The following is a 72,089-nucleotide window of genomic DNA, read 5'->3' as shown; positions in this document are numbered from 1 at the left end:
GTGCAAAAAAGTGAAACATAGAAAAGTTTCATTTTTCATTGCATTAATCGAAATGGGGGATTTGGAAAATTTTCTATGTTTAGTTTTTTGCACAAACCCCTGTAACTATGGGCGAGCACCCTGTTGCTAAGATGTTGGCTTGAAATCGAAAATGAAACCACTCAAAACGAACATAAAATCGGCCAGTACTCTGTAATCTTGATGATATACGAGTTTAAGTCTATACTGCCTGTTAAATTACAAAAATTGAGCTTACTCATGTTATTCATGATGCAATCTTTGCGCCCAAACATAACAACTGTCGCAACAACTTTGCTGCCATTATTGATGGCAAAAAAATTGGCATGCTAACCTACACGTTTTTTTTTTTTTATTAGAACCTAGTTTATAAGAACATTGAGGCTGGAATTCGTCGAAAATTTAAGAACACTGTAAGAACATGCCCAGCCTCAGTTTGGAAAAAAATGACAAGAAACTAAAATTTTTTCCTCTTTCCAAGCAGTGAACTGAACTTAGCGATGGATTTTCTAAAATCGAGAGTCAAATATTGTCCAAATTTTACTAATTTTAAGTGCTCTTTATTTTGCACGATATTGTTGATTTAGAGGAGTCTGAAAAATTAAGAACGCATTTAAGAACATTTTAGGCTGAAAATTGCTAAAAAAAATAAGCACATCCAGGCTCAGCCAAATTTTAGGTGTTCTAATAAAAAAAATAACGTGTATTTTGTGTTGAAACCAGGGGTTTACGAAAAAGAAAGCTTAATAACTTGTGATGTAATATATTATAATTAAATTCTTTTGGAAATCTATTGTAGATAATTAAAGAATTTCAATTTGAAAGAGTTTTTTCTTTGATTCAGAGTATTTGTACTTCTGTAATAATCTTTTCTTATTTTTCCAGGGGTCCTTGCTTGGAAAACATTGGGGAATGCAAATATTTTGCCGCCAATAATGGCAGCTAAATGTTTTGATTTGAAGTGTCACAACAGATTACCGTCAACCGCTCTTACTTGGGACGGTTGGTCAAAATCATATGACTTTGGAGGTTCCGTGAAATGGTGGCCAAATTGCCATCCCATGTTTTGTCAGATATCCCAAGTTTGAGCAGTTGACGGTACATCATGATATCAAGAATTGGAATTTGTTTTATTCTACATCACCCATTAACTTTACGGTAAGTGTAAACCGCAGGTTACAGGTTGCAGGTTACAGGTCGCAGGTTACAGGTTACAGGTCACAGGTCAGTGTTGGTCAGCTTCAATTACTGTAAAACACAAAGAAAATGTTTGAAAAACAGTTGTTAATGTCAAAAATATAATTCCAAAGGTATTTTATTGATCTAGAACTATTTTAAAGCTAAAAATCTACCCACGTGCTGACCATGTGATTTCGCGTTTTATGCCGTGTATAACACGGACCTGTAATACTTGTATTATATATTACCTCTATATCACACATGTAAAAAAATTATCTTTTCAATGCTATACGCATGTTACGTATGTTATATACAAAGAATAAAGAAATATTCGAATATCGATCTCACCTTTGCTTTAAACAGCCCCCTAACAGGAAAATAGCTATTTCACAATCACTATGTCATATCTCATTTTATCTCCTGCATCACCTTGGGTATGATAACAAGAATTGATGAAAATAGCGTCAATGGGATTATATTTTATAAATGTTTCAATATTTTTATCCCCTGCTTTGTATTTTTGATAAAATGACGTCACCTTTTTCATCTCTCTAAAACAGCTCTCATGGAGTATTTATTGTTTTCAAAACCTGTCAATCTATATCCACTTGCAGCGTCAGCATCCTATTATGCATGAAGAATATTTTATTGTTAATTGGCGTACAAAACCTCATACTTTGAGATAACATCATTATTTACATAATTCAAGTGTCATTTGTTGTCAATATCTGGGGTTGATGATTTGCCGTTTAAGTCTTCTAAATAACATTATTAACATATTTTGATATTACATTTCCATTACATATAATATTTTCAGGAACTATGTTATAAGTTGTATGTTATAAGTTGTATGTTATGAATTGTATGTTACGAGTGCGTTACAGTTTTCCAGTCTGTGTTTTGTTAACCTGTAACCTGTGACCTGTAACCTGTAACCTGTGACCTGTGGTTTACACTTACCGTTAACTTTATTTTTGCACACAGCTTATTATAAAATAAACACAACCTTAAATGTTAATGAAAAAAAGTTGGTATCAAAAAACCCTTTTGGCGCACCATAGGCCCAGGGAGGGGGGCAGTCAAGGTAAATGACCTACATATCCGTACCCTCCATCCCTCCATTTGCCTACAACCTGTGGTCCTTAAGCTTCCTAAAGTGCACCATGTAAGGATTTCAAAGGGATAAATTTTGGGTCACACGTATGATCGTTTTTGAATCGAGTGCCCACTCCCCCACCTTCTGCCCAAAAAATACTAAGATAGAGCTTTTAAAACTTTTTCTTCTTTGACAGCTAAGAAAACTTGTTCTGGGATACATAAGAATTATATTTTGTACAAGATTGAAGATTTTGCTTTGCAAATAAACCAAAAAGATCAAAGTCCAACATCAGCAAAAACAGATAAAACGAAGCACCACAAAAATGATAAAATTTGAGAATTTCAACTGCTATTTGTATGAAGGAAGCAAAAGATATATTTTATATACTCTATGATTAGAAAGAGCAAATCTCTGATATACTATATCCAAAGAAAGTATGTTATAAGATATTCAGATTAACTTGTAATCTGCCATCCAAAACGTAAACCACGCTGCTTTTCCTATATAATTTATTACGAAATATCATAATCATAACAACTTCGGACAGGTTCAAAGGTCGAAAATAGCACCCTCCTCCTTCATTCCTTTCAATTGATCCAGAACCCAACCATTTTATTCCTCTTCAAGCCCTTCAAGTTTTATATAGAAAATGATATGATTTTTAGAAGTTTTTAATAATCTAAAACACAAACAGACTCTGGGATTGTGATTTCAGCGATTAAATCAAACCCGAGAACAAACGAGTGACCAAACATCTAAACACAAATTTTAAACAACAGACAACAGAAAGAGCGAGAGCTAATTTATTACGTAACTTCTGTAACTCGTCTGAAAAGGATCACAGTAGAAAGGAAAAAGAAACTACACACTGAGTTCAATACTGTCAATACAAGAATGCAATCAATGTATATAGCTAAAAAATTTCTTCCCTGATTCCCCCGGTGTTTTTGAAGTGCCAAAACACAATGTCTGCGTAAAATAATGCCGAAATTGAGGTTTTATTCAAGACAGGGGGCAAAACTAAAACAAAGGTCTCTGAAATAAAATATGCTACGTTGTATCCAAAATCAGCAGGAAATTTTTTAAGAAATTTTTATTCGCAAATTTATTCAACAGCATTGAAAATATATTTAGTTTGAATCTATAGATACTATTGTCGATTTAATTGATGTTCAGCGACCCCCGTCTGAGATTTTCCTTTCTGGGCATGCGTAACAATTAGCCGCCAAAATTTTAGGCGCGACGAGAAAGCAACAAAACACCGTAGATCAGAGATGGTGAATGGCGCAAAAGCACTGCACAGAAAGGAATGATATTTCTGATCCTTCATCACTCATGAAATTGGCAAATCAGTCTATTACAGCTAGAGCATGCATGTCTGTATACTACGAAATGTTTATTATGATTTGCAGGTGTCTTTTTATTTTATACTTATACTTACTTGGATACTTTTGGATGTGTTTGAGCGTACTGCTCTGGCAAGAATCTTTTGATCCACACCACAATCTTCATTCAATCCATAATTCCTGAAGGAAGAAATGGATCAGCAGAGAGATTTCATGTCTAAAATTGAGTTTGAGTCAACTCTCCTGCACCCTGTATAACCACGGATTTGGGGTTCATCGGGAATTTTTTGCAAGTGTTTGTCAAGTGCATTTTTGAATTTGTCAACAGTTAAATTTTTCAAGTTTCTAATGCTCTTTGGCATTGCATTGAAAAGTTTTGCTCCTTGTATAGTCAGGGTACTGTCGCGTAATTTTGAATTGTTTGGACCGGCGTATTTGCTAAAACACATTCGTCCTAATCTTGGATGGTCAGTATAGACCTAACTCTTCATACAAAAATTACGGGAAACGCATATTTGGACTTTGTACCCTTATGCTGCACTCAAGCACTTAAGCCAAAGCCCCGCAAAGGCGGGACAAAAATCAGTTTTTTGAAGTTTGCAAAAAAATGCCACATAGAAGATCTTTCAAATTCAATAGACCCCTTTCATGTGATGTCATATGTTTTGGATTACCTTGTTTAGCCTAAATAAAATATATTACAAATTTGGATGATAGAGGCAATATGCCTCCAACTTTGCCTCCGAATTCTGTCTCTTTTATTCCAGATTTTGTTAAAAAAGACCATACAGAAAAGAAGACTAAGCGAGAAAATCAAAACAAGCTGAAAAATTATGAAAGGGGCAGGGGGGGGTCGGTAGTAAAATCTCAGACATATATGAGTAGTAAAAGGATTTTTACGAATTTTTACATACCACCACCCAGACTCTTGGAAGAGGTATTTTACTACCCTGGTAGTAAAAGCTTTTGGGACAATTTGTCATGGAGACCACCTATTTTTTGGTTGCTTTTCGGACTGATTTTGCAAAAAAGCTAAAAAATTATTATTTCTGTGACACATTTTTCACGTAGTGCAAAAATTAATGTTTTTCCCTTAGAATTAAAGTCTTTTTATATTGACAAAAAATTTCGAGAATTTTTTGTTTGCAGCAAACAACTTTCCAACAGAAAATTTTTTCAAATTATAAAAATTTTCAGATTTTTTCAGAAAAGTCATCCAGAAAATTAAAAGAATTACAAAAATAGCTAAACTTTGCTAATTTTACCAGTTTTAACTACCCAGGTAGTAAAATTTTTTCAATATTTAACACATAGATACCACCCATTTTAGTATTTAACTACCCTGGGTAGTAAAATTTTTTTTCGATTTTTCGTCACACCACCACCGTAGTAAACGTCATTATGTCTGAGATTTTACTACCGACCCCCCCCTGAAAGGGGTCTATATGTGAATAGAGCAGTAAAAAATACAACTTTTCTATTTTTCCTTTTTTTTGCAAAAGTTCTAGGAATGAAAATAAAGGGATAATGATAATTGAATACTATCCATTGATGATCCGCGGCACTATCGTAAAGCTAGAATCGCTTCGCGTACTCTTCGCTTGAGAAAATGATTGACAGATTGAAGTTTTTCATCCCCGCGGTGCGCGCCTCCTCGGACCGCACTAAAATGGTAGACTGAGCTGTGATAGATCATTTCGATGGAAGTTGTTGGAATGTTTACAAGGCTCTTGACAGAATATTGTTTGTTTTCATAGTTTGCAGAGGGGTATGAACCCCCCTAGGTTTATTTCACCCCCCCCTATATACCCATCCCCCCCTTTTGTAATGAAATCTTATCCCCCCTTTTTTTTTACAGAAAATCCGTTTCGAAGGAAACTCGCTTTCCCACCTACCAGCAAAATTATCAACAAGAAAGAGTATGAAGTATTATAGTCACGAGCCAACAATGACAGAATATAACTAACTTACTTGTATTTGATTAGAAAATTGACCAAAATTTCCAAACCCCCCCTTTTTTATTTGATCCCCCCCTACATTCCCATCCCCCCTAGTTTTTTCGGCAGATCTCGGTACCCCCCCTACAAAGGCCCTCCGAAAAGTTGGCATCCCCCCCTATTAAAAAGGGGGGGTGCAAACTATGGTTTTATTGTCAATGATGACAGTGCGGTTATTAATTTTGTTAGATCTGACAAATTGATGTTTGTAAGTGCACTTTATAGTTTTGATTCCCATTGAAGAATCATATTCTGGTTTTCATGTTATTAGATGCTGGTTTAGAGCTTTAGGTCTACACTGATGGTCTTTAGATTTGAAGCAATCATTGATATTTGGCACAAGATTTTCCAATATTTTCCAGGTGTACCGGGTGACCCACGAAAAAGTTCGGACGTTTCTCGACGTCTTGAGGCTGAACAAATGTCCCAAAGTGCTTGGAGTTTTGGTATTTAGAAAGTAGATATACTAACTTAAAATTTGAGCTATCACTTTTTAAGTTTGACCAACTAGTTCTCTACTTATGAGCTTTTAAAATCAAAACTCACTTTTTGGAAAGTGTGAAAAACACGTAAAAACAGGTATTAAATTTTCGCAATCAATTAGAAAATTACTTACAAATTGACTTAGTTAACAAGTTTTATGAAATTAACAATTATCAAAACCACCTTTGAAAGTAATTTTTGTTTAAAACAAGACTAGTTTTAATAAAAATTGTCACTTTCAAAGAATTTTCTCAAAAACTGTATATCAAAAATGTCTAAACATACCTAATTTGATACCCCTTTTTTACGTGTTTTTTACACTTTCCGAAAAGTGAATATTGAGTTTAAAAGCTCATAACTAGGGGACTTGTGGATCAAATTAAAAAAATGATAGCTCAAATTTTAAGTTAGGATATCTACTTTCTAAATAGTAAAACTCCAAACACTTTGGGACATTTGTTTGGCTTCAAGACGTCGAGAAACGTCCGAACTTTTTCGTGGGTCACCCGGTATATGATCCTGTAGCGTTCTCTCCTTCTTTGAAGTGAGTATATTCTAAGCTTCTTTAGACTTTCCCAATAATTGTGTGTTCCTTTTATTTGTTTCAAGAATGATTTCTGGATCTCTTCAAGTCTTTGAATAAGACTAATAGTACTGGGGCTCCATAACGCTGAGCAATATTCCAGTATAGGGATCACAAGTGATTTATAGAGAGTGATCATGGTATGTGTAGAGCGGGAAGTGAAGGTACGTAATATCCAAGAAATGATGTTTTTGGCTTTTTCAATTATTGATTCAATTTGATGTTTAAATAGACAATCATTGGACATAAGAACTCCCAGGTCTTTAACATATTCCTTTCCTTCAATTTTATCTCCTGATGGTGAGGTATAGTGAGATTCATTTTTGATTTCTGTATTTGAGCCATAACGTAGCAATTCAAATTTTGCATCATTCAATTTCATATTGTTTGCGATTGTCCATTGATATAAAATCTGAAGGTCTTGTTGCAATATTTTTATATCTTCAGCATTCTTTATTGACTTGGTTGTGCGAGTGTCATCTGCAAAGGACTTGACGATAGATTGGATAACATTCTCATCTATGTCTCCAATGAGTATCAGGAAAATCAGGGGTCCAAGTACACTTCCTTGTGGTACACCTGAGATAACTTCTTGGTTGTTTGATTTCACACCATTAACCACTACAGTTTGTTGCCTGTCTCTCAAAAAGGACTCTATCCAGTTATAGATTTTACCAGTTATTCCTAGCCTTTTGAATTTCGACAGAACAATTGAATGATCCACTTTATCGAAAGCTTTAGAAAAGTCTAAGTAAACAACATCTACATTGGTCTCTTTGTCAAGTAAGTTTAATATAAGATCATGTTGTTCAAGGAGCTGACTCAGACAAGATCTTCCACTTCTAAAGCCATGCTGATTTGGGTTGAAAAAGTTATTTTCGTCCATGTGTTTGACATTGATGTGTTTTCTGAAGACTTTCTCAAAGATTTTTATAATCTGAGAGAGATCTGAAAATCTTTAGACTGAGAGGAGAGGAGAAAAAAACAAGAAAGTAGATTGTGTGTGCTAAACAACTGTTGAAAAAGGGAAGGCCGCTGCGTGCCTTCTTGGCTTTCTGCAGGCCTAACAAGGCTAACCACATGGGTTACCATGCATGGGCATGTCGGGTTAGAGGAGGGTTTATTTTATTTTGACTGCTAGAAAGTATATAGAATAACAGTCCAGTTAGTTCCAAGTTCAAAATTTAATTAGCAATTGAGGGGCACAAGAAAGTTTAGGCTATACCGTGGGTTTTGGAGAGTTTGCCTACCTCGGAAAGTATTTTACCATTTTCCTGACTTTCCTTACTGAAACTTGGCTGAAACTATAAAGTGTACTTTCTTTTGCAAACATCAATTTGTCAATACACCTTTCCTGTAATTCGCCAAACTAATGCGCATGCATAATTTCGATGCCCTGTCACCATTTGGTCTCTGGAGGTAAAAAAACCCGTTTTTCCTGCATTTCCTCCAGTTTTATTTCAGAAGGGGGCATAGCCGCCCCCGAGATGATTTTTGAAATCCTGCTCCTGAAAAGTTGACGCCAAAGACAGAAAAAATTTTCAGCTCCTGAGATGGTACGGTGCGCCGAAGGCTCAAAAGCACAAAATTTTTTAGGGGTATTTTTCGCGCTTTGTTTTGGTACCGCGATTGAGATGTTCAATAGTGTTGAGGGCGTTATTTTTCAGGGCGAAAGGCCGCGGTTTATTAAAAAGGACAGTCGATTGGGCATAAACTTATTAATTTCGGCTGCCGTAATCTTGTAAAAATCATTTTCGGAACAGTTCGAAAGAAAAGATAGGGGACGTTGGCGGTGGTTTGTAGATGCTGCCCTTGGCCTTGGAATCTTGCACTTACCCCTGGTACGAAGCATTTCTGCCCCTGAGGGCACTGATACAACTTTTTCTGCCCCTGCCCTTCTGAAAAGGAAAGGTCCTGCCCCCGAGATCTCGACGAAATCTGCCACAATCTGAAAACTGGCATTTCCTTAGGGAAAGTTGGTTTTTTGAGCTTTTCTCAAGTTCTGTAGATCAAAATCCCCTCAAATCTTAGTATGTTCAATCTATTCCTGCTATTATACCACCCTGAAATATTTTTGCCAAAAGAAGATCGCTATCAAAAGTTAGAAGTTGAAAACCTACTTTCCCTAACCCCTTGCAGGCAAAAACGCGTCAGTTTACCTCCCAAACAATTTCGTACACACCGGTGGAGCGCACATTTTCCCGGGCCATTTCTGAGAAGTTTGAATTACGGGAAAGGTTTATTGTTGGAATTTTTTCAATAATGCATGAAATGTTAAATCAGTAGAAAAATAAAAAAATGTTATACATATTATTTTATAACATTTCATGTTATTGAGCAATGAAAAATTGAAAAAGTAGCTTTAAAAAATAAGATTCAATTTTACAATTTACAAACCCCTCTGATATATTTGCCCTTATAAGGACAACACATTTTGCTGATTCAGCATTTTATATGATTGCTGTTTTTATCTTAAAAACACCCAACTGTTTGTCTGATCTAAGGGGTCGTCGACAATCCTTTTTTTTAAGGTTTAAGGGGGAGGGGTCGATGTTTATGCAATCAAAAATAGTTTTAAAAAAAGGAAAATCTCACTTACAATAGAAGCTCCTCGCAGTGTCCCAAAGTCTTAAAAGGTACTAATAAACCATTTGATCCATCACTTTGACCATACTTTTCAATTGTATATCGAGAAATACAATTCGTCACATGACCCAATTCGCTCCTGCACGGTTGAAAAACTTAAATCTTTCAATCATTTTCGCAAGCAAAGAGTATGCGTAGTGATTCTAGCTTTACGTAGTGCCGTGGATCATTCATTAGTGGATAGTATTCAACTATCATTATCCCTTTTTTTCAGAAAATTTGTGTTTTTCATTGCTCTATTACACGTTTTTTATATAAGAATGTCCATGATGAAAATGGTCAAAAAATTTAGAATAATACTAAGAATTTCATCATCATGGAATTTTGCTACTCAGCAAAGAATACCATTCTTAGAGCATTTTCATTGTAAATTGTCAATTACCCTGAAGTAAGGTTCACTCCTTTCACAAAAATGTCATTAATTATGCTTGAAACGTATGTACTAACTGGTTAAATCTAGTCTAAATTAGGATCCTAACTTAAGAATTCTGTAAGAATATTTTAGGATGATTCTCCCAAAAAAGTTAAGAATATCCATGATGAAATGGATTTACACCATTCTTATAAAAAAGCGTGTAACATACTGAATTTGAAAAATTTTCTATGTGCCTTTTTTTGCAACTTTAAAAAACTGATTTTTGTCCCGTCATTATGCAGGACTTCAGCTTAAGTGCTTGCAGGGTTCAGACAGACCCTGGAAAACCTGGAAAACCTGGAAATATGATAAATTTTCAGACAAATCAGGGAAACTCAGGGAAACCCAGGGAAAAAAATTTTTTTCCCCGTATGCTCAGGGAAACTCAGGGAATTTTATTTTTTGAAGAATGAATGGAAAAAACAGATTTAAAAGTTTTTTAGTTTTAAAGTGTTTATTCATATGCAGTATTTGTAGCTTTAATTTTTACCTTAGGTTTACCATTTGATTTGTGTGCCTTTTGTTTAGAGATACATCTCTTTTGACTCTGCTTAGTTTTTATGGTTTGCTTGATACTCAGGGAAAAAATAGCTAAAATGAGGAATTTCTCAGGGAAAAAACCTTTGAAAATTGATTAAAATTCAGGGAAACTCAGGGAATTTTATTTTCGAAGGTCTGTCTGAACCCTGGCTTGCTTACAGCATTAGGTACAAAGTCCAAATATGTGTTTCTTGTGAATTTTATATAAATTATATAAAGAGCTATACTGTATGTCGGCATTGCACAAAAGTTATTTTACCAGAAATTACTAGATGTGGAAGAATAAAAGGGTGCGTTGAAATTTGAATTTGAGAAAATAACATATGCACCAAAATTAATGAGATTAAGGTATATAATTCGATATTTATTGCTTGAAGAATATTGGAGATTGTTGCTTGATTTTGTGTGAGATTTTAATCATTTTTTAACTTTATGATAAGGAATGATCTTCCTGGAAGGGACAGAATTCTGGAAAAATTTACGCTCATTCTTCCAATTTTGGAAGAATGTTACTTGTGGAGCTAGTGGCAAGGACTGGTCAAGTATAAACAATTTACTCCTTATTTTTTGATGGACATGAGAAGTTTCTGTGGACTTTTGACTGATCAAAAGATGATTTCTAAGATATGCTTCTCAATGTCGCTGTATCATGCAATTTATGGAATTTGTCCATGAAAGTTTAATTGAACCTGTATTCTAGGTCTTTACATCTCTGATAATGGTTCTCAAATTAAGTGGTTACTCTTAGGTTCCAGATAATCAGGGGGACAGGTCAAGTTGAACATTTACAAGAATTTTTGTCATGGGATTGGTCGTTAACTATTCAAACAAAAATTTTTCTAAAGAACGCGTCATCTCATTGTTTTGAATAACCAATTATGTGAGCATCTTGTAAAAACTTCAATACAACTGGGGGGGGGGGGGGTGGGTTGATCTTTCAAGATTTTAGTAAACAAGGGGGCATAATTGCCTTGGGTTGGAAATTGTACTTTTGAAAACCCAAAATAAGGTAGATATAGGCTAAAATCAGGTTATTTAGAGCAAAATAAGGGGCCTTCTCTTTGACAGCTGAAAATATTCTTAAAAATTAATAAACGGCGGGTCCTAATGAGGTCCGACAGGGTTGGAAAATTTTCGAAAAATTAACACGCAGGGTGGGGCGTTTATTTGGAACCTAAGAGTAAGTTATCAAATATCATAATTTTTTTATCTGATTTCAAGCATTTTGATATTTACTATTTCAGCGCAGCTAAAAATAAAATAGTCAAAATGAGTGGACGCGGTAAAGGAGGAAAAAGTAAAACTAAAGCAAAATCGCGATCATCAAGAGCTGGCCTACAATTTCCTGTTGGAAGAATTCACAGATTTTTACGTAAAGGACATTACGCCTCTCGAGTTGGAAGCGGAGCACCTGTTTATCTGGCTGCAGTTTTAGAATATTTGTCTGCTGAAATTCTTGAATTGGCTGGAAATGCAGCCCGTGATAACAAAAAACGTCGTATTGTTCCACGTCACTTGCAACTTGCCGTCAGAAATGACGAAGAATTGAATAAACTTTTAAGTGGAGTCACCATTGCTGCTGGTGGTGTTTTGCCAAACATCAACGCTCTCTTGCTTCCCAAGAAGACCAAAGAAGCTAAGGGCAAAAATTCTCAATCTCAAGAATATTAAAAACTTTATGGAACTAATCTTGATTATATCATTAGCCTTGGGACAATTTTTATTTTTATTTTGTATATTTCTTGTTCAATAACAATACTTTTAAAATAACTGTATTATCTCGTTCATTCATTGAGTTTTTTTGGGCCTTGTTACTCAGAAATTGTTCTTTTCAATTATTACCACCCTTATAATTAGTTAGAGTGAAAATAACTCTTGACCTTAAAGGGAACTTAGGTTTTTTTGTAAGCAAGTACATATTCTTTTTTACATAAGGTCCCCTTTGGTTTCCTTGAACCATCAGGCCAGGGGGGTCAGTACTAAAATGTAAGACATACATGAGTACTAAAAGGATTTTCGCTAATTTTCGACATACCCCCACCTATTTTTTGAAAATGTTATTTTAGTACACATGTACTAAAATTATTTTGAGCAATTTAACTTAGATACCACCCATTTTTTGCCCTTTTACGGCTTTAAATTTACCAAAATGGGGTCATTGTTACAAACCTAGTCGAATTTAGTGCATCAATCTGCAAAATAATATAATTTTATTACTAAACTGTGCTGAACTGTACATATTTTTAAAAAATATCTAAAAAATTGGAAAAATTCTGAAAGATTTCTGAAGATTTTTTCGAAAATTCCTCAAAAAAAAAATCAATTTTTTTCCTAAATTGTTAAAAAAATGCTCCATTTTGGCTGATTTTTGAACAAAATACTAAGATTTTTCAAAAATTTCTTCAAGGGACCACCCTTTTTGGTATTTTAGTGCACATGGTACTAAAATTATTTTTGAGCTTTTTTGCAGTACCACCACGTCACTAAATGTCATGATGTCTGTGATTTTAGTACCGACCCCCCCCCCTGATCAGGCTAGACACGCAGATGCTTTTACACACCTCAAATTTCGACTGGGGCTTTTATTATATTTAATGTAGTTCTTTTCTCACCTAGCTACTATTCAGTGACACTATTGTATTAAACCTCTTAATCTTTTAAATCGTACCATCATAATCTATTCTTTCAGTCTAGTTTTTTTTTCTAATTTTAGCTTGAAAATTGATAAGAATGAAAAATGATTTTCAAATGATTAAAGGAAAATTTTAACCAATCATCCATACAGATCAGCAATATTGTTTGGTTGATACAATATGCTGGTAAGTATTACTTTTAAGTAATTCATTCTCTTCTCACAAGTTTTATATCAGGTATTACCTGCAAGCCTTACTTTGATTTTGAGTATGATATATGATTTGAAATTTTCAATTTTCATATCAAATACACAATGGCATTTTTGAAAATTGCAGTGTTGTTTATTTTGAAAATTCTCAAATTTACCAAAAAAAATTTTTTTGCTTCAAATTTGTGAGGCAACTCCACCTGGTACATAGTGGGCACCCCCCCTGGATTCTGGGGGGGGGGGGGGTTGAGGATTTTCAGATTTTTAAAAATAGGTGGGGGTTGGGTTGATGAGAAATTTCAGGTGGGGGTAACCCTATGTAGGTGGGGGTAACCCTATGTAGGTGGGGGTAACCCTATGTAGGTGGGGGTGACCCTATGTAGGTGGGGGTAACATTTTTCAGGTGGGGGTTGTCAAGTTTTCTGTATTTAACTTCGTTTGATTTTGTACTTTTTTGTCTTTTTCAACTTTCCACATACTATACTAGATGAAAATATAAACAAATGACTGTCATAAGTTCTGAAGGTTAAAAAGAGTTCATTTTTTCTCCAGTCTTTTCCTTTCCAGTTTGTAGTCCTCAGGACTACAAAGATTAGATTTTACAAATTTAGATGGGGGTTGCTGAAAAAGGTGGGGGTTGGGCTGATATGAGATTTCAGGTGGGGGTAACCCTATGTAGGTGGGGGTGACCTTTTTCAGGTGGGGGTTGGAGGGGTGTTGCCCACTATGTGGTATAAATTTTTAAGCTTAAGGATAGATTTTTTCCACCTGCCAGTATCACTTAAAAGTAATACTTAACAGATATGCCTAAAATTGGCTTAAAATTTTGGCAATTGTTGATGATGAAAGCTTAAAACCAAATTTTTCAATTATCAATATCTACTGTGTGGTGGGAGCTAAAACGGAAGGAAAAGTCAAATGTCAAAGTCAGAAAATTCAATATGCGCTAAAACTGGCTAAAATGCAACGTCTCAAGCAAAAACCCCATTTTTGACTTAAAACTGCTCTAAAATGACAATAGACATGGACCCAAATTTCTTTGAAGTGTTAGTGAATTCTCCTGGGAAAACAAAATTATTTGAGTCTCGGATTTGTTTACATCCACCATTAGGGAAAGGAAATCTCTGTTAAAACGCTACATATTTCCATCCGATACGTCATAATTGACTATTTTGTATGTTACATTAAACAAAGAATATGAATTTACAATCCTTTAATTTAGAAATACTACTTTAATCGTAGAAATTTTAGCGAGAGTAATTTCAGCGTATATTAGCGAGTCAGGAAAATCTTGATTTTTTTTGGATTTATTTTAGCGAATCACGATTTCAAAAAATTTCGCGTGGATAAATTTTAGCGAATACTTGCCTGAGAAAATTTTGCGTGGATTAATTTTAGCGAATCGCCATTTCCAAATAACTTTTTGAGATGTATTTTGGTGAAAGTTCGAGATATAACGGAGGTTCGAGATAAGCGTGTGTTTTTAAGCCTACATTTTCTTACAGAACTCTAGGGACCGACAAAAATAAATATCTTTATTAGTTTTCGCAAAAATCGTAAAAAAAAGAAGGAAAAAAAACTGGATTTATTTTAGCAAATTGCGTTTTTGAAAAATTTAGCGCGGATAAATTTTAGCGATCTGTCGATTCGGCGTGTTTTAGCGAGATTAATTTTAGCAAAAATAGGGAAAACTCGCTAAAACGCTAAAATTAGTCTCGCTAAAATTTCTACGATTAAAGTAGTTGAAACAAATTATAACAAAAATCCCATTCCACTAAACAATTCTTTATAGCCCACATACATTTCCATTCTCAAGACTTGTTCCGTCAAAAAAAGATTGGACTTTTGCTTGAAATATTATATACATTTTAAAACTGGCTTCAATTTAAAAATAAACCAGCTGCGCTGGAAGCTCCGGCTTAAGAGATCAAAAGATGTGAAAGATGAGTTTATTGAGTTAGTTGTGTTAGAACGTTGCCCACAAACTACTAAATCAGAACAGATCAGAAAGCAAAGTAATAATTCTATTGCAGAGCGAGTATGAGAAATAATCTTGATGAATAAATAAACCAGCTGGAAGTTTAGCTCTTCTAAGTGATTACACATGCACTTTCTTGCCTAAAGAACCAACCCCACCCCCGCCCACTCATCCTCGACTAAAAAGTTCAAAATTGGAGCTAAAGGAGATAAACATTTAGAAGTCAATATTTCCAAGTTATTATGAATTTATTTTTTTCTAAACTTGCCAATAGCAAATAAAAGCCATGATGCGCCGTTGATTTGATTGTCCGGATAAAATTTCGGGAGAAAAATAGCCTAAATTAGAGGCCACAGCTTTTAGCTAAGCATTATTTTTTCTGTTGGGATAATACCTGGAGGAGAGTAGGATAAACCAAATAAAATGGTACAATAGTGTATTTGGAAAAAACCTGTTTTGGGTTTGAAAAATCTTCAAAAGGAACGGTCGCCCCAGCCAATGAAATTACGACAAAGTCCAAAAGATATCATTTTCAGTTATAACACTGTGAAAATTTCTCCGATCTTGTTCAAATTTACACAGGAATTGTGTTTTAGTATCCTTTACTGAATTCTCATAGTGATATGTTTGTAAAAAATCTGTGTCGGGTTTGAAAAATCAAAAGGAACGGTCGCCAGCCGCGATGAAATTACGACAAAGTCCAAACACGATCATTTTCAGTTATAACACTGTGAAAATTTCTCCAATCTTGTTCAAATTTACGCAGGAATTGTGTTTTAGTATCCTTTATTGAATTCTCATAGTGATATGTTTGTAAAAAATCTGTGTCGGGTTTGAAAAATCAAAAGGAACGGTCGCCAGCCAGTCAACAATGATGAATACAAAACAGGATCATTTTCAGCCATACACATATGACATAACACCACAAATACTACTCAGATCGTTTTCAAATTTGCACTGTAATGTTGTAATTTTAGTATTCTCTTTTGAATTCCAATGGCTGTGTGTTTGAAAGTTTCATTGTCAAGTTACATAGTTTTATGGTTTTGTGGTGCGTCTAGATAAGAGAAGTTAGCCATACTGTATGCAAGATTTAAGCACTCGATCAGCTGACGATTCATGGCCAAAATTTCTCCAAAGTCTTTCCACATTGTTAGAGAACCAGTTATGCATCAAACTTCTCATAAATCATGTCCAAAACATCATGAATACTGATGAAAATGATCAATTTTTTACTGAGATTTGCCCATTCGCTACACAGTCAGCTAGCCCACTTTCGGCAGCCATCTTTTTCTAAATACTTTCGGCCGATCAAATCACAATATTATCGGAATCCAGATAATCCGTTTTTATTAAATCGGAATAGATCATCGGATTAGATAAACAAAAAAATGTCTTGACCATTGTCGGAAGAGAGAATTAAAGGCTCCTGGGCCGGAGCAACTAGGTCACAGTGTGGATGTAAACCACACTGAAACGACCGCCTTCCATCACGCATCACGCTCGCACATTATTAACGCCTACATGTCAGTACATTTTAGATTATTCATTGAAAACAGATTACAATATAGTCATTTTTCATGTCTCGATTATTCAATTCTTAATAAAAGACATTCAGGGAAAAAAAAAGAGAAACACCAGGGTAAAAAAACCAAAAGTAAATGGTAGACAAAGTAATGAGCCAAGGCAAAACGAGATTAGCGTACCACTATAAAACAAACCGCCTCCAGCGGTCGATAAAGAAATATGTTTGTTACAAAACAATGAAATGCATGGCCTTCTCCCTCCCTCGTAGACAACCAGTGAATAAATGGGTGAGGATTCAATAAATTACAAGTTACCTGAAGTTCAAAGAAGGCATTATATCGTCGACAAATAACTTGCTTTTTGCCATCATTCCAAAGTACATTGATAATATAAACCTGGAAATAAAACAAGAAAATAAATCTACATTATGTATCCCCAATTTTGGTAACAGTCCAAAAAGATCTATAAATGAATAGTTTGTCAATGCTGCCATTCTAATACACAATAATGAAAGGGAGATGAAGGTAAGTAAGCCCTACTTAGAGGAACGAGCCTTACAAACGAATTCCTTTAGGAGGGTAGAGATCTATACAGAATTCTACGAATTGGCCGTTAAATCGAGAAAAAAAGCATAAAGACTAAAATTGACTTTTCAAGGTTTTCGTTATTTCTAATTCAGGAATTTTTTATTCGATTCGATTTTTTATTCGTGAAAGAGAGGGTTAACCCATAGCCGTCAAAAAAATAAAGTTATTGCGGTCGATATCTTTCCACGTATTCTCGCATTGTTCTTAAAATATACTGAAAATTGGAAATTTAAAGCCAATCAATACATATTGAAGCTATGTGCAAAAGTTATGCAAAATATATTTACTTGATACATAAAAAATGTAGTCCATTCGTTTGAATTCTTATTCAACACTTTCAAAGCGATCTAAATCGATGGTCTGCATTACGTAACTCTAGAAAGACATTCCATTAACAATTTGAATGTTTTCGCAAGCTTAGCATTTTTTATAGCCATTCGGGCCTCATTTTAAATACCGTTAATCTCGCTTTACAACAACAGTGTAACAGTTGAATATAATGAAGATCATAATTGACTTTGTTGTGTGGATGTAAGGCTGTCACTACAGTTCGATTCGAAAGTCTTTTTTTGAATATAACTTCGCGTATTCTTCTTCTTCTTGAAGAGAACAATGTAGACTTTCTTCCCATAACATAACAAATTGTAAATATTTAAGTTCAATGAGAGTGCAAGCCAAATTATTGATGCTTGGAAGAAAGGATCTCGACTGCGAAACTTCAACAAAACAAACATGACTGCAAAGGATACAGTTGAAGTAAATGAAGCGTATAATAAAGACATCGATTCATTGAAAATATCCGGCAAATTTCGTCCTCTGTATGCTATTATAAAAATAGCCACCTGTAAAAGACCTGCGAATGCCAGCTGAACGGTTTTGGGGAGGATATTTCTACAGAAAAGATATATGATTTGAGTTTGAGTATTTCTTTCAGATTGAACATCTATTTTTTGTGTTTCCATGGCAATCAAAGTCAAAACAAAAGATGAACCAGTCAGAATAAAAATGGTAAACCATTGCTGGAGAACAGTGTTTCGCTTGCTTTTTGTTGATAATTTGTGCATCGTATTAAAAGCTTTCAAGATTTTATGAGACTTCATAAGAACGATCGCCATGAAAATTGTGTATAAATTACCAGCTATAATGGCGTCCAAGTAGCAAGTCCATCCTCTTGGTTTAATATGACGTAATATTATGAAATCTATATTGATGGATATTGAAGTAAACAAGTGAATCACAGTCAATAAGAAATCAGAGCTTTTGACAATGGGGGTACCGTTATATACCACGAAAGTTATTGAAGCAAAAATACCAAATATAATACCAAAGCTGCTCAAAACAAAGGCTGTAAAGTGAATTGTATCTTTGACTAGAAATTGTTCATTGTATGGGTCATAACATCTCGTATGATTACCGTTGGAAAGGTAATAGCGAGAACATTGTTGGCACTTTTCTACATTTCCTTCCGTTTGTTTAATGAAGTTTTTTTGACATTGTTTACAAGTGAAACCATATTCGAAATTCCATTTTGTGAATTGTTTTAAAAGCTTTCCTCTACTTATTTCCCAACCTGGCTGACACTGATAGGCTTCGCACGTAGATATTTCTGGAAGAGTTTGTAATTTGACACTAAATTCTTCCAACAATCTTTTCTCTATACTACTGAACTCATCAAAAACAATTTTTTCTACGACAGATATTGACCCTCTTACCATTAAAAAATGGTTTTCTGTTAACGATGGTAGCCTTAAAACATTACCAAGCTTTCTTCTAGGGTTATTTCCGAGAAGGTTGAATGTTGTTTCGAATACTGCATGAGCCATTTCAGCCACACTACCATTTTGAACAAAATTCTTTTGGAAAAGATGTTTTCGCTGTTTAAATTTAGAACGATTACGTAGAATTAGAGTCCTCATGTTTGTGCTATAATTAATGATGAGGTACTGATAAAGATGGAGATACGCTGGATAAATTTTCGATTCATCCAAATCATGCGTCACCCAAATGAAATTGTATATTCCGATATTGACAGTTTTGATGAAGTACATTTGATCTTTTGGAGTGCCAAACAAAACCAGAGCATTCATCGATAGTTCTTGGTGTAGATTGTCAGCTGCTTTATCTAACTGAGTTGAATTTCGGATATTAATCGAATCAGTGAAATAGCAAACGTTTGGGTGATCATGACGGATTTTTTGAATGGCTCTTTCATGCATACGTGAGTAATATTCACTGAATTCTGTTTTTGAGCCTTTTAGAAGTAAAAGACCAATCCTCTTCAATCTGTAAACTTTGACAGTTTTCGAAATAAGCAAAGACTCAAATTCTAAATTGTCTAGTAATGCATGATATAGACCCGAAGTGACCATTGGATTTCCAATCGTTTCCCTTGCGTCCAAAACTAACAAAACTGTCCAAAGGCGTGCCGATAATATCCTTAAGAAAAGTTTATTCATGCTATGTGTTAAGAAACTGATGAAGAAGTAAATATTGTTTTGATTTTTCATACGATGATAAGTTTTATATAATCTATCTGTACTCTTCGTCCCCAGAATTGAAACATTGAATTGAGTATTGAACTCGAGGTCCAGAATAAAGGTAACGGTGAGGTTGGCCAAAAGCTCATGATCTTCACAAACATCTAAACTGTTGTATTCATGTTCATGAAATTTCGGATAATACATTTTGGCAATGTGGAATGTTTCGTTAAAAACATGGTCGTAAAGCACAGCTCGTCTTTGGAAGTCTGTATTGTTGGTGGTCTGTCCGTCACATTTTGAAAAGACACCAATAATCTTGTGCGCCGCTTCTGATGAATTTCTACCAAGGAGTAAGGAGAGTATACACAAAACCATCCAAATCATTTTAGAAAAAAAATTATTTGTCTTTTTAAACTGATTACATGAAATGACTCAATCCAATCTGGAACCATTTGACATTCACCCCTTTTAAAACTTGATTCCAATCCTCTTTCAATAATAACAATATTTCGTCGCTATAGAATAAAAAGGAGTCCAATTTTTGAATTTTTTTATTTTTTATTTTTTGGCTCCCCAGGCCATAAAATTTTAAGAAATTTTGTTTATATTTTTACAATATTTTTTTGCTCTTGAGATAAATTTTTCTCATCTCCATAATAACAGAAATAGTTTTTCGTGTGTTTCGTATAAAAGATTACGTCATGAATATCAAGAATAAGCAGAAAAAAACATAATTAAAAAGCTTAGTGTTGGGCCCCCGGGGGGGGTACTAGGGCAAAATGGGTTACGGGGATGCTCCGCTGGTCAGGGTACCTTTTTCAACCTCCACGAGTCCCAGGTGGGGTCGCAAAAACACCAAAATAGAAAAATCAGTCCCTCGTAGGGTGCCTTTTTTTAGAAAATTTGGGGAAAAAGTAGAAAATTTTGGAATTTCAGTCCCATTCAGGGTCACTTTTTTCGCAAATTTCGAGTCCCACGTAGGGTCCATTTTTCGAACCTCAGCGGAGCACCCCCGTCGGTCGACAAGGGTAGTACCCCCCCCGGGGTTGGGCCCATGATACAAAAATATGACTAGCTACGGTGCGCCATATTCCGGGAAAACATGTCGACAGCAAAAATGGAAATAACGCCTTTTTATTCTACAGCGACGATTTATACATCAAAATTCGATTTTGAATCGTCATTCCTTGTTATCCTTTGTATCATGGTTGATTTTGTGTCTTTGTGGTTTCCTGAGCCCGTCCCTAAAGACAGTTTAATGAACAAATTAGTTGGTTAATGTTTTTCATTTATCCTTTACATTTTGTGTGTTAGATGAAAAACAGCAATATTTTGTTTTTAATTAAAGGCAACGGTGCTCTGATAATCAAGCTTCATAAAGCCGAGTAGCTTTTTATGAAAAACAATGTGAATAAGTTGAATAAACAAGAGTTTGTCTATGACCAAGCCTTAAATGGACTGAGAGATTATTAAAAATCTTTCGTGGAAAGTAACCGCATATAACGAGTTCGAAAGATAGGGTTTAAAGACTTTTTTGCGAGGCCTGCTAATTAGGACTGCTAATTAGTTGTTCCAAAACCTCTATGCCCAAAAGACTGGCGTTACAGGTAAAACTACTAACTCGGGTCGGACAGAAATTCAATTCTAATTAATTCTACAGGACTATAAGATGAAGTCCTTGCTAGCACGAATAAAATTTTATTTATTTATTATTAGAACGCTATTAAAAGAACAATAAACCAGCTGCGCTGGAAGCTCCGGCTTTAGAGATTAAAAGATGTGAAAGATGAGCTTGTTGAGTTAGTTGTGTTCGAACGTTGCCCACAAACTACTAATCAGAACAGATCAGAAAGCAAAGCAATAAATCTATTGCAGAGCGAGTATGAGAAATAATCTTAACCTTTAGACACCGCTGTTTTTAAAAACAGCGCGCGCTGCTGCCGCTGTTTTTTTCATGAAAATGGAGGTTTCGCGGAAAATGTCATAAAATCTGAACCGCTAAAGCTTAAGTAAAAAGTAAACCCATTTTGAAAAGCTAAGGATCTATTTTTTCAGATAATACCAAAAAGACGCCTCATCACCCTTTTAAACCTGACTACACAGCCTCAAATCAAAACAGTAAAAATTCCATGTTTACGATTTTTTCACTTTTTTTCTTTTTTTTGACAAATTGAATGAAAAAAGTGGGTACAAGGTAAAGATTGGTCCCAGAAAAATTATTTTGTTTTAGTTTATGTTATAAGCCACCATTGTGTGAAATTTCAGGGCTGAAGAAGCTCATTTCATCTCAGAATCTAAGTTTCGGTGAAGCACACTTTTCCACCAAAATCGACACTCTGGCCACAACAGGTAAAATAAGTGGTCCCGTTGCTCTAAAATTGGCCCTGCACTTACCCTAAGCCTGTAAAATTACTACAATAATCATAACAGACTCTCTATCATGTAAATTCAAGCAATAAAACACCAGAATAGTCGAAAAACTGAGGCAAAACAGCCCTGAGTTGTTGGAGCTAGAGATAGGCATGTATGTCAGGAAATACCCCCTTAAACCCCTTCAAACCACATAGAAACTGCCAATAAAGGTTCTCTATCTCATATAATGATATTTATATACTGAAACCAAGAAAAAACCAGACATAAACATGACTTTTCAGTCCAAAAATCCATCAAACACCCTCTGTCCACCACTAAAACGACGTTTTGTTGACATTTGAAAAATACACCGACATTGAGTTCCGATATCTCGAGATGTATAAAAGCAGGACCCGTAAAATTTTTAAAAAATGAACCTTCACCCCTATCCTGTCTGCTAAATTTTACAGAATAGAAAAATTCAAACTGGTCTTTATTTTATTAAACTTTGAAACGACCCCAGTATCAAAACGTACGTGGTACGTCTCTCGGCCTGTATATATGACGTACGTGGTACGTCTCTCGGCGGCTAAAGGTTCGAATAAATAAACCAGCTGGAAGTTTAGCTCTTCTAAGTGATTACACATGCACTTTCTTGCTTAAATAACCAAGCCCATCCCCCGCCCACTCATCCTCAACTAAAAAGTTCAAAATTGGAGCTAAACATTTAGAAGTCAATATTTCCAAGTTCTTATAAATTTATTTCTTTCTAAACTTGCTAATAGCGAAGCAATGATGCGCCGTTGATTTGATTGTCCGGATAAAATTTCGTTAATGGGATAAACTTTCGCGAGGATTTAATTTCACGATTGGGCCTACCCGCGAAATTTAAAAATTTTGCAGGGACTTAATTTCGCGGGTGGCAATATTTTCACGATTTTGTGACTTAACTGTCAAATCGTGCATTTTGGTTGTTGAAATACACATTATTAGCACTTCTTTGATGCTAAAGTCTATTCACGATAAGTGTGCACTCTTTTTTCATTTACCTATAACTTTTGAAGGAATTCTTCAATTTTTATAAATTTGGTATCATTGGAAAGATGTTAGTGAGTGGAACAATTTGAAATAAAAAAATCTTTAAAAAAATTCTAAAAACGAAGATGAAAATGAAGAAGAAAAAAAGGAAGATCTTGTAGAAAGGTGCTATAACTATCATTTTCACTGAAGTGAGTCCTTGATTATCGAACATTATCACTGTGAAAAAATTTCTCAAAAATAATCATTCAGTCAAAAGATATCAAGCAAAGTTATAAGCTGATTGACGTCTAAAAACGCTGTTTTCTGCTGTTTTTTGCTGTTTTTTGGGGTCAACCACTTATTAACTTTGTATCATAACTTTATATTGAATAAATATTTTAGTAAATTTTTTTAACAGTGATGACCTCCTAAGATCAAAAATTCTCTCCAGTGAAAATGAAAGTTATAGCACTTTTCTACAAGATCTTCATTTTTTTCTTCTTCATTTTCATCTTCGTTTTTAGAATTTTTTTAAAGACTTTTTTATTTCAAATTGTTCCACTCACAAATATCTCTCCAACAATACCAAATTTATAAAGATTGAAGAATTCCTTCAAAAGTTATAGGTAAAAGAAAAAAGAGTGCACACTTATCGTGAACAGACTTTAGTAAACATTCAAAAAGTATTTGTTTGACAAATTTTGAGTTTTGTTTAGAAATATTTCGCGGATGAGGCCTTTCCAAATTTCCATTGAGACTTAATTTCGTGGATGACACCCAAATCCGCGAAATCAGCAAAATTTAATCCCCGCAAAAGTTTATCCCATTAAGCCACGGGTTTTTAGCTAAGCATTATTTTTTCTGCTGGGATAATACTTGGAGAAGAGTAGGATAAACCAAATAAAATGGTTCAATAGTGTGTATGTAATAAATAGTGTTATATTTGGAAAAAACCTGTTTCGCGTTTGAAAAATTCAAAAGGAACGATCGCCCAGCCAATGAAATTACGACAAAGTCCAAAAAATATCATTTTCAGTTATAACACTGTGAAAATTTCTCCGATCTTGTTCAAATTTACACAGGAATTGTGTTTTAGTATCCTCTACTGAATTCTCATAGTGATATGTGTTATGTGATATGTGTCGGGTTTGAAAAATCAAAAGGAACGGTCGCCAGCCGAGCGATGATGAATACGACAATAACAGTGTCCAAAACAGGATCATTTTCAGCCATACATAACACCACAAAAAATACTGTGTATCAATGGCTGTGTGTTTGAAAGTTTCATTGTCAAGTTTGAAAATCCAAAAGGGACAACCACCAATTATATCATCATGAAAAATGACCAAAAGTCCAAAATAGATCATTTTTACAGCATAAAATCATGAGAAACACACGTACCTTAAGGGAAGAAATTTTCGCGAGAAGAAATGTTCGCGGAAGAAATTTTCGCGGAATTTAATTTCGCGAATTGGGGCATAATTCGCGAAAATAAATTCCGCGAAACACACCAAAATTGTTAAATCGCGAAATTAAATTCCGCGAAATTCGATATTTTTTCTTCTTCTTTTATTTTGTTGTTTTTGACCAGGTGTTACCAAAAAAGATGGACACAATTGATTTTTAAGCATTATAACGTGGATTTTTTATCAAATATAAACAAATATAAACAACTCCGTGATGCTTAAAAGTTAATCTAAGTTGATAACTACTTCTCAATCGCGAAATTAAATTCCGTGAAACTTTTGAAATCGGCTCATTCGCGAAATTAAATTCCGCGAAATTTGCCATTTTGAAACTCTGATTCGCGAAATTAAATTCCGCGAAAATTTTTTCTCGCGAAAATTTCTTCCCTTAATATTTGAATTCAGTATACAGTAGCAGTACAACGTACAACGCACCATCAAACTTCTCATAAATCATGTCCAAAACATCATGAATAAGGATGAAAATGATCAATTTTTCACTGAGATTTGCCAGTATTCACAGCTCACCAGTCCACGACCTTTCGATAGCCATCTTTTTCTAAATACTTTTCGGCCAATCAAATCACAGTATTATCGGAATCAGTGATCCGTTTTTGTTAAATCGGAATAGATCATCGGATTAGATAAACAGACAAAAAATGTCTTGACGATTGTCGGAAGAGAGAATTAAAGGCTCCTAGGCCGGAGCAATTATGCTCCCAGAAGCATCTTATACATAAATAGTTTTTACCCCTGGAGTATTTACAGAACACTATCACTGTTAAAAGATTTTGGGTCCAAAACTATTGCCATTGAAGAGAGGTTTTTAGTCAAAAATTGGGTTTTTGCTCGAAATGTTGCTTTTTAGCCAGTGTTAGCAGGAATTTCAATCCCATAAGGGCGGATATACCCAAATGCTAGAACCAAAGGATTTTGACATGCTGATAAATAACGAGATTGCTCACGGGAATTTCTAACCCGCGCGAGCAAACCAGCACCTGTCAATCATTTTTTAGACCTGTCAATCATTTTTATCTGCTTTTCTTTTCACTTGTGGTTTCGAAAAAAGTGTTTGTAAGATAATAAAAAAAGACGAAAGTCTATTTTTATGCAATTTTTTTAGTTCAAAGTTTTGGAATACTTGATTTTCAAGAGAAGGGAAAGTCATAACTCTTGACTCTTGACTCTCCACCCACTAACCAACCTGATCCATTTTGAAATACTGTACATGAGTCAAACTGCACTGAGGTGACACTACTTATAAAATTTTTGTTTCTTAAAAATATAACAGGAATTTCCAAAAATATCAACAAGAAAGAGCTCATAAAAACAGAAAAAGGTTGGTCAATGTTGACAAAATAACACAAACTTCAACGCACCGTATAGGATTCGAACTCTCAAAAACGACTTTCACATACAGTATGTGCCATCTCAACGCCTTATCCACTCGACCACTTAAGATTAATTAATCGCAGAATAATGATCTCTTTATTTGCCATGACCTTTCTAATTTTATTTAACTTCTTAAACAAATGATTTTAGATCATTTCCAACAGGCGGGAGCCTGATCGAGATTTTCAGGGGATTTTCAGGACTCTTTAGTCTTTAGTGGGACTGCAGCAAACGGGTTGTAAACCCTGCTAGTGCCTTTAAAATTAGAATTTCCATCTGGGGGGTTACGACCACAGATCTGTAAAGCCCGAAGGGCTAGATTTGCAGCTTTTATCGAAAAGTGAAGCATAGGTTTGGAAGGATTTCCTACCAAAGTCACGTGACTAAAATATGCAATTTCACCGGTTTGAGAGATGTGAAATAGCGTTTGCCGCCTACTTTTTTTGATCTCGCGCTCCGAAAACAATTAAAATGCTAGATCCTATCCATCGGCACGAAATTTAAAAAGTCAAATTTTTGCTTCACTTTTTTTTGCTGGAGAAAGCTTAAAGTTGCCTATCTAGCCCTTCGGGCTTTACAGATATCTGTGGTTACGACACTCTCCAATCTCCTTGAATTCTCAAAAGAATGAAGAGAGGAGCTTTTTCTAGTATACAGTACCCATATACAGCAGACAGAATTCACAGAGCGTATACGCGCGGGCGATTAAACACGATCGCGCGGAATGCGGGTCAAAAAATTCCCGTGAGCAATCTCGTTATTTATCAAAAAGTGGATTTTGATTTCCCTGGAGTATTTCCAGAAGACTATCACTGCAAAAAGATTTTAGGTTCATGTTTATTGCCATTTTTTAAATTTTTCCAGTCAAAAATAGGATTTTTGCTTGAAATATTGCGTTTTAGCAGGAATTTCAATTCCAAAATTGGGGATATACCCAAATCCCAAACCCAGATGACTTTGATTTTCCTGCAGTATTTTCAGAATACTATCACTGCGAGAAAGTTCGGGCCCATGTCCATTGTCATTTTAGAGATTGTTTCAGTCCAAATTTGGGTTCTTGCCTGAAAAATGGCTATTAGCAGGGATTTTAGTTCCATAATGGTGGACATAGAGGCATCCCAGACCCAAATGATTTTGATTTCCCTGGAGTATCTCCAGTATACTATCACTACAAAAAAAATTTCAGTCAGCATTCAAACTCAGTTTGTACAGAAGCTTGCCTTTAAAATGCTATTTTTTGATAAATATGATTTTTTTTTTGCTAAAAAGCGATTTTTGAAGACATTATGAATTTTTGAAAAAAGTGAAAACCTTGAAGTTCATTTTGTTTAAAGACTTGATTGAAGACTCCCATCTCTGAAAATTTCAGACATTAATTAGTTAAATTAATCAGTTTAAAGTTTATGAACTTGCAAAATTGGCCTTTAAAAAGCATTTTGCTACCCAAAATTGGCTTAAAACGGCTCGTTTAGGGCTCTAATGGGCACAATTTTCAACCCAATATGATTATTTTTTTGTTTCTTCATAAAATTTAGTACAGCAAATGAAAAAACTAAGATTTGCAATATAGTTTAGACATATGTACAGGCCTGAAAAGGCCAGAAAATGCCATTTTTCCAGTGTGAATCAGTACCCCCAGGGGGGTTCGGCCAATTTTAGACTTCTGACCTTAAAAATTGCGCAGAATGCCTCACAATAGGTTAAATTTTCATAAAAAACACTACATCTTGAACTTTTTGATTTTGCCCAAAAAATGACTGTTGACGCCCTACCCTACCCCTGCTGATAACACCTTCCAAATTTCCAAAATGGGACTGAATTTTTGCGTCCCCCCGCTAAACATTTCCACCCATGACATTTTTATTCCAACCCCCCCCCCTGAGTGATCCCATTAAATTAATATGCCAAAAAATAGCTCTATTGGGTACATCCAGGAACTTTCTTGGTTTTGCTTGGTGTTCACTCCAAGAAGGAATCTAAAGTGAATTTGCCTTGGAAAGAAATTATTACAATTATATCTTGTACCTTCCCCTTTGCAGAGAATAAGTCTCAGAAGTTGTCCACCGTGGTTGGGGCTGGGCAGGGGAGAATTTTTTGAAAAAAATACTTTAATTTAGTTCAAGCAATGGGCTCTTCCATTTAATATCCTCACAGGGGTGTAGACAAACCTTAATAACCTCCATAAATGTGTGGATGCCCAGGGAGTGGTCAGGCAGTAACTCCGGAACATTATGAGTACTAATTGATTTCTGATAATTTTGACAAGGACCATCACCCCATTTCACTTAATTCACAATGTGCAAACTGATTTCGAGATCAATTTCAATACATCACCCCCAAAATAACCCAAAATTGCATTTTTGGCCAATGCATATTTCAAAATTTGCCTTTGAGAAAATTTTACACTGGGTGTACCTGCCTTCATTTTACTAATAATCTAAACCCCCTGGAAAATTGCAAAATTTTCAAAAAAACCCTTTGAATAATTCATCTTAATATCTTGAATGAGGGGGTGAACTAAATTCTTTACCCCCTGGTAGCTTTAGAATAACTTAAGCCCCCTGGAAGTTCTTATCAGATTTAACCAATTGGTAAAGTTCGTCCACCCCCTCCCTTATATGGATACAAAACGAAATTGCCCGATGAGCTATAAAATCCGCGTCATAGCGCCAGGAAAAACCCTCCATCACGCCAACAACCGTTGGAGATAAAACCTCCTTTACAACTCAATAAGGCAACTTTTTTATTTAACAGGTTTTCTAATACCTAACCGTTTGAAGTTCACCATCATCGAACGGATTATCGAGACTGATATTGAAAAAAATGAAACGGACAATACTACAGAGAGAAAACCCGGGGTACACTAGGGCAAAATAGGTTACGTGAATGCGCCGCTGGCCAGGGTACCTTTTTTCATCTCTACCAGGCCCATGTATGGTTGCAAAAACACTAAAATAAAAAAGTCAGTCCTTCTTAGGGTGCCTTTTGGAAAATTTTGGAATTTCAGTCCCATTCAGGGTCACTTTTTTTGCAAATTTCGTGTCCCACGTAGGGTCCATTTTTCGAACCTCAGCGGAGCACCTCCGTCTGTCGGTAAGGGTAGTACCCCCCGGGGGAGAAAACTTCTGGATCAAAGAACTGAGAACCCTCTCATCCCATTGATTGAATCAAGAACTCAATCTTCTTCGACCAAGCGCCTAAGTCTATACATTTTAGGCCAAATTCAACTTATCAGATGGCCCCATTTACGCCAACCTATTTCCAAGCCAAATCGCCAAAATATTTTTGTCCAAATCGACGTCAAATAGTTTTGTATAAAAACGTTTTTTCATTTATCATTGGCTATTATTATATTCGCTTGAAGTATACCCTCTTTTTTTCCTGCCATGCGAAATAGAGTGAGCCTCGGAGTAGGGGGAGGGGGCACTGACGACCGATGGGGACTGGAGTAGTGGACCCTGTGGAAAAGTGGACCTGTCAAATATGAATGTTTGGTCAATTTGAGACTCGGTAAGAACAAAAAATCAAAAAATTTTCAAAAGCCTTTGATAAGTCCATCAGTACTGCTCCCACCTTCCCGGACCCATCAAGACTTTGATACCATTGACCAATCATTTGAATTAGAGCATGTTGAGTGCTGTGCTTAGCTGTAAACCCACAGAGTCTCGAATCAAAAATGCCATCAAAGTAGGATGGAAGTTGGTCGTGCATAATTCTCTCAAATATTTTAGAAAAAGTAGAAAGATCGCTGACAGATTTATCTTGATTAAGTTTGAGCATAATACAATGGATATCTTCAGGAGTTACTCTCGGGTACCTAATAGCCGGAGGGTTTGGAATAAGCGGGGGGGGGGGTTGGAAAAAATCTCAAAACTTAATAAGTGGGGGGGGGGATTGGAATAAAAATGTCCTGGGTGGAAATCTTTTGAAAAGGAGGCTAATACAGCAGAATTAGGACAAAAGAGGGAACTTTCAAAAACATTTTCCCAAAAATTAATAAGCGGTGTAGGAATAAGAATGTCCTGGGTGGAAAATTTTCGAAAAATTAATTAGCGGGGGGGGGAGCGGCTATTAGGTACCCGAGAGTACTTCGCTAAAAGAGAAAGACTTGCTTGCAGATAGAGATTCGATGATGCGAAGTATACTAGGATGGTTTTCAAGCGGATCGGTTTCAGAATCTTCTGGAAGACTGCATTCTGAAGTTTTGCCGAGATGGGAAGCAATATGTACAAAATAGTCCTTTAAAATTTTTGCTATGGAGGCTTCATCATCAACAAGTTTTGATTTATTTGAATCATCAAGCAAGAAGATTTTCTCGTGATGTTGGACTTTCTTTGAGAAATATGGTTTTGCAGATTTCCATAAATTTTCTGATGTCCCTAAATTCCATTTTGCAGATCAAATCATTCGTGTCACTCCTCCGTACTTCTCAAAGGATAGATACATAAACTCGATAGTATACGCTTTTTTGATAAGAATATACTTTATATAAGAATATACTTTATATAATAAGAATATACTTTATAAGAATATTATGATGAGATTGGCCAAAAAGTTAAGAATATGCTAAGAATACCACTATCATGGAATTTGGCAACTGAACCTACGAATGTAATTTTAGAGCATTCTACCATTAAATTGCCAATTATTCCCCAGCAATGCTAAAAGGTTCCAAATTTTTACTTGAGGTATGTTTTATAATGTTAGAATTTGGCAGGGTTAGGATCAAAACCTAAGAATACTGTAAGAATATTTCAGGATCATTTTTAACAAAAAGTTAAGTTAATATTCATGATTGTAAATTGTAAACTGTATGATGAATTGGAAAAATACCATTTTTATAAAAAGAAAATTTTTTTTCTAAGGAACACGTTTATAAGGAACTCGAGGCTGAAAATGGTCCAAAAAATAAGGAATTGTTAAGGAACTGCTCATGCTGAGAATAAGAAAACCAGTTTTAAGGAATCCAATTTTTGCGAATCCAAACTTATCAGCTATGTAAATAAGGAATTCGATAAGGAACTTTGAGGCTGAAATTCTCTGTAAAAATAAGGAACTCCAGGCTCGGAGCAAAGTTAAGGTTCCTTATAAAAAAGGAAATAGTGTCTTACGGAGGGTTTCCTATCTCATGATTTCGTGCTCCTGAAAAGTAATTAATTGCTCGACATGGAATATCAAAATGTCTCATCCCCTTCAATCTTATTAAGATTCTATAGCACTTCCAATTATTTTGTCGTCATCATGGCCACTGACTACTTTATCCGTCCGGTGTCCCTTATCTATCTTTTATTAGAATATTTTTTATATGAAAAGTGCTTTTGATAGCCATTTCTCGTTTTGTTCATTTTCTAAAATATGCATAATAAGTCTCCTTTGAGGAAAATTTTTAAAGAACACCCCCCCCCCTTCAAACAAACGCCCCCTTCAAATAAATGCCTCCCCTTTAGGAGGGGCGTTTACTTGAAACAGGCAGCTGTGAGGAAGTATGATATGAAGAATGACTTACGATAATAATTGTATTCTTTTAGTATCCGAACTGATATTGATCCATGTCTAAATTGGCCTATTTGTACTCAAATAAAAAAATGAAAATGAAAAGGCAAAATGGTGTTCCAATTTACACTATTGAAGTGACCTCGGTTATAGATTATTTGATAAACGCCCCCTTCTTTAAACCTCTAGAATAAACGCCCCTCCAGGCCCCTCCTAAAAACCCCAAAAGAAAGTAAATGCAAGGGGCGTTTACTTGAAGCAATACAGTATATTGGATTTTTTTCCTTTATTAGGTACAGGAGCTGACACGGAGTTTCAACTGATTTCGAATTTCACCGAGCTGTCTAGTGTGTGGAGCATGGTCAGTTCAATTTCCGTTATAAAATGCGGAAAGTTCCATTTGCGGTTGAAAACGCTTCAGGTTTCGGTGTTCTTAACAGTTCTCAAGATTTTTATGAGGTAGGTTTTAACATTTTCACTTTCCTTTAAAAAATTTTCTCTAACGCCCTCTTGAACTTATCTTAGAATGGCTCAATATTTTGTTCAATTTGCAACTCTTGGTAAGCACTATATAGGTTTTCCGTATTTCCGGTTGAAATTTCTTCGGGTTTACAAGATTCTTGTCAGGAAAATTCTAGTATTTGTTTTTAAAATTTTTCTCCCTTTTGAACTTAGGGTGGGTTAAATTATTAGTCGTTTAATTTACAACTCATGGTATGCACTATAGGCTTTCCTACGTATTTCGTCACTCACGCACTCATGTGACACGCAAAGAGTTACGTCACCGTTTCTTCCCTAGTCGAAAACTTTCTTACAAAAGAAACTCATTAGTCAAACTGTTCATATTAATCCCATTTAAACAAATACAACATACTTAACATATCTATATTCTATATTCTCATAAGAACATCGAGGCTCAAAAATAGAAATTGTTATAGGAAAGCTAATGTTAATGTTAATATTTATATCGTTGGAAGAGTCAAACTGTAGTAAGGAACAAAGGTAAATTATCTTCAAAAGCTATTCTTGTCTATAGAAAAAAAGGAAAACCTTAAAAATAATATCAGTTTGAGCCTCAATCTATTTAGTTCTTACAAAAAATTGATCGTCTTATTTCTTTATATTATCTTTATTTTCACAGAATACCAACATACATAATGGCGGAAGTTAGCTACAATGCATCTCCTTATAAACGGTCAAAATAGAACCATGCTGGGTCCCATTCTCTTAAATAGGTAGGAAACAAGTTATTGATATCGGTGTTAATAGCTTTCATTAGACTTGTTTCTTATTGAATACACGTTTTTTATAAGAACAAACTATATAAGAACATAAGGCTTCAATGGCCGAAATGCTAAGAACAAGTTAAAAACATTTTAAGGCTTTGCGGACTCGAAAATACCCAATGTTTTAGGACAATGGGTAAACATGGTCACCAAATGGAGAAAATAAGAGCATTTTTAGTATATTTTTAGGCTTAAAACCCAAAAAGTTAAGAACATCCGAAGACTTCAAAAATTATGAATGCTCTTATAAAAAAACGTGTAGCTTTCATTTCGTTTCTTATTAAATAGACCTGTTTTATACAAGTGCAAGGGGAAGGTATATGTGATTTTCCATTCATTCGTATATCTATGATGCTTTTTTATTTTGAACTATTTTCGATGGTTTTTATTTATGTACTGGGGTCTCAGAAGTGATGATATTTTGTCATTTCCACTTTTTTCTTTCCTGATTTTTTGATCAGTTATGTGAGCCTAGATTCACATTTGACATGGCGGAATCAATGGATTTTAAGCAAGATGTTCTTGTTGATTTCGTGCTTTCTATGGTTTGAATCAAGCTTTCCTACACCCCTTTCTCACAGACCCAGTAGGGTTTTTCAGACAGTGGGGATAAAGATAACGGACTGAAACTCGATGGGGATTGATATTCCCGTATTTTTTATGGCTGGGAATTTCAATTCTTTTGTTTTAAAGTCAAAAAATTCAGTGGGGATGGGAAATAAAGCTTCATATTTTGCAGTGAGGATTAGTTTATTTGATTATATTAAGTGGGGACAAAATTTGGAGGATAATTTTCCACCGGGGACGACATTTTGGACAATTTTTCCACTAGGAAGGGTTCCCCAGTGGGTCTGTGAGAAGGGAGTGTTTTCTTTTCCGAGCTTATGTTGATGTAAACCCTGGCTACATTATTTGACCTACACATGTTTTTTTCTAAAAGTTCCAAGTCTGGTATGGTATTGGGAATTTGACTTTTTTGTGAAAGATATTTTTTGGTAATAGATTGACTTCATCCACTTAACAGTGACTACAAATCAATAACCCTTTCTCACAGCTCTGGTGGAATTTCTTGCTACAGTGGTATGGAAATTTCTATCGAAATCCAAATAGGCCAAAATACCCAGTGGAGATTTTGAAGTGGTTTTGGAATGTAATTCTTTTCCATCGAATTTCAAATGACAATGAAAATAAAGTCAATTTCCAAGTGCGGCTGAAATTGTATGTAAGGTATTTTTCCCACCGGGGAAGAAATTTTAGCCAAATTTTTCAAGTGGTTAGAGTGTCCTGCCTGGTCTGTGACACAGGGTTGTTAATATCTATCAGAACTTCTCTATCAAATGTTATCAGTGCAAAAGGAGCTGTACTAAGGAGAATATTTATCCCACATAATCATCATTTTTAAATCATGAACATTCTCTTCGATCTAGTGCAGTGTACAGTCATCAACTTTCTTAAACATCTAAAGGTACTACAAATTACTTCAAACATTCTAAAATATGTGTTTGAAAGATTATGATCTACAAAAGAATTTCTATACGTTAAAAGTAGAGGAGTCCTCTGTGAGGATCTAAAAATGTGCGGTTTTCTTGGTTTTGATGATAATTCTTTTAGTGTGTGAGTTTATCACTCAGCTGGCACACAACGTTGTTTCAACGTCCATCTAATGTTCCCAACGTCCATATAACGTTAGATGGACGTTGAAACAACGTTATGTGTGAGTTTATCACATGGTATCATCTCAACCTTCAAGATTTGTCACATCGTTAGAGTCGTGTTTTTTATTAGAATAACACTAAAGAACAAAAGTTACTGGCGATAGCAATCTTGTGTGACCTTTAAATTCGTGGGTAAAACTTTATGCTACGGTCATTTTGGCCTAATGAGATTTTTGCATAATTTGGAACAGTCCGAAAGTCCAGGAAATAATAGTCAAAGGGTTGAGTATGCATTATTTAGTTAAATTAAATGGAAGTGAAAACTTTTTTATCAAACTTGTTTTCAATACTTGCCAGGCCCGGCGGAGCAACCGTAAATTTGCTCAAGAATGGGGAGGATGAAGTCTCCCTCGTCTCCCCTCTTCCGCCCTCTTCCGCCGGTCCTGTTACACCTGATTTAAGATTTTTTATTTGATCATCATAAACGGAAGCCTTGTCCTCCTAATCAACACTGAGCATTTCTTTTGGTAAGTCTGTTCGAATCAGTTTTAAGTAGAGACTCCAATGCTACCGTCGTTTTTTATAAGTTTCCCATTTCCGCACTAAAATTCATTTGCCACTTTTCTAGCGGAAAAAGACCAGGACTTCGGGTAGTTGAAAAATAAGCTTTGGAAAGTTAGGCAGTTTTGTATGGGTAAGCATAAGATTTTCCATACTTTTAGAAACAAACCTTTTCCAATCCCATGCCGGTTAGCCCGGGAAAAATAGCGGAAAGATTTTGGAAAAGTGACACAAATCTTAGTGCGGAAATGGGAAAATTATAAAAAACGACGGTAACATTTTATCTAGTTGAACGCAACATCCTAATTAGAAAGTGGCAATAGAAAGCATAGGAACCTAACAATCTTAAATCTCACGTTTTCTTATAAACAAAAGGTATATTTATGACACAAATGATAAAATTCCTTTTAAATAACTTTTATGGTTTTTTTATCCGTTTAAAATATAACATATCATCAAGAGATAGTTACTAAAAGAGATACAGTTGTAGACAAAACAACATTGAATAGAATTTATACTGGTACGGTTGCTGAATTAGTGTTTCACTTTGTGTCTTTAACGGGAACGGTATTGGTAAGGTAGGTGTACGAGTTGAGTAACTTGTAGTTTCCCAAGGAATATATACACTCCTTCTCACAGACCCGGTGGCGGGCCAAAACTCGACGGGGACTGATATTCCCATTTTTTAATGGCTGGGGATTTAGCATAATATTTTGCAGTGAGGGTTTGCTTATCTCATTATTTTCAGCGGAGACATATTTTGCAGTGAGGATTAGTTTATTTGATTATATTAAGTGGGGACAAAATTCGGAGTATAATTTTCCACTGGGGACAACATTTTGGCTAATTTTTCCAGTGGCAAGGGTTCCCGTGGGTCTGTGAGAAGGGGTGTTGGTAAGTTAGGTTTTGTTTTTTGGCGAAGCCACTTATTTCCCATCTAGAGCGCGTCTAGAACGCGCTGCAATCATGACGACGGATTTATCTAGCGGTTCCTTTGTTTCTGAGGACTGCATATTTTTTAATCTAGCGATAAATTTTACTTTTAATCCGGCGATTGTGTTAAAACCACGCGCGGGTGTTTTGGATGGGGAATAAGTGGCTTCATTTCCCATCTAGGAGTTTCGAGTCTAGCTCTTCGGGCTTTGAAGTCAATGGTTATGAGGCATCGGGTGTTCAATCGTGAAAAGAAATGCGTTCTCGGGTTAAGCAATGCTGCCACTACTAGTGTATGTGTCCCGAAAATACACTTTTAGCTATCGTACCAACCACCAACCGAGTGGTGCTAAACTTTCCCATCCCGGAAAAATATTTCTGGCGCATCCATGACCCCCGTCACCGGGGGGGGGGGGCAGGGGGCAGGGGGCGCATTCATCGCCCATTATTTTGCAAAGTAATTTTTTTTTACTTTAAAAAAGGTTATATATACCGTTTGGAAGGGTGAAATAAGGGTTAAAAGTCGAAAAAAGTTTTCGTCGCCCAACCATGGTGGGAGACATATTTTTTGGCCCCCTCAATTCGATTCGCACGCCGGGGGCCATGGAATTTACTCCATCTTTTGATTGCCGAATATATGAACAATAATATACCTTACGGAATGCAGACTGAATACCTACGAAATTGAAATTACTTTTTTAATTTGCCTAAGTCTTTGGTCTCTTATCTTGAAAAAGTAGCGATAGGAATGTTTTACCAGCCGGAGCGAGAAAAAGTACAGCCTAAAAAGACATCTGTCTCACAGCCCCAGTGAGGATTGTAATGTTTATTGAAATCCTTATGGGGAAAAGTTCTATTGTTCGCAGGCGAAAACATCCAGTGGGTATAGTTTTTGAGTGCATTTTTTTCCATTGAATCTCAAATTCCAAAGTAAATTTTTCCAGCCGGGACGAAAGGGTTGAGCATTTAGACTTGTTGAATTTAGACGAGGCAATCTGTCCAGTCTGTTAACTTCTCATACACCTTGGTGTAAGTGTTTCGAGCTAAAGCCTATACTCTGTAAGCTGTTTCGCATCAAACAACATCTATTGATTATCTATTAACTTCCACTGGGTGTTTTTATAATTAATTCGCTTTAAATCTACTGGGTTTATAATTGGGTTGTCTCATGATGCCTATTGATACCTCTTTTAAAGAGCTGCTGATCTTTCTTAATGCATGTAAAGTCAATTATAGAAAAAAAAATTCAGCCATGATTAAAAAAAGTGATCAATTCTATGCAAAGTACTGCGTCTTACGATTGATTTTATCTTTTTTGGTTTGAGTGGTCTTTTTGATGATTGGATTTAAAGGTATACAGTTTTGGTCAAAATCTGATTTTTGCAACAATTTGTTAGATGGACTTATTACAGTGGCTGTAGTATGAAGGTAGAGACTCCAGCTGCAATCCGCAATGAAGTGGGTTCGACCCCTTGCTGGGTCATACCAAAGTTGGGAATTGTGCTTGATGATCATCGAATAAAGAGGCGGGTCTACGGTCCTTACATTGGAGAAATTCAATAAAAGGACGCCTTCCTCCACCTTCCAGTAGACATCTAGAGAAACGGGAGCCTTGGGTCACCTTCTACTGGGTCGTGGTCGCCTGCGGTTGCAAAGTTACATACAAGTTAGTATGTGAGGGAAGATTCCCTAAGGCTTTCATGTTCTACATTTTGACATCTTCTTACTACGCGTCACTATATCTTACACCCCTCACGTGAAAAAAAAAAGAAGAAAATTTTGTCATACTTTGGATGAAAATTTCTGTCGAAATCCCAACGGGGATGGAAATTCTATTGTCCTCAGCTCAAAAAATCTAGTTGAGATGGTTTTGGAGTGCAAGTTTTCGGATTGAATTTCAAATGGGGATAAGATCAAAGTCAGTTTCCCAGTGGGCTGAATTTTAGTGTGTTTTTCCCCACCGGGGGCGAAATTCTAACTGATTTTTCCAATGGGGCCGGGGTCCTACCAGATTTGTATATGACAAGGGGGTATTATATTATATACGATATTGAACATCGTCAAACGTGTCAGCGTGTTAAATCACTTTCCGAAGATTATATCGGAAACCATCTCGGTCCAATTTATAAACGCAATTAGTCATTTTTACGAGACTGTCCTGCGCCGGAAGAGATATAGAGTAAAAGCAGTTGCGCTTTTAGATGTTAAAATTCAATTTCCTGCTTTTGAATAATATTGATTTTTTCTCGGTCAACCCTTAATAACTGTTGAAGCCTTCGGATGTTCTTAATTTTTTGGATTTTAAGCCTAAAAATGTTCTTATAATTTTCTTATTTTCAGCATTTTGTGAGTATTTTTGACCATTTTCCTAAGAAATCAGGTGTTAAAATGCTCTTAGCTTAGATTTTGGCCATCGAAGCCTTATGTTTGTATTTAGTTTGTTCTTATAAAAAAACGTGTAAATGCCAAATAATGAGCGGTGAAAGCTCTCCATTGACTTCTTCTGATTGCTGGCTAAGTGCCACTTAAAAGGTACATAATCATAAACCTTTGCTGTTCATTCATACATTGAAACATATGTAAATGCATCTTTGGCCATTCTTTCAGTAGATTCGTCTTGCGATTCCTGCATTAATAACACGCATGCGTAATTTGTCGTTCTTTTAAACCACATGTAGTTAATTCCCATGATAAACAAAGAGGAATGAATCTGTAGGAGTGGTACAGTCACTTTCGGTCGGGGTTGTGGACAGCGAAATATGAAATTTGTCGTTCTTTTTGTCTATTTTTAGTAATGCAGGATTTGTTAGATAGACCCCTTCTTTGTATGGAAACTGAGAAAAGTAAGGTTATACAGGAGGTTATAGGTGTCATCTAGCAATCATTGGGAAGTGGTTGGATAAAGGCTCAAGTTAGCTGAGAGCTCTAGAAAATAACCATGCTCGGGTATTTTGTATTCTTCATTTTTCATTTTCCAAACTTTTTTCATTATTTGTTATTTGGTAATATTCCACTCTTGAATATCTTTTCAACAAGCACAAAACCTCTATCTAATTCGAATTCTATTAAAAGTTACAGCCTTTTTTGTCTCCCCTGCATATTAGATTATATTTAGACAGACTTTAGTAACTTTTTTGGCCAATTTTTCAAAAAACTACATAGCGTTCTCACAAGCTGGTGAAATTTTGTGCTACAAGAATTCTTATTGGAACAGTTTGTTTTACTTTCTACCCAGCTGGCACACAACGTTGTTTCAACGTTCATCTAACGTTATATGGACGTTGTGAACGTTAGATAAACGTTGAAACAACGTTGTGTGTCAGCTGGGTAACTTAACATAGACTCGGTATAGACATAATATGCTAGAAGTGTCCTAATTAAAATATTTTGAGGTATTAAAAAATTTTTGATTTAAAAAGATAACACTTTCGGGTTTTTTTATCCGATCAAACGTTCTTATTATCTGAACCTCAAAATAAATGAACGAATTCTCTCTTTGGAGGAGTGCCGAGTTTCCTCATATTTTGATAAATCTGTGTTATAAATCTCTCCTTCGTGGAGGACATTTTTGCGCCTGACTTATATAATCGTATGTCATTTTCTGACCTGATACCGAAAATTGTCAAAGATTTTCTTATCTGAAGGCAATATTATGAAGACTGAGTATCGTGAAGAATCTAAGCTGGCACACAACGCTATATCAACGTTTATTTAACGTTTACAACGTCCATATAATGTTAGATGGACGTTGGAACAACGTTACGTGCCAGCTGGGTAGCAAGATCTATTTTCAGTTTTTTTTTGCGGGGTAGCTTTGGTAGAACAATTAGCTGGCAAAGAATTCGTTCGATAATGTTTAATATGTTTTTTGCAGAACTTTTGGAACAGTCGTGTGCAGTTTAGATAGCATATGACCCTGACGCTTTTTTTCTTGCTTTTTGGTTATAGTTAGGTTACACCTATTCAGTTGTGAAGCAATATCCTGTAAAACTCAAGCTAAAATCTATTCAATTTCGGAAATTCCTTTGTGTTTCAAAAGTCACTATGCATCTATTTCGAGATTTACTGATATCTATAGGAAATGTCTACTGTCAAACCTTTAACTAGAGCCAAAAGAATCTGCTTACCACTCTTACTGAATCACTGCTTCACCTACGCACCGATTGCCTAATGATCTACTTAATGGACTTAACGGACTTTTTACGAGTTTTTAACGGTCTCTTGGTGAAATTTAAGTCATACTCAGCACTATTTAGGCTCTTTTGGTCACCAATTTTTCCAAAAACTGCAAAATTAGCACGATTTCGATATAAAATTTTAGTCAATGTATCAAAAATTCAGACTCGCCATTTTTTGATCTAATAACAAATCTTCAACTCTACGCATTCCACTCTCTGCTATATGGCGAATGTGACGATCTGACCTGGTTGTTCTGCAAAAATATTCAACTTCGCGTTGTTTTTTACTTTAAAACGTAAATAGAATCGAAAGCGACTGGGCTCCATTGTTTATGTTTATGCAGAGAGATGTTTATGATTGGTGCTTATTTTTGGTGTGATTGTTTTGTTTTAGCAAATCACGGCGCTCAAAGAGATATTAGGGACCTTTAGCATCTGGGACGGCAACTTTGAAAAAGTATTGCAGGATTGAACAAAAAGAAAACCCTTAGGAATCGATATCTGAATAGCAGCTAGACTCTATTCTTTTTATATCAATTTTCTCATGAGAATAGTATCCTAGATGCTAAAGGTCCCTATTGACTGTAAATTACATACCTGCCAATGTGGAGTAATCAGAATCTTCTCGGAGATCATTCATTTTTGGACTTTTCAAAGAGAAAATGATGAATTTGCATTAAATATTTTCCGTTTTCCCGACCTGTCTGATTTAGTAAGAAGTAGTTTCGATTGCTGGCAGCTGTTTTTGAATTAAGATTGACTAATTTTCTCTTTATGTATGTAAGGTTTTTACTTTGTATCGGGTTATTCTCTTTTTGATATACTTTTCAATTTCCTTCTTTTTTCTGTAGATAGACTTGATTTGCGGTCTTCGGTAATGTTTGCGTATCTTGATATGTGCCAAGTTTTGTTCGATATAAAAGTTTTGCTGTCAAAGCAGCAGGATCAATCTTAAAATGAGTCTCTTGACATATTGAGAATCTTTCTATAAAATGAACATTTAACCAGGGGGGGGGGGGGTCTTGCAGTTACTCCTTAACACTATGTGGAGTAACTGCAATTTTGGACATTTTCTACAGACACCACCACCCTTGCAGTTATTCCATAGTGTACTAACTGATTTTACCCTCAAAATTGGTGTATACCACCCCTAAAAATGCCAAAGTTGGCAATTTTTTCACTGAATTCCTCATTTTTGATACCATTTTACTGGGTTCGTCTTATTAAGGACCGTTCAAGAGTTAAATATCTCAATTATTTTCCAAGTTTGTTAAAATATCTTTCATGCCTTGATTGAAGTAAAAATTTTGTGATTTTTTTTTGACTTTTGAAAAAAATGTTTGGAATTTTTTTACTTCCGGAATTTAAAAATTTAAAAACCTAAAATTTTAAGTGAAAAATTGAAAAATGTGCTCACTTAGTACACCATATCCTACCAAAATCGACAATTTTGGGCTTAGGCACCACCCATGTTGCAGTTAGTCCACTGGTGGAGTAACTGTTTTCCCAAATTTTGGTTTATATACCACCACGGTAGTAATTGTCATAGTGTTTATATAATAACTGCATGACCCCCCCCTGATTTAACAATGAAATTCATGCCATAGAGGAGAGATTCATCCACAAGAGCCAAGGCTGAATCTTGTTGTCAAAGGTTTATCTTATAGAAAAATTCTCACTTTCTTAAGATACTAATTTTGAGATTTATCCGTTTACCTTGTCAACGATGAAAAAGATTTGCAGTCAAATTAAGATCTTCATTTTTGTTGTCACGGTTGTGGAATCCTTACCAAGGCAAAGTGAAAATGATTTCATTGGTTGGTTCTCTTTCATTCTCATCCACTTGAACAATTCTTTAGTCTTTAGAATATTTGCTTGAAAACTATTACTTGCTATTCGTTGTGTTTTGGTATAGGACCACTGACCTTTATACGTCACTGGACCAAGTTACTTAATCCCGGCCAAGCAAAAATCTTTGATCGAAGTTTTTTTGAAATTGATACCCTGAAGGCAGCACTACTCAACAGCGGTAAAAATGCATCGAGAGTGCTAGATCTACTTTTCCTCGAATTCTTTTGAGGATGTAGCGCCGTTAGACGTTAATTTTTAACATCGCAATAGCTTCTTCTTGGGTACCACTTATAAAAAAACTCCGATCAAAGATGGCGGATATAGCTTGGTCCAGAATTATATAAAGGTCAGTGTATAGGACGCTATTAGCGAGATTATGTGTCTGGAATTATCAACGGTTACGGTTAAAGTGGCGAGGGAAATGGCGAGTAAGGCAAGTAATGGCGGGTGAGAGGAAGTTCGATATTTGATTTTGCTTATACGGTGCTTTGGTGTTTTTCCCGTACAGAGCAAAGTAGACAACGACATGTCGCCTTTGGTGACAACCCACATGGGCAGCCCCGCAACCGTAGCCGTAGAATATGTCCGATACATAATATCTCTATTTTTAGGGAATCAAAGGATCAAAAGAAAGATTCCTTAAAAAACCACAACCAATTTTGATAATCATAGAATCATTTATACCATCATTTGAAATCAAGTTTTACAAAGAAAAAAGTAACCTTTGTGACTTTCTATGCATCTTTTGGTGGGTTATGACAGTTTATATCTTGTGGGTTTTTTAAAAGGAGAAAAAAGGAAAAGTATTCTTACTAACGGTTAAGACTTTGTATAAGAAGGTTCAAACATTGAAATGATAACTTCATGTGGTTATGGAGCTTTCATAATTTTTCTATATGCTACAATTCGCGGTTGTTGATCATTTTTCGAATCTTTATATTAAGCTTCAATTTCAGTCTTAAACAGATATTTTCAAGTCAAATTGCGGAGTTGTTCCCTGCGTATCAAAGGCTTTTTGATGTTTATTGATATCGTCAGATGACATCCTGATACACGGGGACGAGGTTGTGTGCCATCTTCTAGAAATACTCTGGAATGCTCGTTTTCTTGAAATGAGGAAGGAAAATTGCTATCCTTTTCTGTTCATAAATACTTGCAGGGTTAAGATGATTGTTGTGTGCAGCCTCGTTTTAGAAATACAGTATAGCACAACTTAAAAGTCGTCAAATCCTTGGAGGCTGTTTGCGGAAAATATCGTAGGAAGGAAGGAAAATTGCAATCTTTTTTTGTCCATAAATACTTTCAGGAATTGGCTCTTTGGATTAAGATGATTGTTTTTATTGCTTTATAACACGTTTTTTTAAACGGATGCTTGCATTTCCCAATCATCTAATCCAAAATAAGTTGATGGCGCTCAAAAGTTAAGTTCTTTGGTGTTATTCGACAACGCAAAACTTTTGTCATTATCTTACTCCATGTACCATGTTTAATATTATCTCTTCTTTTGTCAAGATAAAACATGTTGAAGAAATGATTGAAACTTTCTGTTTTTTATGTAGTTTCTTGGAAGATTTGAAATTGTTGAGTTTGATCGTTGAATTTTGTCCAGCTTGGTCTTGCACAGTGTTTTAAAATTTTTGGTGTGACTTGACTTGATAATTTATCTATAGTTGACTCTCGTTAAATCGAATTCGAACCAGAAATCTTATTTGTTCGAATTACAGAGAAATTTGAATTAGAGAATGTGTTTTAAGAGGGTTTCTCCCTGACAGTGACTAGGAATAAATTCGAATTATAGAAAGATTCAAAAAATATAAGTTCGAATAAGAGAGAATACGTCTTATTTTGTTTTACATACCCCAATCAATCTATAGCCCATTTATTGATTACGAGTTGAAATTTTTGCTAATGAAATATTACTGAGTTTCTTTCTTTTTATCTCTCTACAGGATAAAACTCAACAAAAAATGCTTGGCCAACGCACATACAGCGAGAGTGCTACAACGTTGCTTCAACAAAAACCGCCCTTCGTCCAACAACCGCCCTTCGTCCAACAACCGCCCTTGCATCATGATAGAAAGAAGAAAAGTTCCATTCGAAAGAAAATCAACAGTGTTAAATCTTTCTTTGCTGACAAACATAAAAGTACGCGTCAAGGCTCTTTATCTCGGAACGCATCCATGCCAGACATTTACGCTGCTATGAACGGCAGTTTAGACCAACTTTCACCGGAGAGTCGTAAATATTCCTTGGGCGTTCCAATGCGTGATAAATCTTCACGCCATGGTGGCAAATTGAATTTACGCCCTCGTAGTGAATGTTTAGAGTTTATAGACGAGAACGAGAGTTTGACACCGACTCTGCCTTGGATGAGACGCCACATGGAGGACTGCTCCCCTGCATCTACCATTTCCACACGCAGTGAGGTCGTCTATAGACCACCTTTGGTCATAGCAGAACAAGAGGAGGAGTTAGGTGCCTCCCCCTCCTCACCTACCCACAACCACGATAACTTTCTAGGAGGTGACCATCATGCGACAATATTAAAGACAACAGACTCGTTTGATTCATTGATAAGTGACGGCTTATGTTCTCTAGATGAGAATCATAATGATATGCCTCTGTTTCCCAAATTCCCAACACCTGAAACGTACTCAAACATGGATTTATCGAGACAAGACATGTCTAAATCTACAGGTGATTTATTACAGAATAATCGAAACACAAACAATAAAACCAATGCAAAATTACCTGACCAAAATGCTTCATCTGGGAGTTTAGAACGTAATCTACCAGTTCGTAAATCGAAAAGTTTTCAACATCAAACTAAAAAAGAAATTTATCCAGAGCTGCCGAACAAACAGATAAAATATTACTCCGCAGAAGCAGAAGACATCCGTAAACGTAAGAAAAGTACGACGCCGTCGTTAGACATCAAAGACTTACGTATTCTTATGGAATTCGAAGCGGAACGTGTGTTAGCTGGGTGTTGTTATGATGCAAAAACAGCTGCTAAATGGTCGAAAGAGATATCTGGTAGTATTCGTGAAAGACTTCGAAGTCATACAAACAGAGGGTATAAAATTGTGGTGAATACATTTATAGGGACCGTGATGGACCAGAAAAATGGGCACGCAATGCACGATAACGTACACGTTGCGTGTCGCTCACAGACAAACCCGTCTACTGATCGCTTCATCGTGACTGCGTTGAAAACGGAAGAACTATTCGTAGCAATGACGCTACTTCTATTGAAATATTAGATTTTACTTTGTTAATATTCACATTTAAAATGTAAAAGTGTTCAGACCGTGCTTGGTGCAGTGGAGTCTACATGATCCGAACACGCACGGAGTACTAAGGTTTGCTAGAGTTATGGAAGATCGTGTTACTATTTACAAACTTGTTTAATAAGCTAAAGTAGTACAAATTATGGAGACCCTATTGTATAATACAGGGGTTTTGTTTTGTTTTTGGTAGGCTGGCAAATGAAAAATTAACTCTGGCGATTTCTAGATTCTAGTCCGGCGAATTCTTAGCAAGTGCAGTGTATTGATTAGCGTAAATATGTACTTTAGGCGGCGAACCGAACTTTTCAAACGGCGAATCGTAATTTTCTTCGTGCCTTGGACCGGCGAAATTCGCCGTTCGCCGGGCCTAAATAAGACCCTTAATAACATCATTAAAGTTACAAGTGGAAGGGAAAATTGTCTTCCATCTCTGAATGCACCAGTCAACATTTTCTGTCAAAGATTTTCTGTTAATCGTTCACTGTATTAGGAGGCGTCTGAGGCATTATATAATATTAAGATAAATTATGCAATTGAAAGTGCAGGATTTTGAACTCGATCACTCCAGCAACCACGTGTAGCGCGAGATAAACAACGATAAAAGTGTAGGCCTTCTCAAAACTACTAAAAGGAGTTTGATAATACTATAAGTACTCTACAGATTGGAGGTTCTTCTACTGCTTGCAAGGCCAACGCCATGAAATTGGAAGTGGGGAGGGGTGCAATGAATATAGAGTCTAAGGGGTCGCAACCAAAACTTTTTACTTTGCAAAAAGGCGGGGGCCATAACCCCCCCCTCTGGTTGCATCGGCCCTATGGCTACCCGATTAGGAGAATTCCAGTTATATATACAGTCTTTTAGTTATGTTGCTTTATCCTCTGAAATTTCTTTTCTCTAATTTTTTTACTGCAAGTGTTTAATCGACCTACAAACGGTCAAGTCTACTCTCGTCAACTTTTATTATATATTTCAATGATTAAATTTCAATTTATTTAAAGATAATTATATTTATTATTTAGCAAATGTTTCTATTTATCCTTTTTGTTATATTTCTTTCAATTCAATTTTGTTTATCTGTAACAGTTTATAAAAGTGTACCTAGCTAAGATGAATCATATACATATGCATTTAAAAGTGACAAATATTTGACTGTCATTGGCCTTTTTTGGTATATTGTATGCCACTAGGTATAACGCCTCTGTCCCAGCCAGTGACTACCCTGAGTATCAGAGATTATGTTTTCAAAGAATATATTAACCTCTGAAGACCAATAATAGAAATTTTATCGCGGATGTGTCAATCTAATCACTGTAGAAAAAATCAAAGATGGAGAGCAAATATTACCATATTAATGTCTAGCAGACTGTATCAGTATGCAGTTTACTATTTACGAATTCCCCAGAAATTTCTAAGTGTAATTGAAACGAGTTTCTTTCAAAAGAAATCTTTTACATGATCCCCAAATGTATAACAGTAATTACTAAACTTTTAATTATAGAAATGTCACTTTAATTGAATCGAAATAATAGACCGTCTTTTAGTTATGATTCACTGACTCTTTTTAAAAAGCATTGATGACATTTTTAGTGGTGTTTTCAACGACGGGAATAAAAATATCAACTTTGAACTTCATCCAAGATCTTGGATGGTCGTCATGGTTACTTTTGTCTTCGTTGATTGCGCGCTGAATAGAATCTCGATTCGTCGGCACAGCGTCAATATATGATTTTGACCTGTGCTATTCACGGTAGCCAGTGACCTGATGAAAAATTATTAAAAATTCTATCCTTAATACTAGGGGGCTTTTCATGTACCACTCCTTCTTTTGATCTAGTTGCACTTTTCGAATAAAATTTGGGGTCAAAAATATTGGTCCAGCTCGCAGCGCAATGGGCCTTTAAAACACAACTGGTCGAAAAAATTTGACTTTGTCGGGGCCTATCCGCGCATGCGTATGAAAAAACCACACATTATTAATACCTCCAACTTATATGGTCAAATCTTTCTTTCTTAATTAGTAGAACAAAGTTTAAAGTAATTTTAAAAATCTTTATTGCTCGCCCGACTCGAGTCTATACATTGACATTGAAAAAATTCGCTCATGTTGTATGGCGATTCTGCAGCGGAAAAATATACTGACAGTGCCAACACTGCTGGGCCCTTACGCCGCTTAGGCTTTCTTGTTTTATCATTTGAAGCTAAATAAAAATTAGGAATTCACAGAAAATTTAGTGTCAAAAGCTTTAAATTGTTTTAGGAGCTATTAACATAAGTTTCTCACCACTTAGTACGAATAGGGTCGAGATAACCATCTCCCAATCAGTAGATTCGTCTTGCGATCCCTGCATTAATAACACGCATCCGTAATTTGTCATTCTTTTAAACCACATGTAGTTAAATCCCGTGATAAACCAAGAGGAATGAATCCGTAGGTCAGAGGTTGTGGATGGCGAAATATGAAATTGTAGTTCTTTTTGTCTTTTTTTTGTAATGCAGGATTTGTTATATATACCCCTTCCAATATCCTCCATCGAAAGTATGAGAGGCCAAATTTTCTGAGAAAATATAAACTTCAATGGTACTCATGGTACTCTGAATTCCATCTCCGTTGCAAAACGACCGGAAAAATGACGCAGATTCTCTCCGCGATATAAAACTCCCGCCCTCCTCTCCTCCCGCCTGGCAGCCGCCCGGGCGTAAGAAAAATTATGGTCATTTCGTTGAGAAAACTGTTACGCTTCGCTGCGCTCGTTCCGCAAAATAATCTGCAAAAAAAATACGTTCGTGCAATGTTGGCTGATACGCAGCGTCATTATTTTCCTCCCTCTTTTTGGGCAACTTTTTTGAAGTGCACGGACAAATATTCGATAAAATTTCAAATTAGTGTATTAGTTTCTTGCAAAATTTTAAACTTTTTTCAACTTTTACTAAATATATTTTGTTTATTTTTTGAAAATGCTTAGCTCTGCATTTTTTTCTGTTCGAATTCGACTCAGAATCCAACCATGTTGAGACGCACCCACAATGCTTTGCAATGTTTCTCTCGAGCTTTACGAGACAAGATTTGGATAAGTTTGGTTGGTAAATATTTTGTTGGAACATGGATTGTTTTTAAAGAATTTGATGTCTTGTTTAGAGAGAGTCTTATTATTTTCTTATAAATCAATAGTTTAATGGTATTATTTCTTTTCGGGTATATGTTTCTCCTTTTTTTTGCCTTTTCACACCATTCTACAACATGTCAAAACACAACAACCAGTTAAAGCAAGATTTTGTTTTTTTATTTTCCAGTTGTTTACAAATTTGGATCAGACTTTCAAGTCTAGATCTGTATATACTACAATGGCAAAACTAGTTGCTGTTTGTAGGGATGAAGAGTTCCCTTTTGAAAGAAGGCAAATACCTTTAATGATTGAAGAAACTCTTACGGTAAGGACTTGCACATGTACATAAAATTTCAGTTTCATAAGGATAAAAGAAACAGTGTTTTTCTTCTCAATACTTTAAGCCAGACCCAATCAATCGAACTTGTCGAACCAATCGAACAATCGAATTAATCGAACTCCATCGAACGATTAAAGTTCGATTAAAAAAATTAATCGAACTCTCTGGAACTCTAAGATTTTTTAAAAGATTGTGAGTGTTCGATTAAGTTCGATCAAAGGGTTTCGGTTTCGATCAGTTCGATAAACCAATTTTGTTCGACAAGTTTGTGGTGCTGCTCCGCCACCCTAACTTCTTTTCAAAGCCAAATTCGGAATGTAAATCGGGAAATTACTTCCGATAACGGATTACACACTTTTCCTGTATCCTTTTAGCACCAGAGGCGGTTTGTTGGAGCGTAGTATTCTGCCACTCGGCCGCGCGCGAAATCGCAACAGAGGGGCTACGGACTTTATTCCGGATAGACAAATATCCGGGTACAATAAACATCAAGCTGTTAAGTCCGGGAACTGTCGAAATGGCAATCGCGTGCCAGGACAAAGTTTTTGCAAGCGAGGGAAGATATATGAGGATTTGATATCATCGAACTAATCAAACTTTTTACTGACCGAACTACTCGAACTGCTATTGCTTCAAAAATTGTGAGTGTTCGATTAGGTTCGATTAATTTTTTTAATCGAACTTTAATCGTTCGATGGAGTTCGATTAGTTCGATTGTTCGATTGGTTCGACAAGTTCGATTGATCGGGTCTGGTTTAAGTTTCTTGCTTACGCATTCATCAGTTGATTAGCTTTAGGTAACAAGCTCTTCAAGTATTGAGCACTCTTAATTGTGCAGAGAAACACAAGAAGTAAAATTTCAGTTTTATATACATAGATTTTAAAAGTTATTATTGTGTGATCATTACCTTTGCAGTCATAAGAATTGATCAATTTATGTTTAGTTTTTCCAGAGAATATTCACTCTTTCAGCTGAAATTCTGTGTAAAATAAAAAATATGTGCTGTGTTTTTTATTTTTGACCATCAGCATAAAGTTGTGTAGTGCTTTTTAACGCAAAAAATCTTTGAAACACTCGATGATCAATATGCTGGCTACGCTGAATCTACAAAATTCTTTGAATAATATCGCTAAAAAACCAACAAATTTTTCTACTTTCCGACGGTCGGTCGGAGGGCGCAAACACAAATTATTTGTGACCGCTGCCTAACTACATAATAAGGGGTGACATTCAGTGAAGTCAAGCTTGAAGATATTCTTTATTAGAAAAACAGTTAAAAGTAGTCAAAACGCAATTTACCTTACCTCCTGAGTTTGTCTTTGTTATGCTAAAATATAACAAACCTTTGTCATGCTGTCTAATTACAAAAACCTCCAATCACTACTTCTCCGCCATCTTGTTTCACTTTAAATGCCGTGTTTTAAAATTCCTTAGCTACATTATATGTACGGAAAAGGTTTTCTCCAGGTTTTTTCAATCCCGGGATTAAACTACAAGGGTGGTTCTGCCCGCTTATTTTTCTTTCGGCGTTGAGCGCCCCGGGGATACTTAACAATAAAAGAGATTTTAAGATTAATGTTGAAAAGCATATTTTTTCGATAAATTTAGGCGATACTCAACAAAAAATAAGGTGGTTTTCAACAAATCTTTGACAAATTGGCGTTTCTTTCTGTTCTTATATATGCAAATCACGTAGAAAAATGAATATATTTCCGCCTTGACTTTCACTTTCGCTTTCGTGTCATGCGATTCCAATTGGATGAATACTGCTCGCTAACAAATTCTGATTGGCTGTAAGTCTTTAGCTTTGGGATTCTGATTGGATCATCTCCCGCGTCACGGTTGAACTTTGATTGGTTGAAAGTTTCTGAGCGTGAATTCTGATTGGATGAATACCTGAAAAGTAAACAATAGTATGTAAGTATTTTGCTTATCAAAACCTAAAGATTTCCAGGGGGTTTCATTTACTTTGCATGACGATAATTAAGCCTACAAAACACCAAGAAAAAAACCCAACATAGAACAGGTGTATTTTGTAATGTAGAATATGATAGCCTGAATCTTTTTGAAATTCTATGTCAGGATTTTTCTCAATACCCCGTAACTATGTCCGGGGTACCCGTTGCTAAGACCTTATGTTAAAAACGAAAGCGCTTACGGCAAAAAGTAGCGATTTTCGTAATATCTCAAATATTGATACTTGACTGTACTGACATTGGTTCCATCTTAACACAGCAAACGTCGTTATAAACATTTTTAAAGGGGTACACTGCTGTTATGGTGTCCATTCCAGGCAAGCCATATCTTATCATTCTACAGAAATCCCTGCTTGAAAAATCAAAATATTGATACGTGGTCGAGTTTACTAAACTTTGCCGAATTAAAACACGCGAAAATATCATATGACGTATGACCACGGCTTCCGTTCACTCCGATCATGATTCTGATCACGTGATATAGCTTGATGTTTTGAATTTTTTAAACCAATGAAATCATTTCTTTATACCGCACTAAAGGCCTTTCTAGATTACGGCGCAAAAAAAAATGGGGGTCAACATGAACTTTAAAGCCTGCTGCGGGAAAGGGAAATGGTTTTGAAGAACCAAGTATAGGCAAAAAGGTTTTAATATTATTTAAATATCACAAAAACAAGTGACATTTACATGGTTGATCTTTATAAAGTTTGATCTGACGGTTTGTTGTAAAAAAAATTGACCTCCGTGTTGGTTTTATAGCCTACCTTTTTGGATTTGTGAGAAGACAAATGTTATTGTAAAGAAAAGGGGTATGCGGGATGGCAGTTAGCCATCCTCAAGGATGGCTTCCTCTGGGAAGCCTGGCGCCCTTGCCCTGCAAAGCCATTATAGATCTATCGATCGTTTAAAAGTTTTGCTTAAAAGTTTTGCCAGACAGACAGTTCCATCATTTCCACTTCTGTTGTGAGAGTCTCTTTTTCTTTTTTTACTTCATTGTAGTTTTACTGGATTATTTAGGAAACTTATTTTGAATTGAAAATTTTCTAGAGACGACTTTAATCACTTCAGTGTTGAAAATTGTCAAATGCAAAACTACGTGAATATGTTTTTCTCTCTTAAACTTGCATACAACCGAATTTTAACTGTATATAAACCGCGAATTTTAGTATATATAACCTGTATCATATTTTAAGAATTTTATTTTTACTTTTCATTCCATCTCTTCGGAGAACTAGGTGTAGTTGGAGCATCTTATAGCCCGGTTACGGCAATCCAAATAGGAAAAGGAAAATTCTGATATAAAACCACCCCTGTACAGGTTGGCGTCTTGCAGGGTTCTCTTATGCCTCATGGGGTGATTGACCTCTTTAGACACTTGTTACTGTCATTCTCTCTAGGGTGTATCCAGTGGCGTGGAGCATTCGAAACAAAAAGCTATCGAAAGAAATAATCATGACTTCTCTAAACAGCACCAGGGTTCAAGCCCCTGCTTTTCCGGTTCTACAACCTAACCTTGTTTCTTCAGAGACTGATGAACCTCCTTCTCCAAACTCATCTGAGCGAGAAGGCGGTGATAGGATAGAGTCTGGAACCAAAAATAATAACCGCAAACTTCTTAGATGTAAACACTCTACGATTTTTAGCACTTTTAACGCGCGTACTCTTACTTTAACTAGTCGCAAACAGGAACTACTCTCCTGTTTTTCCAAATGCAATATTGATATACTTAGTCTCCAAGAACATAGAACATTACATCCTGAGGTTAACTTTCAACATACTAATATTGGTAAAAATAAACTTATAACATCCTCTGCTTGGAAAAACTCTCAGGGTTCGACCATAGGGGGCATAGGTTTACTACTCTCTCCTAAGGCAGCGAACAACCTAATTTCACTTTCAAAAGTATCAAGCCGTATTATTGTCGCCGAATTTAATAGCAATCCGAAAACAACATTCATTTCTTGCTATAGCCCCACCAACGTTTCTGATGAATCTGAAGTTGATGAATTCTACTCTTCTCTTTCTAGGGCTGTCCTTAACACCCCTGCCCACAACTTCTTGGTGATATCTGGTGATTTTAATGCTCAGCTTGGCCTAGACAACGTTAAGTTCTCTTTCCACCCATTAACTAATCGGAACGGTAACAAACTCTTTGACTTCATGCAACAGTTTCAATTACTAGCAACAAATACAATGTTTATGAAAAAGGCTTCCAAACTCTGGTCATTCCAACACCCTTCAGGAAGCCTCTCTCAGTTAGATTATGTGATTGTAAGAAACAAATGGAGGAACAGTGTTCGCAATGCTCAGTCCTATTCTTCTTTTTCTTCTGTTGGTTCTGACCACAGAATTGTTTCCTGTCGCATTTCTCTTAGCCTTAGATCATCTAAAAAGTCTAAACCTGACCCAATGAAATCCATCGATTGGCAACAGGTTTATTGTAACCACGACCTCCGAACTACTTACACTATTGAAGTGAAAAATAGATTTGATACATTGGCTCAAGCAGACGACGACATTGAGAAAAGTTACCAAAATCTGATTAAAGCTAATAAAGAAGTTAGTCTTGCTCTTCTACCAAAGAAACAAAAAGTCAAAAAGAAATATCTCTTTGAAAACAACCTTGTTTCTGATGCACGGAATGCACTTGTAGAGGCCAAACTAAAACATCAGCGACGCCCTACAAGAAGAACATCAAAAATCCTCTCTGATGCTCAAAAAGCTCTGGATGATGCCTACCTTAACGCCGAATCGATGTTTATTCAGGGTAAGATAAACTCAATTTCCAATCTTCATGTTAGCCATCAGCACTCGGCCGCTTGGAAAACGATCAATGATCTAACAGGTCGAAAAGACCACCCTTCTATTCAGCTCAAAGGTGGCTCACCAGATAAAAGAAGAGAAAACTGGCTCAACCACTTTAAAACTTTACTTGGAAACCAACCTATTTTAAATACTAATGCTCTCCCTTTAACTCAAATTTTTGATGAGCTTGACATATCAACTTCTCCTTTTACAATTGATGAACTTTCAAATTGCGTTAAACTTTTTTCAAATAATAAATCTTCAGGCCTTGATGATATTCCAACTCTGCTTTGGAAAGATCCCGTCTTTATGGAAATGCTTCTCGATTTTTGTAATCACACATTTGAGTTTCTAACTCCCCCTTCTGCTTGGTTAACTGGCGGTATCATTCCTGTTCCAAAAAAGGGTGATTTGACCTTAGCATCCAACTACAGAGGCATCACTCTTATGCCTATCGCCGCCAAAATCTTCAACAAACTTCTTTTACAACGTATCGTTCCAGTTCTTGATCCTCTTCTAAGAAAAAACCAAAATGGTTTTCGGAAGGGAAGAAGTACTCTTACACAGATTTTAGCCATCAGGCGTATTTTGGAAGAAATGCGAAAACTTAACAAAGATGCTTTTATTTGCTTTGTTGACTTTAAAAAAGCCTTTGATTCCATATCTCGTGTAAAAATGTTTGAAATTCTTAAATTGTACGGCATTCCAGAGAAACTCATTTCAGCCATCAGGGCACTCTACGTGTCCACCAAAGCAAAGGTCATTACAGCTGACGGAGACACTGATATTTTTGACATTCATGCTGGAGTTCTACAAGGTGACACCTTAGCTCCCTTTCTTTTTATCATTGTTTTAGATTATGTTTTAAGAATTTCTGTTGACTTATCTAATGACAAGGGAATCAAAATTAAAGTTCCCCTGCGCAAGCGTAACCGCGGCCTTTTTCTGACCGATCTTGACTTTGCTGACGATCTTGCCTTAGTTTCTGAGAGTATTCAAAATCTTGAAAGTCTTCTTCACTCACTTGAAACTTCGGCCAGTCAAGTCGGTCTTTATTGCAATGCTGGAAAAACTGAATTTATCAGCTCCTCTGGGATTGTTCTCCCTTTAACTTCCAAGAATGGTGTCAATATCAAACTTGTGAAGGATTTTAAATATCTTGGCTCTCATATTAACAGCTCTGAAAACGATTTTAAAATTAGGAAAGGTCTAGCTTGGAAAGCTTGTAATAAGTTAAACAAGATATGGCACTCTAATTTGTCTAACGCTCTTAAACTTCAAACTTTTAGAAGTCTTGTCGAGCCCATTCTTCTATATGGCTCGGAGACTTGGACCATGACAAAAACCATGCTGAAGAGCCTTGATGGCTGCTATACAAATCTTTTGAAAAGAGTCCAGAATCTTGATTGGCGCAACCACCCAACCCTTCAAGAGATATATCATGGACTCCCAAGAATTTCCTCTGTCCTGACTAGCAGGATGCTCTCTTTCTCAGGTCACTGTTTCCGTGCGAAAAACGAAATGGTGTCTGAGATCTTACTTTGGTGTCCTGCGGGCACTAGGCGCTCGAGAAAGCGCACTTTTCTTGATACTTTGAAACGAGAAACAGGGCTAGAGATTGAGGAACTGGGCACTGCAATGGCTGATCGAGAGCTGTGGAGGGAGGGTTATTGTTTGTTTCCGACCTAGGTCCATTCGGACCTAGGTCGAAGGATGATGATGATGATGTAAAGAAAAGTCATTTGGAAGTGTAATCATACCCTTTCCAGGGAACTGGACCAACATTTTTTAAGTCAGAATTCATTGCCAGTAATGCCGCACCGTGGTTTGAAACCTTGCTGGTGGTTGTTGTAGGTCTGGTGGAAAATGGATTTATTTCTGAATATAAACATTACTGCAGCTATAATATTTTCTTTATTTTGACAAACAAAAGGTTCAAGGTTTGTTTACTTTTTATTTTACTGCATTTCTCTGTCTTATTCTGCTGTAGTAGGCAATTGAAAACTACTGATTTTTTGTTTTTGTCAGTGCTCGCTCGGCAGCCATTTTGAATTTTTTTTTTCCACGTCTGTACTCGGCAATTTCGTGACATCTACAGAATCGACGATTTTGCCTGAGGGGAACAGCAGTGGGTAGGGGTTTTTCACTTTGACATTTGTTCTGTGGTAAATTATTACTTTGGTTATTTCTTGATAATGTGTTGTCAACTCAAGACCAGACATTCCCCTTCAGTTAGTCACACTAGGAAACCAAAATTAACAAAATCTAATTAGGTTAATTTCAAGGCATTATTGTCAAGGTGACACATGACAACTTTTTCTTGTTACTTCTTGTTACTTCTTGTTACTCGTTATATAGTAACAACCATTCAATATGCTTATATTTTCGACTAATTTGTTTTTTTTACAGTGCTACTGTTTGTTTGTTTGTTTGTTTGTAATTGCAGTTTTTAGATGTTTGCGAAGCATTTTATAGAGTTTTGCGATGTAATTTGCCAAGGTGATTGAATATTTACTAATTAACATAAATAATAGTTATAAAGACTCGAAATAAATTATGCTAAATTCATCAGCTGCTGTTTCAGGTAATCAATGATGACGTTTTAATAAATGTAATGCAGATATAGAAAATGTTTAACTTCAGACTTCACTTGCGACCTCATATCTCAAATTATGCAGCTTTTCTCTCAGCCTTTTGATTCACTTATATACTTCGCTTAAAAATTTTGCTTTGCGTTTTTCTTTGCCAAAATCTGGCAAATGTAATCAAGGCCTAATTTTCACATTAGCTAGATAGTGGGCAGAGGGGTATCAATCCCCCTTTATTAAATATGTCACACCCTCTTTTTGCTCAACTTCCTACTCTTTTTCCAAGGCTTAAGTGCCATCCCTGTCTTTTTTTACCTTTTGCGCTCAATCTCTAAGTTATTCCAAAAAGTGTAGTCAACGAGTAACAAAATGAAGAATACAATAGTAACATGAATCTGATGGCATAAATAACTTTTTGATAGATGCAGTAAATATGAAAAGTTTTAGATAATAATAATTTAACACTGATTCTATAGAAAATATTTTTAAAATATCAAGAAAGCAGAGACAGTTTTGGCAAATACAGACAATCTTATCGATTTGATTGTTTGATTGTAAAATTATCTAGCGACAAACATTTATTCCTGATGTTATTTAGCGCTCGCACACGCTGACACACACCTAAAATGGTTTTCAAGTACTAAAATAGCACTCCTAAAATATACAAGAATGTACAAAATCCCTTTTGCAAAGGCTAATAGCACGCCATAATCTGTGACATATGTCACACCCTCTTTTTGCTCAACTTCCTACTCTTTTTCCAAGGCTTAAGTGCCATCCCTGTCTTTTTTTACCTTTTGTGCTCAATCTCTAAGTTATTCCAAAAAGTGTAGTCAACGAGTAACAAAATGAAGAATACAATAGTAACATGAATCTGATGGCATAAATAACTTTTTGATAGATGCAGTAAATATGAAAAGTTTTAGATAATAATGATTTAACACTGATTCTATAGAAAATATTTTTAAAATATCAAGAAAGCAGAGACAGTTTTGGCAAATACAGACAATCTTATCGATTTGATTGTTTGATTGTAAAATTATCTAGCGACAAACATTTATTCCTGATGTTATTTATCGCTCGCACACGCTGACACACACCTAAAATGGTTTTCAAGTACTAAAATAGCACTCCTAAAATATACAAGAATGTACAAAATCCCTTTTGCAAAGGCTAATAGCACGCCATAATCTGTGACATACTTTTTATGAAGTGCTATTTTGGTATGCGCAAGGTATTGTTCATGGCCAGTCCTGATATGAATAACATATGATATGTATATCTAATATGTCCATTTCATGCTTCTGGAAGTCATTATCATATGAATTGTTTACAGATTTTGGACAGATTTTGCTTGCTTTGGCTAAGACTATTTGGAAATTTTCTGTTCAACAAAATCTTGCAATTTTCTTTAACAGGGAATAGAAAGAGTTGAGTTAGGTTCAATGTCCTCATAAAGTTTGGATTCAGAAAGTAAACAATCTTTATCTTTCCTATTTTAGTGAGGTCTGTTAGCTCATAAAAACGTAAGAATACTTCAGATGGTGATAAAAGCATGAAATTTGAAAGAACTTGGAATTCTGACATGGATTCATGTATAAAACACCAAATTTGGTCAACTAGTTCCGTTATTACAGGATTTTAAAGTTTTGCCTGGAAAGGCTTATGATGACGTCATCATAAAACTTTCAACCTTCATAACTTTTGATAGGAAGATTTTCAAGGCATGTTTTATACCTTGATTTTCGTCAGCATTTCATGCTCTTTCCGTTGGAACCATCAGATTTTGAAGATTTTCAAAAAAATAAATTTAATTGCCCAGCCACCTGATGATGTCATCTGGCAGGTGGCCATGTGGTAAAGTTTGGTGTTACTGTTTAAAATTAAGTTTTAGACCCTCTAAGGATCATATGTGCCAAATTTCATGCTTTTATCACCATCTGAAGTATTTTTGTGCTAACAGACCTCAGTATTTTTACCATTACCTTTTGCAAAATTTTTCTGGTTCCTTTTGATGATTGGTTTGATTAGCTCACTCAATAATTTTGCCTGTGCTTCTTTTTTCAGATGGTGATGGAAATCCCAGAGACTGTAATTTCTGCTGAATGTGTGACATCAGAAAACGTAGCACAGTTTGTTAAGGTATGACAGATAAATATTTGGATGATTTTTAATATATTCTCAGATATGCTTGGAAATTAATAGTAGTGCCTCTTTCTGGGATAATCTGAATTATACTCCTCTGTGATAAAGAAGGTAAACAAAAGATCTTAGCACAGAAGATTTTAACTTTTGCATATGGGTTTCCATCAAACCCATATTTCTATTCAATAATACACGTTTCCAAGAAGTTTCAAAGCTTCCAAGTAGTTTATGAATTTTTAAACCTTTGCTCAACTAATTGTTCAAAGGGCCAGCTGTAACTCTGCTCAAACAAGATGATATAATCAATCGAAAATTTTAGAAAGGCAGGGCAGCGCTGCTGGTGCTGGGAACAGAAAACAGCACTTTTCTGCTGCTTTTTCATGAAAAAAGCTGTTTTTGTCATGATTTTTCCTAATTTGGGAAGAGCAGCTTCCAATCATCCGATGCTAAAAAAGGCATGTGAAATCGCATGATAATAAGATTATCTCAACTGGAGTTAAACTTCAAAGTTAATCTTCTTCACCTGTTAATTATATATTTCTGTCTTAATCCAAAATGGAAGTACCTTTTAAAAACTCTAGCTCATCCCGAATAAAAGCATTTATTAAAATCATTTTAAATCGTTAATATTTTTTCTATCATTTCAGAAGTACAGTTGTTTGACACATGGTGAAATGGCTGCAGCCCTGATGGTGCGACAAAAAGATTTGTTCTCTTTACTATCAGTTTCTGTTCCTTGTGTTGGTTGTAGGAGAAGGTGTGTAATTTTAAATGGTTTCATTTTTTTATAGAAGAAAATACATGATAGATAATACAGGATTGATCATATAAAGGTTGCAACACTGATGTATCAAATGGGTTAGACATAATGCATGATAGGGGCAGCTGCTTCTTTTTTTTCTTGAGAGTTTATTTTCTATGGAAATTATTTAAATTCTGTAAATTATTTTTTTGGCCGTTGTTGGAAAAAGCACATTATCTTAATGATTCTTAAATGTCTTTTGCAAGAACTGGGATGCATGCTTTTAAAAAATTTAGTGGATTTAGAACTTCTTAACTTTGTTGCGCTATTATAGGGCTTTTTACAGCAATCCCCTTTAGTATACTGTTGCAGGAAACTCCTAAAAGGTTGAAAATTGAGCCCAACCCTAGGATGTGCCTTAAATACTGAAAAAACTTTTCTAAAAGTTACAAATCATTTATAAGGAAATTTATTTGTCCAGGCAACATCAAATATCTCCTGAAGCAGCCTGAAGTCTTTTGTACTACAGTAGGTTTGTAGGTCAGTCACTGCCATATTTGAGGCTTGATAATGTTATGTTTTTATATTAATTTTCTCTTTGTCATAGTGTTGAACGTTTATATAATCAGCTTTACGAATCAGGGCAGCCAGCATTGGAGCCTTTGACAATATGTTCAAAAGGAGGTTAGTGATAGTTAAAACATCTTTTCAATTTGTCATCTACCAGCATCTACATCTGATAGGTGAGACAAATCTAATTTATTGTACTACGGGAGGACCTTTAGAAAAATTGTTGGGCGGTAAAATACAATTAAATTTCTTAAAACCTAGGGTCAGAAGGTCAAGATCTAAGATTTTTTGAAGCATTATACTTTTTCTTCTTATCGATAGGCAATTTTCATGCCACTTTTCAGGGTCGGTTGGGCCGTAGAACAACGAATTAATTAGGTCTTGCATTACCATTTTACAAATACTGGTCACATTAAATTGATTCAACACCTATCCATTTCATTTTCTTTATAGCTGGAGATTTGTTACTGCAGTCTTTTAAGCTCTAATCTGCTATACTTATAAAATTTCAAAATTTTCTTTGATGATAATTTAACTTTCATTTCTCTTTTCCTTTTAGTTCTCACTCTGAGTGCAAGCTTTCTAAAAGATGCAAAACTAATATATGCGTTATTTTATATTCATGGGTAAGTGCCAAGTGGCTATTCTTTCTCTCACTTTTTTCAAAATTAAGCTTTCATAATATTGTATATTTGTGACTGTATAAGCGATTCAAAAGGTATTAAATTCTTGCAGGCAAAAAGCCAGTCTTGCTTTTGTCAGCTATTTTTCTTTGTTACTGGCAAATTGCTATAAATTTTCCTTAAAAATAAAATCTACACAATTGTTGCCAGCAAACTGTCTAAAGGCAGGCTAATTACCAGAATGAAATTACCAGACTTAACAGAACAGGAGTGTTCCGGAAAATCTATGGACATGGGCCTCTTGACTTGCATAATTTTCAACTTTATATACAGGACACATTTGAATGATGTAGTAGATACGATTCCAAAAAGCAAACGTAACAAAAGATGTATACTTCACTCTTTGGAAACACACAAAGCTGCAAGGGCTTCAGGGTATTTTGAAATGCTTTATTTGATGTAGAAAACTTTGACAACAGATTAGAATACTTTTCAGACGTTCTGGGTTAGAAATTTTCCTCCAACAAAACCTTTTAACTACTCAGTGTATAAAAAGGCCTTTTCATCTCAAAATTTTGCACAATTCAAGAATATTACTGTGCTAATTTGATGCGTAAAATTCATCTTCTCTCTCAGACAAAAAACCTTGCTTTGATTTTGATCAGTCTTTTAAAACTAACAACATTATGAATTTAGAAATTGGACCTCCAAGTATATTCACTTATTACTAAAGTTTGTTCTATTTTTCAGATGGATGGATGTTTGGGATCTATTATCACAAGAATGCAGAGACGAAGTATGGTTTTTAATTTCAATTATATTTAATAGACACGTGTAGTGCTACCTTGGCTGTTTTAACCCATTAAGTGCCATCACTCTGTAACTACAAATTTTCATTATTTTATTATTTAAAATGGATGTACACTCCCCAACTAAGAAAAAACTCAATCTCGACAGGGTAGCATGGGTTGCAGTTAGGTCCAGAGATCTCATATGATGCCAGTTGCACTTATTGATTTAAGAAGAATTCTTTTCCCTCAAACGTTTGTGAATTTATAGGAACGAATCACGAATGATAATTTGTTTTCTTTGTTTATAGGTTGTACTGATAGATTCAGATTCATTATTAGATACACTGGAAACTTATTTACGAAAGCATAGGTAAGGCCTCTTATCTTGTCAATATTTTCCTTATCAATTCAGTCAAGTCTATGGAATCTAAAATTTTAGGTGCTTTTTATGATTGGCAAAAAAGAACAGGTGTATGGAATAACTATTTCGTCCTTTCCTTTCAGGTTTTGTTCAGAATGTAAATCAAAAGTGTTGAAAGCATATAGTATATTAGCCGGTGATACTGACGGTGACTCAGAAAAAGGGTAAGCGATACCCACTATGTTATAATGCCTGAAAGCCATCTGGTACAAGGTTGTTTTCACTGTGTCTTACAAGATCGTCGAAATTTTTTTTAGTTTAAAGAACTCTTGTTCATAATTCTCCTTGATAGGCGAGGAAAATAAGGTTGAATCACAGTATTTCATTTCTTTCCCTGTCTGATGAAGTAAGGCTCCTACCAATACCTTGTCACTTTATTCACAATCTATGTCGAAACTCTTTTTAATTGGTGATTAAAGGTTTTATTTTAACATGAGTGTTCCCGTTTCATATCAGATACATATTTCATATCGGGATAGTGTCTGACTATTGTTATATTATGCTGATATAAGCAAAGAAATGTTTTTCTTTTCCTCTTTCTGACCAATCGTATTCGTGATCTGACACATCCGTTCCAATCCAAAGTGAAAAAGCTTATGAATTAAAATTGACGAGTAAGCAAACGATATCACTCTTATTTAGAAGCAAAACCTTTAAACATTTTAAAAAGTATCAAGACTTCAAAATAATTGTTTATCATTTTCAGATACTGTGCAACACTGTACGAAGGTTTGAAAAGTTGTCCGAAGGAGCGCCACATACATGTTGTATGCGATACTGATTTCATAGCACACCTTATTGGTAGGGCAGAGCCAGAATTAGCTGGTGGAAGGAGAGAAAGGCATGCAAGAACCATAGACATAGCACAAGAAGAGGTAACAATCTTCCTTTATTATTCGCTTTCCTGTTCTGTTTGATATCTTGAATAAATAAAGTCTTTGTTTCGAAATGTTTTTTTAAAAAGCTCTGTTTAATTAAAATATTTTTGTCTTTGCTCCATCATTTTATTTTCAACTTTAAAAAAAAACTAATGTGTCTGACAATCTGACAAACATTCTTTGAATTTTGACTTATTTGACATATGACAATGACATATCTTTTTTATTTATACTTACCTTATATTGTCTGTTGTTGTACGGCTTCTCATGATAATTGATTTTCCCTTGATCCCAATGAATATTTTGATTGCAATTTACTTCAGGTTTTAACTTGTCTGGGAATACATCTATGGGAACGTTTACATAGACTGTGGCAAAAATTACGAGCTGAAGAACAAACCTGGCAGATTCTATTTTATCTTGGTGTGGAAGCGCTTCGGAAACGCTTTGAGGTAACATTTCCTTTAACATTCTTCGTTATGAATTCTTGTTAACTGGAGAAGTTTGTCGGTGATGATATGAACTTTTCAATTGATGATCAGGGATTTTTCTAAGTACTCTTTTATGTCCGTATAGGGGCCAAAATACTCAATCCAAGATTGAATTCTTGGATCTCAATCCCAAAATAGAAAAACATTTTCAAGTAAAACTTAACTTTTTTGTTATTCTCACGCAAAACAACTAATACAATTTTGAGAGCTTAACCCTCTGAACCCACTAGGGCTTCGCCCTGAACCCGCAGGGAGGGGGGGGGCTTCAAAGCGCCCTCAGACCCCCAGCTTCATCAATGATGCCCTTTCAGGCATTAGAAACTCAATCTAAATTTACAAAAACGGCCCAGCTCAGAGTGCCTACCCCTGCTTGATTTATTTTCTGTTCAAAAAATCGGATTTACTGAAAATAAGAGAAGATTTTCAGTAAATACTATACTTCCATTTTAGACTGCAGTTGAGGAGAAGCAGGGTATCTCTCAACTGGAACTGGTCGTCGAAGAAATATCCGTGGCTGAAAAAGCTAAAGAACAAAAACGTGAAAACAAACGTCTGAAAAGGAAAAAGCGTAAAGAAAACAAAGCCAAGGTTGTGGAAGAAAGTAAAGCGCTTGAAGAAGAAGATGAAGAAGAAAAATCCTCCAAATGCACTGATGGAGATGAAAAAGAAAACCTAGCCGTCAACGGGCTTGATATTGATGATTGTAGTAGTGAGAAATCTAGTACAGATAGTTCACAGGCTAGTCCTGGGAAGTCTGACCAACGTTCAGCCTCACCTCTTACACCATCTAAACTCTCCCCGTGCTCTTCTCTATCTGACTCTTCATTCCAAGGGCTCTTGAAACCTGTCGATGAATGCCCCGCCACTCAACAGAATGATGAGAAACCAGCTGTTTGTCCCGAGACACCACCACCGTGCACTGAATCTCCTAAAGAAAGTCCTAAATGCTCAACCAAAAAGGAAACACATGTAGCCCATACCCCCACTAAATCAACTAACAACAAATCACCTACTATTAACAAAAAATCACCTACTAACAACAAAACACCGACTAAGAAATGTTCGAAGAAGGAAGACCAAGTAGAGGAGGCAGCTCCTTGTAAGGACTGTGACAAGGAGGCTGCTAGCTCACCACCATGGGTGGAAGCTGGATCAAGGAAGAAGTGTCAGAGACATTCACAAGACCAACACCAACCATTGAAGGGAAGCACCAACACGCGGGGGAACACCAACAAGGATTGCGAATGTGACAGCACGAATGCGAACGGGAAACAATACAAGCGGAATGGATACTACAACGGTCATCAGGAACGTGGCAGTAACAGTGTTTACAAGAACGGACACTACACTAACAACAAGAGGAATGGGTACAATGATTGTAGAAGCTCACAGTCGGTCGGGCCACGGTTCAGCAGATATGAGAACCAGAACCGACTGAAAGAACAACAACAACAACAACAGCAACAACATGATTCTTCAGTAACCTTGTCGACAGCAGATTCGTCTTGCTCAAATGGAAGTTCTCGTGGAAGGGGTACTGGAAAGAGAGGTGGAAAGCATGGTGTCAATAACTCAAAAGTAAAAATTCTATTGTTTTTGACTTGTTTCTTTCCAGAGTTGTTTTTTCAGCCTAGAAATTTTTCACCTCTATCACCTACTATTTGATCTTTGCCTTTATAGTCTGTTTCCGAAAGGTTTGCTACTCTGAACTCAATGTATCTGATCCCCTCTCTTTGTTGTCAAATGTTTCATTCTTTTGCCTTACTGCTTTTCAGTTTAGTCTCAATTACTCAATTAATTACTTCCGGGTCCTTCGAGGCATCATAGCCTTTTAACTCGAATTTTCCTTAACCCAACCAAATTTCCGTTTCCCGCGAGTTTTGGAGACTACTGTACTTTTAGAGCTTAGTATTATCCTGACCTATTTTGTAGCAGAATATAAATCCAAATTTCATTCAATTAACTCTATCAGGAAAATTCACCGTCTATTCTAACGAATTCTCAATGGGGAAACCAACACCACAATAATCACCAGACAAACGGAACAACAACAACACAACACCATCAACAACAACAACTCAAGGTCGTGGTCAACAATACTAAGAAAGAGCAACAGCAGCCAATCAGTAAAGTTGTACCTTCTCTTCCGAAGAATGGTGGATTCACTTCCCCTGAAGTGGAGGATGAAAACGAATTGAGGTTGCTAAAATCAATGGGTTGGAACCACACCAAACACGAGGTGAGCGCCGTTGATATGTTTCTTCATCAGTGTTATAAGTTCTCCAGTCTAAGACAGATTTTAGTCTCAGAAAAGTATTTTACAGAAGTTTTTTCGTCCCAAAATTCTGCACAAATCAGCTAATTTCCTGTGTAGAATCAAGTTTGACAAGCGTTTTTCAGTGAATTTAATTTGTAACAAAACTGAGGTGACCTCACGTTCTCGTTCCAAAGCGAATTTTACTAGGCAAATTTGTGATCCTCTGTGTGTTTTTTTCCAAAAGTGGTCACATTACAGTAAGGATTTGAGTTCTTATTCAGTTGTCATTACTTTTGCCTCCTACTTTAGGCGTACAAACTTTCACGAGCAGAAACTTTCGCGAATCAAGACGTAAAATTGAAACTTTTCACATGAAAAAATGGCTTAGAGGGACAAATATTTCTTGGATTGGCTTGAGACGTTTGTCCTTTGACTTATTAGTCTTTTAGAAGGCTAAAAAGTGCCATAATAGTTACATTTTATTCAGATTTTGAAGTTTTACAGATTTTCGCGAGCATAAACTTTAGCGAATGGCCCTTTCTAGAATTTTTAAAGACATTTACTTTCGCGGAAAGGGCCAAAATTCACGAAAATCGCGAAAGTTTCTGCTCGCGAAGGTTTGTACGCCTAAATTGCCGATATTTTCACCAACACTGTTGTGAAATATTCCCTCCTTGCTACCCCTTTTAAGTTGGATTACATTTTACACTATTTATTTTCGAAAATTTAGCCCAAAAACCTTGGGGGAAGGACATTTTTGAAGATTGTGGGATGCTAAGAAGGGGAGATCATTCAAGAAAGAAGGGTTATTCATTAAAGGGGGGTCAGACCCCTTTTCCTACTATGATAGTATCAGCTTTAATGAAATACTTTTTGTTCTATAGGATTCATTTGGGTTATCGGAGCAAGAAATACAAGAATTCAAGGCCAGTAAAGTAGACGTCCAGTCCAGACGTCAGGAGTTACGTAATAAACTGCGTGACCAATTTCAAAAGCTATGTATCAATCACGAAATTCCGTGCCGTGTCTGTAACGTCGTCATATAAACATCAGAATACGTCATTCATGGTTGGTTGTTGACTCTTGATAAATTTTTTACATAATTGGCCGGTCGTTTTAAAATTTAGGTCTTTATCTTCTCTTCTCTTCTCAAAAGATGTTCTTTAAGTATCTTTTCGTGTTGTAAAATATGTTCTACTTGATGTATACTAAAAGTTAAGGCTGGTATTTGGGACTTACAAACAATTCATCATGACCAGTTGTTTAGACTCAAAGGGTATGTCGTTATCACTAAAGTAAAATCCGTCAGCTCAGAATAAAAACTATTTTTCTTTTCCGGACGAATTTGTATAAAATGATTTTTTTTTGTTGAAAATTTGGATTGATTTAAGAAAATTATTACTGGGGTATAGTTGATTTTTCTTAATATTTTTTTTTCCGAGAAAAAAAATACAGTACATAGCTTGGCACTTTATTTTTTATAATATATTCAGTTTTATTGACTCCCCTTTTTTTAAATCAAAAAATCGAAATCTTTTCATTCGTTAGAATTTAAAAATAAATCCTGTTTAAAACCGCATACAAGTTTTTTTTAGCGATTTTATTTTTTTTCGCAAAATCGAAAAAATTAAACTTTTAGAAAAACTGCATTATATTTGTTGTTTTTGTGGTGAGTGTCGTTTTATAAAATTTAGACAATTGAACACAAATTTATAATTGTCTTTTTTTCCTGTAAGTAATTATTTCTCTATTACTATTATTGTTATTATTATAATAATTTTTTAAGAATCGTATACTACTACAAGAGAAGAGGAGCAAGGCCTCTACCCTACTTTCTTTTCAATACCAATTTCAACTCCGTTTTCTCATCCTCCCTTTAGCAATTTTCCACAAGTTTCAATTTCTTGTGTATTGTCAATTTTGTTGGATTTTTATTTTGCAGTTTTTCCGATATTTTCAGTTTTCTCGATATTCCATGCTATTTTTAGTTGTTTAACTTTTTTGGTAATTACCAGAGTTATCAAATCTGGTTTCCAGTGCGCAAGTCGATTTTTGGGAAAACCTAAAATAAAACTATGTGTACTTTAAAAGTTCTTCTTCTACTAAACTGTTAAACAAGCAAACATACAGTCCAATAGATCAATAGACCTTTTCATAAATTATGTCCCGAACATCACTTGTCTTGCTTTGAAATTACTGCCATGGTGATTAACTCCCAGCGGATTTTATGAAAACTACTTCCTATTCATAATAAAATCATTTAATGTCTCAAGGGAAATAATCACCATGGTAATTGTTTAAATACGAGGCAAGTGGCGTAATTTATGAAAAGGTCTATATCGCACAAAAGTTTTTGATTGATTACATTCTAACGCAATGTCAGCTTAATATTTTTACAGGTGAACATTATAAAAAAATAAAAAACGAAACAAAAACAGTGCAACAAATGAGATTGAAGATTTTATGGGGATTGAAATGGAAGCAACCAAGTTTCTTTGGATGTTGTCACCATTACAAAAGATCAATACATCATAAAATCGCACGTGATGATAAATTTGTTCCCAAAAGTCACCAACCCTCAGAAGACACTATTAGGACATTATCAGACTTTATAAACAGCTCTCGGAGACTTTTTGTTCTGACCGGTGCTGGATTATCGACGGAGTCCGGCATCAGAGATTACCGATCCGAAGGAGTCGGGCAGTATTCAATAACTACGGATAGACCTACACAGCATATTGATTTCGTTAAGAGTCCAAACAAGAGACAACGGTACTGGGCTCGTAATTTTGCCGGATGGCCCGTCTTCCGTAACTTTCAACCCAATATTAATCATATGGTTATTGCGGAGATGGAGAAATACGGAAATGTTCATTGGTTGGTCACGCAGAATGTTGATGGTTTGCACTATAAAGCTGGATCATCCAAAATAACGGAATTACATGGCTCCACTGCACGGTAAGTGTCAGTATTACAATATTATTATTTTTTTAACGGAAAAACCCTCGAACTTTGCTCCCAATTCGGAAAATCCCGTTTTCTCCTGGTTTCTTAGAAGAGGGGCCATGTTTTTCAGGCAAGACAGTTGTGTGTCAAAGAATCACTTACTTGACTCGTCAGCAAAGAATGCACCACAAAGTTCTTAACAGTTAAAGGGTTTCATGGGAAAATAACCGAACGCTTTTAAAGGTTTTGTTTTTAAATAAGAGTGATATTAAAGGAAGAAATTTTGGCGGGAAGAAAATTTGGCGGATTTGGTCAAAATCCGCCAAATTAAGTTCCCGCCAAATTTAATTTTTTCCGTCATCCGCCAAATTAAATTCCCGCCAAATTTAAGTTGCTCTATTTATTCCCCCAAATGTGTGCTATTTCAGGCCTTAAAATAGGCTTTTCCTTTTATAATGGCGTTTTTTGGACAAAAATGTCCTTCGTCCGCCAAATTTAATTTTTCAAGTTAACTGCCAAATTAAATTCCCTCTGCAAAAACTTTTTCGGCAATTTTCCTTTAATGTACAAGCTTTATTAGCGATATTGAATTGACACGGATGTGGAGCAAGTTTGGTTAGAAAGAGGAAAAGAAAAATCATTTTTTGCTTGTGTCAGTACAATATAACAATAGGCAGGCACTGTCCTGATATGAAACACGTGTCTGATATGAAACGGGAACACTTATGTGAAAAGAAAACCTTTAATGAAGTTGAGAAATTTGCAAAAATTTTCAACTCTAAAACTTGAACAAACTAAAAATTTCATTCAAAGAACAACTTTACAAGAAAAAGATCTACGGGTGAGAAGACACTCCCCTTCATCCGCACACCATCAGATAGACTATTTTCTGGAAGTTTTACAGGACTTCACCCGGGGGGGGGGTCACTCGGACATTCCCGTCACCTCGCAAGCCTAGTACCCCAGCTTTGCAAGGTGACAGGTATGTCCAAGCGAAAAATCGAAAATCGACCCTTATAAACAAGAAAAATTGGCATTTTTGAGACACTTACAGAAGCCTTTCCCAAAATGAGATATTGTTTTTGTACCTATGAAAGACTTTCGAGGGTGTGAAAAAGGGACTCTTATGGCTCGTACACTTTGCGTAAGTATCCCCCGCCCCCGGACTTCGTCCAAATTTCCTGGTTTGTGAAATGTGTAAAGACATTTTAATGTTCCTTATTTTCTATATTCTAGTGTTGGTTGTTTATCATGTGACTTCGAAATATCACGTGACAATCTCCAAAAAATCTTGCTACGTCACAACATCTGGGACGAAGCTAACATTGGGCGACAATCCCCTGATGCCGACGTCGTAGTGCCAAATCATGCGGTCGAGAATTTCAAAATGGTTGACTGTCCATCATGTGGCGGAGTTTTGAAACCGAAAGTTGTTTTCTTCGGTGACAATGTAGCAGCGAGTGTCAAAGACTTTATTTTCCAAAAATTAGATGAATCAGATAAAATGTTAGTGGTTGGTTCGTCTCTACAAGTGTACTCAAGCTTTCGATTCATCCTTGGAGCTAAGGAAAGGAATATTCCGATTGCCATTTTGAACATTGGAGAGACTAGAGGAGACAAACATTGCAATCTCAAAATCAATGCAAAAGCTGGTGATGTGTTGCCAAGGCTGTTGTTACCATGGAAATAATGAAGCTCTTTATTGAGCATTTTTGATTTTACATTGGACTCCGTTTACTAATATGAATGGTTTATCATCCCTTAAATAAATATCTGACATACCAGACGAGATTTCTATTCTCATTGTTGTTATCGGTAGAAAAGTATTTTCCCAGGTTTTAAAGAACCAAAACCTCCGTTTTGGGAGCCACCTCCGTTTTGAGGGCCATATACTGTATGCTTGGACCATTCGGTCCAAAATAACAAGTAACAAATTTGGAAATTCAATTTGATTATTTTTTCATCATCATCTCTATATCCTTTTAAAGGTATTTTTTGTCTATATATTTTATTAACCATTCTTCTATTTTTTTTCCATTAAATGGCTTTTGACGTAAATAAATTATTTAAAATCTATTTTGAATACATCACAACAACCCTTAACTACGTTCAGATTTTGCAGGGGTGTAACGACTTCAGTAATTCAGGAGTAGTGGTTTTACTTTCCAATCACGGTCTACAGGCCCGGCGGAAGCGGGGAGACTGGGGAGACTCTAGCCTACCCACTTTTCAGAAAATGAATTTTTTTAATTAAATTCCTAGCAAATTTTATCTCATTTTGAATTGAATGGAGGTTTTCCCAAAAGTAGTGTACGATACTTTTGGCTTTTTACTTTGTCTTTTATTTGACTTTTTGAAAAGGTGGACGATAATATTTTGAGTGATTTACTCTTTCGATCAGACCATTTGTTTCAATTGGAAATTTGATGAGTGTAAGTGCTAGTGGGTAAGCGAAATTCTGAGCGCTCGACAAAAAATAAAGCTAATTTTCCTCCTCACAACACAGTTTAGAAGCTCATCTTTAACGAATCTTTATTCTAAAAGCAAAGATTCTTGCGATGAATGCTGAAGTAAATACAGATTTAGTACAGACATTTTCACCATTACAGCTTCTTCCCCTCTGAAACTCTGAAGAAAGTCTGTTTCAGGGGAGGTTTTGAAAAACAATGATCATTGTTTGATCATTTTCCATTCTATCATTTTTACGAGCCATTCCCTAGCTGTTTAAAATGACTCTGAGGGATTTTTATAGGGGGAGGGTAGTTAAGATCTTCCTTTTGAGAAGGTTTTTTCAATCTAGTAGATACTTTTTGGCCGTTCCCAAAATGTCCAGGACCAACCAAGATATACGTTTCGAAGTTTCTAAAGAAAAAAGTTTCTTAGGTATATATTTTCAAATTTCATGCTGCATCCGGCCCCGTTTCATCCCTTGTGTCGTCGTAAATGAGGATCGCTCCGTATTTTTCAATGACCGGCATGCAGCGTTCGAAACTAAGGCAAATACGGAACATATTGTTTGTTTGGCGATGAAACCACAATCAAGATCAGAGAAAGAAGTTGCGTTTGCTGACGATCTGACAGCTGCTGGATCCATCGGCAACCTTCGAAGCTGGTGGGACAAATTAAGTGTTGAAGGTCCACTGTTTGGCTACCATCCGAAACCCACTAAATCATGGCTCATTGTAAAGAATGAGAAAATTGCAGAAGCAACCAAAGCTTTTCAAGGTACCAATATCCAAATAACAACACAAGGATCGAAGCATCTTGGTGCAGTAATTGGCAGCCAAGAGTTTAAAGATTCGTTCATCGCGGAAAAAGTTCTGACCTGGGTAAACGAGATCACGCTTTTGTCCAAAATTGCTGTCAGTCAACCCCAGTCTGCTTACGCCTGTTTCGTTGGAGGTTACCAGCACAAACTCACGTACTTCCTGAGGACAGTTCCTGACATCGAGGAATATCTGCAACCGGTTGATGAGGTGATACGACACCATTTGATTCCTGCTCTCACTGGTGGTCGACTTGTCAGTGACGATGAACGCCAGCTTCTCTCACTTCCACCACGACTCGGTGGCTTGGGATTGAAGATGTTTGTAGAAACAGCATCAGAAGAGTTCAATAATTCCCAACGAATGACGAATGACAACCAAAATCAAATTCTTGGTAAAGAGAAAATTGAAAATCCAGCGACCAAATATCAAATCACAAAAGAAAGGTCAGATCGTCAAAAAGAAAAACTCGACTATCTCATTCAATCAATGGCACCCGACAAAAAGAAGAGTACCCTTGCGAACGGTCAAAAAGGCGTATCCAACTGGCTGACGACCTTGCCATTGAAAGAACATGGATTGGACCTCTCTAGAAACGAGTTTACTGATGCTATACGATTGCGCTACGGTTGGAAACTAGACAAGATGCCATCAAAATGTGCATGTGGTGCAACCTTCGACGTTGCGCATGCTCTGTCATGTAAAAAAGGAGGTTTTGTCACTCTTAGGCATAATGAGCTGCGTGATATCACTGCCGAGATGTTAGAAGAAGTATGCAAAGACGTTAAAGTTGAACCGATACTATCAGAAATCCAGGAAGGCGAAGAAACAAGAGGAAACCAATCGAAAGAAGCAAGACTCGACGTAAGCACTGTTAGCTTTTGGACAAGGGGTCAACGGGCATTTTTTGACATAAGGGTCTTTGACCTACAAGCCCAGAGATACCG

At 35.8% G+C, this 72,089-nt stretch overlaps 4 protein-coding genes across 4 annotated transcripts; all 4 read left to right on the top strand.

The window, feature by feature from the left end:
* Positions 1 to 11,523: 11,523 nt before the first annotated feature.
* On the top strand, positions 11,524 to 12,076 carry LOC136806074 (late histone H2A.2.2). The gene has a single exon (XM_067062643.1). The coding sequence runs from the start codon at positions 11,576 to 11,578 to the stop codon at positions 11,975 to 11,977; it is 402 nt and encodes a 133-aa protein (XP_066918744.1). The 5' UTR covers positions 11,524 to 11,575; the 3' UTR covers positions 11,978 to 12,076.
* Positions 12,077 to 13,023: 947 nt separating this feature from the next.
* Positions 13,024 to 46,606, top strand: LOC136806085 (uncharacterized). Its single transcript, XM_067062656.1, has 4 exons — positions 13,024 to 13,125; positions 31,737 to 31,902; positions 32,585 to 32,678; positions 43,857 to 46,606. Exon 4 carries the CDS (start codon positions 43,875 to 43,877, stop codon positions 45,168 to 45,170), a length of 1,296 nt encoding a protein of 431 aa, XP_066918757.1. The 5' UTR covers positions 13,024 to 13,125; positions 31,737 to 31,902; positions 32,585 to 32,678; positions 43,857 to 43,874; the 3' UTR covers positions 45,171 to 46,606.
* A 1,856-nt stretch (positions 46,607 to 48,462) lies between these two features.
* On the top strand, positions 48,463 to 66,775 carry LOC136806073 (gametogenetin-binding protein 2-like). The gene is made up of 14 exons (XM_067062642.1): positions 48,463 to 48,627; positions 58,080 to 58,154; positions 58,805 to 58,914; positions 59,507 to 59,583; positions 60,029 to 60,095; positions 60,426 to 60,527; positions 60,843 to 60,888; positions 61,192 to 61,253; positions 61,388 to 61,468; positions 62,011 to 62,179; positions 62,506 to 62,634; positions 63,124 to 64,251; positions 64,646 to 64,912; positions 65,815 to 66,775. Exons 1-14 carry the CDS (start codon positions 48,541 to 48,543, stop codon positions 65,974 to 65,976), a joined length of 2,562 nt encoding a protein of 853 aa, XP_066918743.1. The 5' UTR covers positions 48,463 to 48,540; the 3' UTR covers positions 65,977 to 66,775.
* A 540-nt stretch (positions 66,776 to 67,315) lies between these two features.
* LOC136806072 (NAD-dependent protein lipoamidase sirtuin-4, mitochondrial-like) lies at positions 67,316 to 69,660 on the top strand. The gene is made up of 2 exons (XM_067062641.1): positions 67,316 to 67,888; positions 69,113 to 69,660. Exons 1-2 carry the CDS (start codon positions 67,377 to 67,379, stop codon positions 69,564 to 69,566), a joined length of 966 nt encoding a protein of 321 aa, XP_066918742.1. The 5' UTR covers positions 67,316 to 67,376; the 3' UTR covers positions 69,567 to 69,660.
* Positions 69,661 to 72,089: the final 2,429 nt, after the last annotated feature.

Source organism: Clytia hemisphaerica, unplaced genomic scaffold, assembly GCF_902728285.1.
Source record: "Clytia hemisphaerica strain Z4C2 unplaced genomic scaffold, Clytia hemisphaerica genome assembly, whole genome shotgun sequence".
NCBI classification, from domain to species: Eukaryota; Metazoa; Cnidaria; class Hydrozoa; order Leptothecata; family Clytiidae; genus Clytia; species Clytia hemisphaerica.
Note: the sequence above shows the minus strand (reverse complement) of the source record. Positions and strands in the feature narration are given on the sequence as shown.

Excerpts from the sequence above, each read along its gene's own strand:
- LOC136806085 (XM_067062656.1), top strand. The coding sequence starts at position 43,875 with ATGCTTGGCCAACGCACATACAGCGAGAGTGCTACAACGTTGCTTCAA.
- LOC136806073 (XM_067062642.1), top strand. The coding sequence starts at position 48,541 with ATGGCAAAACTAGTTGCTGTTTGTAGGGATGAAGAGTTCCCTTTTGAA. Across the intron at positions 58,155-58,804 it reads ACGTAGCACAGTTTGTTAAG|AAGTACAGTTGTTTGACACA; the intron begins GTATGACAGATA and ends CTATCATTTCAG. Across the intron at positions 62,180-62,505 it reads TAGACATAGCACAAGAAGAG|GTTTTAACTTGTCTGGGAAT; the intron begins GTAACAATCTTC and ends AATTTACTTCAG.
- LOC136806072 (XM_067062641.1), top strand. The coding sequence starts at position 67,377 with ATGAGATTGAAGATTTTATGGGGATTGAAATGGAAGCAACCAAGTTTC. Across the intron at positions 67,889-69,112 it reads TTACATGGCTCCACTGCACG|TGTTGGTTGTTTATCATGTG; the intron begins GTAAGTGTCAGT and ends TCTATATTCTAG.
- LOC136806074 (XM_067062643.1), top strand. The coding sequence starts at position 11,576 with ATGAGTGGACGCGGTAAAGGAGGAAAAAGTAAAACTAAAGCAAAATCG.